The sequence below is a fragment of the Garra rufa genome, chromosome 20 (assembly GCF_049309525.1).
Source record: "Garra rufa chromosome 20, GarRuf1.0, whole genome shotgun sequence".
Taxonomy (NCBI): domain Eukaryota; kingdom Metazoa; phylum Chordata; class Actinopteri; order Cypriniformes; family Cyprinidae; genus Garra; species Garra rufa.
Window position 1 is genome coordinate 30,453,131 of NC_133380.1, and position 72,089 is coordinate 30,525,219.

Here is a 72,089-nt window from a genome sequence, read left to right on the forward strand (position 1 = left end):
GCGGTTTTTTTATGTTGCTAAGCAACGACCAAAACAGCTGTCCTGTCAGTCAAATCAAAGGATTATAGCGCGAGCGCTCTAAAATCTTAGTTTTTTGCTGTTAAGTAAACTGTCATATTAGCAGAAACCCTAAAAAATACAGCTCCGGGTTACCCACGATATACACCAAAGGTTTCTCCTCTATTTCTTGCAGTCTCCGGACTTTTTAAGCAACGGTAAACTTTCGTCACCACAACAGAAGGCCCGCCTCTCCATTCATTCGATTGGACAATGGAAAAGAATGCGAATGACGTTGGGCGTTTTTCCGCTCAGAGTTGATTTTTTTTCAACTTCAGGCGCTCAGAGCCCTTCTGCAAAAACGCGAGGCGCAGCAGGCGGCGAAAACGCGAGGCGCCCGGGGCGCATAAGCAGTGGGCAGAACGCTCACTGCCAACAGAAAACCATTCAAAAAAGGCGCCTCTCACTGCAAAAACGCGTTCGGTGTGATCGCGGCCTAAGCCGTGTGGTCAGGATGTTAAGCGGATGGTCTTGAAGGGGCTTATTTCGCTGTAGTATTATCAAAAAAGAAAATTGTTTTTAAAAAATTATTAGCGCATTTGTAAGGAGTTTCCAGGTGAACTAGTTTACTTTCGGTTTTATCTATCTATCTATCTATCTATCTATCTATCTATCTATCTATCTATCTATCTATCTATCTATCTATCTATCTATCTATCTATCTATCATCTATCTATCTATCTATCTATCCCTGCTTGTAATACAAAAAAATGTTTGCAATTATCAATGTAATTAATCATCTGGGTAAGTAAGGTTATAACTATTTTTTTTAATCTATTCACCTGCAGTGTCTCGCCTTAACTATCATAATTTTTTTTTTCCTAGTTAACATTTTAATTATTGAGCTTGATGTGGCATAATAACGATTGTAAAATATACATTTTTGGGGAAAAAATATAAACCCACTTTATATAATATTGTATGCTGTCAAAAAGAAAAAAAAAAGGGTAAATGTTGCAGAATAACAGAGTTGATACAGATGTGAGGAACAAAAATAAAAATAAAAAATACATATTTGAAAGCATAAAACATTTAAATAGAAAAATGTAAACAATATTCCAAAAAATATAGAGCATGCGCACAGTTATAAATATTTACAAATTTTATTATTTTAATGTATTTTTTACATCTTGTCCTGTTAATTAAATCAGTAGTAGATCACAAAAAAGTGCACACAGCACACAAATGTTCCCTGAGCATAAGCCATATACCATATCTACATGAGTGTGATTCTAAATTAAAGGAGGAAGAACACGACTTTAATAGCATTTGCAAAAAATCACCGTCCACATCAGAGAATGAACTTGCTCATTACATCTTTTTCATCCATTTTATTTGAGCTATTCAGGCTTATGTAGCAAATCCCGCTAATCATTAGTGCATAATTCCCTGGTTTGCATCTGAAGGCACGTGTCTAATGTTCGTATCTCCCCTCAGCCCTTATCGCTTATGACAGCAAGGCCCACAGAGACACAGAGAGGACGGCATTATCATAGGGGGCAGCCGCTGATGTGTCTATCGGACGGAAAATGTGACACTGCAGACAGAGGTCCGCATTCATTTTTTCAAGATTGGATGTGCAGCAGAACTCGTCATAGGTCAAGAGTAAATCAAAAAGAATTACACAGCTGCCAAAGCCCATTACTTCAGCAGAGCAGAAGTAAATATACTCGAAATTCAGTGCGCAAATACATATAGTATACTAAAAAAGTGATAAGGACTGACATTTAAAGATTTTGTGTTTGTGTGCATGTGTGTGGTTTTTTTAGCCCTTGCCTACAGATACAACAATCTGAATGTCTCTTGTTGAGAATTAAAGGTACTGATGTCAGGGTGTGTGACCTGTACTGTGTTTATATTAGCATGATAAGATCCTGAGAGCAGAAACAGAGAGGATTTGGTTTAAATCAACACAATAAGCCTTCATTCCCCACAGCAAAACCACTCTAAATTGGATTCCTTTGTTCTTTGTTTTCAAGTATCCTTCCATCCTCAACCACTGATAAACTGTTTATTACCTCAAGGTGAATCAATTTGAACAGAAGAAAAATCAATATGCTCCCTCATACAATCTAAGAAAATCATTTAAAAGGCTATTAATGGATCAAGTCCTAAATGAGTGTAATATCCATATTTGCAATAAATAATAAATCTCGCCGAATTGTTATAGATTGTTTAGGAGCATGAATAGACCTGGAAAAAATTATGATGATGTTGATGTTGATGGTGATCATTTTCTCTCTCTTTTTTTTTTTTATTTAATGATAATGATAGTGGCAATCCATATTCAAGATCAATATCATCAATGGAAATCATTACAGTGACATTATATCGCAAAGGTAGCCTACTATGTGAAAATATCACAGGCTTACCTGTTTATTATCTGGCTGACCTCAGTGAAGAAGATATCACACTTGATTCTTTAGCATAATAATGGACTGATTGGCTGAATAACATTACCATTTCAGTAACCCTTTTCTAGATGGTAGAATTTGTTAACCTTAATCAATGCATTAACTATGAACTACCAAAGACTAATGTATTTAACAGCAATTATTAAACACTGCAATAATATGTCGTTGTGTTAACTAACATGAACGAACAATGAACAATACATTTATTAATCTTTGTTAATCCTCTGGTTGTGTTCGGATACCTATTACATCGTTGATGTTCCCGGTAAAAAATGACCGGACTCCGAACAATTGCTTATAAATCTCTCATTAAGCTATATTATCACCAGATATTGGATTTGATCTTTTTGTCAACTTGTTTTCTTTCATTTAGGACAGGTTTTGTGTTTCTATTTGCATCTGATTAATCGTAGGCCTCATTTATCCACAAGTAGGTAGGTACCTAATTTTGTGAAAAAATATTTTTTTATTAATAATTTTCACAATATGAGATATAAAATTATACAAATGTGGACTGTTTATCACACTAGTGTGATTTAATGTTTAATCAGGGAGTTTGCTTTTAAATTCTTTTATTTTTGTATAAAATTGCTAAAAGTCTCACTTGTGGTGTTCCCGGGTCAAAAATGACCGGACTTCAAACTATTTCTTATAAATCTCTCATCACCAAATATTGGATTTAATCTTTTTGTCAACTTGTTTTCTTTCATTTAGAATTGCGTTTCTATTTGCATCTGATTAATCAAAAGATTGAATCCAATATTTGGTGATAGTATAGCAAAATGAAAGATTTATAAGCAATTGTTTGGAGTCCGGTAATTTTTGACCGGGAACACCACAAGCGTGACTTTTTGCAATTTTGTACAAAATAAAAGCATTTAAAAGCAAACTTCCTGATTAAACATTAAAGCACAGTAGTGTGATAAACAGTGCAATTTTTTTTAATTTTTTGTCTAATGTTGTGAAATTTTTTCCTAAAATTGAATCCAATATTTGGTGATAACATAGCATAATGAGAGATTTATGAGCAATTGTTTAGAGTCCGGTCATTTTTGACCGGGAACACCACAAGTGTGACTAGGAGAAATAAAACCCAAAAAAAAAAAAAAAAAAAAAAATTAAAAACTTTTTAAAAATTATGAGAAGTACTTATAACCTGTGTGAACAAACGTTTGAGTCTAATGCGATAACATTAACTAGTTTTGTTTTGTTTTTTTTTGAAAAACTGACCTTTTCCAGGTCAATTTTATCCGAACACAACCAGAGGGTAATGTTAGTTAATAAAAATGCAGTTGTTTGTTGTTTATAAGTTCACAGTGCATTAACTAATGTTGGTTACACTTTACTTTAAGGTGTCCTTGTTACAGTGTAATTATACATTTAAGTACTTAGTAATATTATAACTTATATTATAACTAATATAACTATGTGTACATACTATATGGTTAAGGTTAGGATTAAGGTTTGTCTTAGGGTTACTTGCATGTAATTATACATAATTAATTATTATTATAATACTAAGTACATGTAACGTGTAACAAGGATACCTTAAAATAATGTTTTGATGACAAAACATCAATGTATTGTCACGAGTTGCAGGGTGTAATTTGAAATTGTCTGTGCATGTTTTTTTGTTACTTTTAAAGGTTTGGTGCCCATCCACTGCCATTAAATCACTAACAGACTGCACCGGTTTGGCTTAAAAATCTTCATTTGTGTTCTTCTGAAGAAACAAAGTCACCTACATTTTGTATGCCCTAGGGGTAAGCAGATATACATCAAATTTTCATTTTTGGGTGAACTATCCCTTTAACTAATGTTAACTAATTAACAAACCTTATTGTAATGTGTTACCAACTTTGTTGATGAAATATTTGGTCACACTTTCGTTTACAGTACAATTTTCATTATTAACTATGACTTATGCGTCAATAAACTTGACATTTGAGACACTTTAGTGTTATTTTAGTATCACTGCTATACTATCATAGTTTTGGTTAATATTTTAAGTGTGATTTTACTTTTATTTTCTGTAGTTACATTTTTTGTATTTTGGTCTCCATTTTATTATTCCTTTTTGGTCACACTTTAGTTTGGGGACCAGTTCTCACTATTAACTTTATTTACAACATCTGCCTGAATAAACTCTTAATTCGCTGCTTATTAAGAGTTAGTACTGTAGTTGTTACATTTAGGTATGTAGAACACAGTCGTGCAGAATTTAGCAATAATATGGTTTATAAGTACTAATAAAAGCCAATATGCTAGTAATATGTTACCCTGAACCACAAAATCTGTATTAAGTGGTACAGGTATATTTGTAGCAATAGCCAAAAATACATTGTATGGGTCAAATATCGATTTTTCTTTTATGGCAAAAATCATTAGGATATTAAGTAAAGATCATATTCCATGAAGATATTTTGTAATTTCCTACCGTAAATATATCAAAACTTAATTTTGGATTAGTAATATGCATTGCTAAGAACTTCACTTGGACAACTTTAAAGGCGCTTTTCTCAATATTTAGATTCTTTTGCATCCTCAGATTCCAGATTTTCAAATAGTTGTATCTCTGCCAAATATTGTCCCATTATCCTAACAAACCGTACATCAGTGGAAAGCTTATTTATTAAGCTTTCAGATGATGTATAAACCTCAATTTAAAAAAATGTTTGCCCTTATGACAGGTTGTGAGAGCTACATGTATGCATCATAACTTGTAATTTTTCTAATGCTCCTCACTGTACTTCAATCTGCTTCTAGTCTTTAACTATGTCTTTCAAAAGCCATCTCTTTGTGCAACCCTTTGAAGTCTCTCGCATTCATTCACTTAAAAATAGACCTCCAATAAGAATGGCTAGCAGTCTCAAACCAGAGATTTCTAAGGAAAACGCTGGTGTCCCTCGGGCTGCTCTGCCTTTGACCCATGAAACGGCGCTTCTCTCAGGAGGCGGAGGGAAGGTTAGGGGCCTGCAGACATATCACCCGCCTGTTCAGAAGCACTGCGGGCAACAAGGCACCAAATGACCTTGTTGCTACAATACGTCTCCATCCTGTTACTCTTCTGACCCACAGATCCATAGTTCACCTGATCGTGTAATAACTTCTATGGATTGGCTGTCAATGGACTGCATTGGGCAGCTCAATAAAAGACTCACTTGAGGAAATGCGTGTATATATATTGTGCGGCATTTGAATTTTCTTCATTCTCGCTGGTAAATCGTTCATTCTTCTGCCAACCAATCCATATGAGCATGTGCCTTCAGGACCACATTTTAAATCTCAAGCGCACACACAACATTTCGCCGTTTTTTCCATTATGTGGTAAATTGTCTTTTTCCCCATTTCCCCACCACACATTGTTCAGTTACTATAGAAACCAGAGCTGGTGAATTCACTGAAAACTCAAGGCTGACAGACACCCGTGTGAGGACAATCAACCAACCTGAAGTGTCTCAAAATGGTTGTTTATGCCAACTAAATGTGCATACATATTTCTCATTTTAACAGAATCAACACATTTTATTAGGAATTCTGAAGTCCAAAAACAATGATACCTTTTTTTCCCCTCAACATTTGTGGTCAAGAGTTAGAGCACGGAGAGGAAAGATTATAAATAGCTCTGGAACCTAAATTTGGTCTCTCCAAATTCAAGTTTGCTTTCCTGTTCTGCTGTTCATCAGCAATTCATTACCTGACACACTCCATGCCCTGGAGTTACTATAGCAACACTGCACGGATAGTAATGTCCTTCAAATGCATGGCTTTGAAATCCAGGAATAATTTTAGAGTTTCAGACACGTAGAGGCGTTAAGGGAGGCTTTAATGTGAAATAAAATACTTAGGATGTCACTGGAGAAAATAGTATTGCGTTTATGCCTTTGATGTTGCCACTGCAGGCTTGACGAGATTGTCGCCCCCAAAACATAGCTTTTTAACAACAACATTTAATGTGTTTGCTGCCCTCTGCTGGCTGATTTGCACTGCTTTCTCTGCAGCCTTTACAGTCTTCCTTCGGAGAACGGAGTTGCAATGAAACCGAAAGCAAATCCAGCGTCGTAACCAACATGGACATTGATGGACACACTCACACATCTCAATATTCAGACTGACTAATGGTCATTCGATATGTTTCATTCTTTGGTCCCCTCTGTGTTGAACATTTGGCTAAGTCTTCAGCTTTAGCAGTAGGACAAAAATAATCAGTAAAATATCGAATGGCTAGTTTAGAGAGTTCTTTTCGTCATTAAAATATCACGCTAATTTGGGTTTCCAAGTGGAAAATTAAATCTGGCCAATTTCGGAATGTTTATCAGTAGCCATTGTGATTATCAACGTGACTGTCAGCAAATGTAACCGTCAACATCTTCATTATCATCAGTTTTGAAAGATAATAATAATGGATGGATGATAATCATAGAAATAATAGCAAGTCATCTTTCTGTGAGATATTGCTGGTTAACAAAAGAGACTGAATCTTATTTTCTCAGTTTGCTGACGTAAGTCCTCCATTCTCTCTCTCTCTCTCTCTCTCTCTCTCTCTCTCTCTCTCTCTCTCTCTCTCTCTCTCTCTCTCTCTCTCTCTCTTCTCTCTCTGGACGAGTTGGCCCCGTTTCTGAGGTGAGCAGAGACATTACTGTCAAACCTGCGCAGAGGCTTTGGTTTGCCAACAGACATTAGCGTATGAATAAATCAAACACTGTTAACTCGTGTAATTAATTCAGCTCCAGCATCCATACAAAATACAAATCATTTCGCCCTCTTGAGAATTTAGGTCAGGTCTGGGAATCAAAAAGACATTTGGATATCTTTAAAACCTTAAATTCTTCAATAAAGTAGATCAAAATAAGATTAAATGGAACATGAAAGCAATATGAAAAGAGAGATCAGAGAAACTATTTCGTGAACAGTATTTTAGAAGCTAAACAGAATTCCAAATGTAGTACATTTTCTTCTATAAGTCTGAGGTGGAACAACTGAATTACTGAATTCTAAATCAGGTGATTATTTGCTAACATAAGCAAGTTTTTCTTACTACAGCTCCTGAAATAAGAATGCAAAGATAGTAAATCCTCCGTGGTTTGTGACTAAAGCAATGACACTGACTCTTCATGTCACTTTCATGTTTTTTGCAAGTCTTGCCAAGAGCGGGCGGCACAGAATGATTTTTTTTTTCTCACAATAACAAAAACAGCTGGAACGCAGTGCAGTGGGGTAGAACAGAAAGCAGGTCTTACATTTTTCAAAGATTAATTTCTTGACATGATATCCTTAAAGTACAACGTTCATGGTGTGAGATGCTGAAAAACAGCGAGAGGCAATGTATCTGCATGTGTGCATAGACCAACATTATCAGAGAACACATGTGAATGAACCCTAAGCCCGTTTAATGCTCTTTGTCTGTTTAGTTTTACTCGTCTTTCTTAATAATGTCATTAAATTATCTTCATTTGAGGACTTTTCTCACAAACATCAATATATATGGTTTATCTGTACTTACTTTTAAAAAAACTTTCATTTGAACATTGGTTTTAGTCTTGTTTCTTAAAATTATTTGCTTAAAATTTTGGAAAAAAAAACTTACTCCACTACATTTTCTTTTTTGCATGTTTCCGTCTATTCTCTGCTCTGTTCTCCATGAACTTTGCTGAGCTCAAGGGCAGTCACACTCTAAAGCGATGTAAGAGGCACTGGGACAGACTCGTCCCGCTGACCCTCTGCCTGCTTATCATCTCTGCTGGATGTCATTTGCATTCCATTAGAGCTCACTCATTGTCCCTTTCTCTGCCTCTTTCTGCAGCCAAAGCCTCATCACTTGCATTATGCAGCAGAATCATTTCATACGCCTCTGCATACGCCAGCCGCTCCGAATACGCAGTGCCAAATCAAGCACATGTTTCCGGAGGAAAAAAGGGAGGAAATGCTCTGATTAGCGATTATGTATGATTAGAGCCTGGATGTGTGGATTTCGATGCTTTCCACTGAAACGTAGACAGAGCGCCCTTCCTGAACAGAAGTGTTTTTTTGTTTTTGTTTTTTTTTTCAATCAAAAAACACATATAGAGTATTTTCAAATGGTATCTTTTTTCCATACAGATGCAAAGAATATGGACTTTATTATTTAATCTTCTCAAAGAATGCAAGGGCAAAATATGTGACCCTGGACCACAAAACCAGTCATAAGGGTTTTTGGAAAGCTGAATAAATAAGATTTCCAATGATGTATAGGACAACATTTGGCCTTGAAACAACTATTTGAAAATCAGGAATCTGAGGGAGCAAACATATTTAAATATTTAGAAAATTCCCTTTAAAGTTGTCCAAATTAAGTTCTTAGCAATGCATATTACTAATCAAAAAATACGTTTTGAAATATTTACGGTAGAAAATTTACTAAATATCTTTAAAGGGGTCAACCATTTCCCACAAGTTAATATGATGCTTTAGGGTCCTAATGAAAAGTTTGTAATATACTTTGATTAAAAATTATCTATGGTAGTGTAAAAAAAACACTAATTTTACCTGGTAAAAAATGCCTCTGTTCTCAGCAAGCGATATCAGTACCTGGCCCTTTAAATTTAATGAACCTCTGCTCACCCCGCCCCTCAGTTCTGTGGGGCGTGTCATTACATAGCACACGGGGTGTTGCCTAGACAACAGTTGGGGGTATAGTTGTATAGTCTGGGGGAAAATGGCACTTGGGGGGCTTTGAAGACACTGTACAACCCTATCCATTTAAAATTTAATTTAAAAACCGGAGTTGGAACCGAAACAAGATGACACCTGCAAAGAAGTTTGGCAATTACGGCTTATACTGGATGTGTCTGAATGGTTAGTAAACTTAATGTCACTTTGATTTATCTTTATATGTACTGGCAGGGTAGAGTACTGAGAGAGATACGAACACGGTGTGTTTACTGTATTTTCTGTGGTACAGAGCTGAACGCGGTGTGTTTACTGTGTTTAATTCAATTCAATTCAATTCAAGTTTATTTGTATAGCGCTTTTTACAATACAAATTGTTGCAGAGCAGCTGTACAAAAGTTTTAGGCTACTACAATATATTTAGTAGCTTATTAGTGGTGAATACTGTATGTTGAGTCGATGTACATATGATATAAATATTAAAATCAGTAACTGTGTAATCAAACAGATGATGAACACTAATTGCAATGGTTATGTGCTGTAATCGACTTGTAGGAAAATTATGTAGTGCTGTATGTTGTTTCAAGGCTGGCATCATCTGCGGTCCTCTGAGGGGTTGGCATCATCTCTTCTTCTGAATCCGGGCTGAATCTTGTGTAAACCCTAGTTACCACGGGATGGAAATCCCGTGGCAGAGACAGAGAAACAAAGAAATAATTAGCGTAGCTGCTGTTCCAACTTCCGACCAAACAAAAATGATGTGTTTAGCCCAAGCTGAGGAATATTAATGTGCATTTGATCAGATGTAACTGAAATTACAACGTTATGAGATACATTATGTGAATGCTTGGCTAAAGAGATGAGTCTTTAATCTAGATTTAAACATAGAGAGTGTGTCTGAACCCCGAACGTTATCAGGAAGGCTATTCCAGAGTTTGGGAGCCAAATGAGAAAAGGCTCTCCCTCCTTTAGTGGACTTTGCTATCCTAGGTACTACTAAAAGTCCAGAGTTTTGCGACCTTAGGGAGCGTGAGGGATTGTAGCGTAGTAGGAGACTAGTTAGGTATGCAGGAGCTAAACAATTTAGGGCCTTATAGGTAAGAAGTAATATTTTGTAAGTGATACGGAACCTAATAGGTAGCCAGTGTAGAGACTGTAAAATTGGGGTAATATGATCATATTTTCTTGACCTGGTAAGGACTCTAGCAGCTGCATTTTGGACTACCTGTAGCTTATTTATTGAAGAAGCCGGACAACCACCTAGTAGTGCATTACAATAGTCCAGTCTAGACGTCATGAATGCATGAACTAACTTTTCTGCATCAGAAACAGGTAACATGTTCCGTAGCTTAGCAATGTTTCTAAGATGAAAGAATGCTGTTTTTGTAACATAGGAAATATGATTTTCAAAAGACAGGTTGCTGTCTAATATAACACCCAAATTTTTGACTGTAGAGGAAATAACAGTACATCCATCTAGTTGCAAGTTGCAGTTTAAGAGATTCTGTGTACTGTTTTTTGGTCCAATAAGTAATATCTCAGTCTTATCTGAATTTAACAGTAGAAAATTATTGGTCATCCAGTCTTTCACATTTTTAATACACTCTGTTAACTTTGCTAAGTTAGAAGTTTCATCTGGTCTTGTTGAAATATATAGTTGAGTGTCATCAGCATAACAATGGAAACTAATACCATATTTCCTAATAATATTACCGAGGGGTAACATGTAAATTGAAAATAGCAGAGGACCTAGGACAGATCCTTGTGGCACTCCATACTTTACTGGTGATAACTGCGATGACTCCCCGTTTAAATAAACAAAGTGGTAGCGATCGGACAGGTATGATCTGAACCATCCTAAAGCCTGCCCTTGAATACCTGTATAGTTTTGTAACCGATCTATGAGTATTTCATGATCTATAGTGTCGAACGCAGCACTAAGATCAAGTAAAACTAGCAATGAGACGCAGCCTTGATCTGACGCAAGTAGCAAGTCGTTTGTGATTTTTACAAGTGCAGTTTCTGTGCTATGATGGGGCCTGAAACCTGACTGAAATTCTTCAAAGATATTATTATTTTCCAAGAAGGAGCACAATTGAGCAGACACAACTTTTTCTAGAATTTTAGACATAAATGGAAGATTAGAAATGGGTCTGTAATTTGCCAATTCACCAGGGTCTAGCTGTGGTTTCTTAATAAGAGGTTTAATAACCGCTAGTTTGAATGGTTTTGGGACATGACCTAAAGATAACGATGAGTTAACAATATTAAGAAGCGGTACTTCTGCTACAGGTAACAACTCTTTTAGTAATTTAGTGGGTACAGGATCTAATAGGCATGTTGTTGGTTTAGATGTGGTGATAAGTTTATTTAATTCTTTCTGTTCTATAGTTTTAAAGCACTGGAGTTTTTCTTCCGGTGTAATGACTAATGTTGAAGTATCAGTTGCTGTAGTATCTATATTAGTTATTGTATTTCTAATGTTGTCTATTTTATCAGTAAAGAAATTCATAAAGACGTTACTATTAAACTGTGCAGGAATATTCAGGTCAGGAGGTGTTTGGTTATTTGTTAATCTAGCCACTGTGCTAAATAAAAACCTTGGATTGTTTTGGTTTTTTTCTATGAGTTGGTGGATATACTCGGCTTTAGCAGCTTTTAAAGCCCGTCTATAGCTGGACATACTGTTTTTCCATGCAATTTTAAAAACTTCTAAGTTAGTTTTTCTCCATTTACGCTCAAGATTACGAGTTTCTTTTTTGAGAGAATGGGTATTACTGTTGTACCATGGCGCAGTACGTTTTTCTCTAACCTTTTTTAGCTTGATTGGGGCAACAGCTTCTAGTGTATTAGAGAAGATAGTGCCTATGTTACTAGTCATTTTGTCTAGTTCATGTTTATTTATGGGTGCACAGAGCAGTTGAGATAAATCAGGCAGGTTATTTGCGAATCTATCTTTGGTAGCAGGAACAATAGTTCTGCCCAGACGATAGCGCGGAGCTATATAGTTAACATCAGTGATACGCAGCATGCACGATACGAGGAAATGATCGGTAACATCATCGCTTTGAGGTATGATATCTATATCAGTAAGATCAAGTCCGTGCGATATAATTAGATCTAGTGTATGATTAAAACGATGAGTGGGCCCAGTGATGTTTTGTTTGACTCCAAAAGAGTTTAACAGGTCATTAAACGCAAGTCCTAACGCATCATTTGTATTATCAACATGAATGTTAAAATCCCCAGCAATTAATGCTTTATCAAAATTAACCAATAGGTCAGAAAGGAAATCTGCAAATTCTTTTAGGAATTCTGTATACGGCCCTGGAGGTCTATACACAGTAGCCAGAGCAAGAGATAGGAGAGATTTATTTTGCATATCTGACAGAGTAACATTGAGTAGGAGTACTTCAAATGAATTAAACCTGTACCCTGTTTTCTGGGTAACATTGAAAATATCACTATAAATTGTTGCTACACCACCGCCACGACCAATCGGACGGGGTTCATGCTTATAACAGTAGTTTGGTGGAGTAGACTCATTCAGACCAATATAATCGTTTGGTTTTAGCCAAGTTTCAGTCAAGCAGAGTACATCAAAACTGTTGTCTGTGATTATTTCATTTACAAGAAGTGCTTTGGGTGCGAGTGATCTAATGTTTAGGAGCCCAAGCTTTAAAAATTGATTTTGTTCATTTATTGTGCATTTTTTTGGTCTAATCACGATTAGATTTGTTCTAGATCCTGCATTAAATTTTTGTTTTGACCTCACTATTCGAGGAACAGACACAGTCTTTATAGGTTGGACAGCACCAATACTATCGTTTAAGTGTGCAGAACAAAAGCCATCAACGCAACTATTTGAAGAATTGCTTACTAGTCAAATGGAGCGCAGCGTCCTGGAGATGTTGTCCGACAGGAGTTCTGCTCCGACTCTGCTGGGGTGCAGGCCATCAGCGCGGTAAAGCCTAAGACGCTCCCAGAAAAGATTCCAATTATTGACAAAGAGCAGTTTCTGTTCTTTACACCATGACAACAACCATTCATTTAGAGCAAAAAGTCTACTGAACCTTTCGTGTCCACGTCGATACGTGGGAAGCGGTCCTGACACGATGATTCTCGTCGCGGGCGCTGTGCTGCCGTCTCGATCAGGCTCCTGAAATCCCTCTTCAGGACCTCCGTCTGCCGCAGCCTGACGTCGTTCACCCCTGCGTGCAGGACGACCGCGCCGACGCTCACATCGTCCTTCAGGATGGCAGGTATCTGTGAAGAGACATCAACAACGCGAGCACCAGAGAAACAGCGAGTGTGCACTTTACCGTTAGCTAAGTTAGCACGAACGTACCGGACGATGGAGTCTCCGACGATCACAGCGTCGCGTTCCGTCTCGCGGAGGGGAGCGAAGCGGTTCCGGGTGGAGATCTCGAAGACCGGGGGCGGCGGAGGGGGAGAGGTCATGGCTCGGGTTCTGGCTCGCGCTTTCCTCTGCTGCTGCACCCAGGGTCCGTGGTGTCCCGGCGCCGGAGTGAACGACATCTGGGAGGATCGCGTCCTGGGTGCGGCGGATCTGTGCAGAGAATCACACGGAGTAGAGGTTATGGGAGTGTTAGGATCGAGCTGTACACTTACCCGGACAGATTCCAGAGCATCCTTTCGGATTCGCAGCTGAATCTGTCTTGCCTGGAGCTCCTGGATCTGCTTCTCCACTGCGTCCAGCTCCATCAGAACCGAGTGCAGCTCGAACGTGTCTTCACCTGCACTCAAAGGTAGACACAAATTCGCCATTAAAGCAAGTAACAGTGAGTAAGCAGTTTAAGTGTTTGTGAATAGAGAATAAACGATGTATGCAAGATTAGCCGCGACCACGCTGGCAAAGCTAAACGGGTTATAAGCTAGCTTAGTAGCAGACTCGGGAAAGCAAAAATAAAAACTAATGATAACAAGGCGTTCCGAATTGTTTTTGTTGTACCACACGACGGGTATATTCACGTTATGGAAAAACAAGAACGATGGTGTATAGAATTGTTTTTAGGTTTAAAAATAGAAAATAGTAATTTGACTCGACGGAGCTTCAACTCAAGGTGCGCGCTAGGACAAAAACTTTACTGTGGTACAGAGCTGAATGCGGTGTGTTTACTGTGGTACAGAGCTGAACGCGGTGTGTTTACTGTCATGACTCTGGGTTGCGAGTCTTCCCCCCCTCCTCTAGAGGTCGCTGTTTCCCTTCCTCCCGCACTTCACTCCCCTGATTGTGTACACCTGTCTTGTGATCATGACACTCGTCTCACCCACACCCACGTCTCACCCACAATTATACGGTGACCACTTGTGATGTCCCTGAGGCGGCGGCGACTGCTTGCGATGTTCCCGAGGCGGCGGTGAACCCTCAATTTGTTTCCGAAGCGGCGGTGACCGCTCACCCTGTTCCTGATGCGGTGGCGACCGCTTGCAACGTTCCCGAGGCGGCGGCGTCCGCACGCTCTGTTCCTGAAGCGGCGGTGACCGTTCGTCCTGTTCCTGGTGCGGCGGCAACCGCTTGCTCTGTGCCCCATGCGGCGGCGTCCACTCACTCTGTGCCTGGCATGGCGGTGACCGCTCACTCTGTGCCGGATGCAGTGGCTCGTGTTCCTCTGGCGGCGTTGCCTGCTCGCGGTTTTTCTGGATCCGGTCGCGCCCTGCCTGAGCTCCCGGGCCCTTCACTGGTCTCGCCCGGCCCCCCGGAACCTTCGTCTTCGGGCCTGCGATTGTTGCACGGACCTGGCCCGCCATCCCTCCCCCTGGTTCACCATTCCCCCGTTCCTCCTCCCTCCAGATTTTTTTTAATTTTCATTGTGGAACGTCTAGTAGCCGTTCCTTAGAGGAGGGGTACTGTCATGACTCTGGGTTGCGAGCCTTACCCCCCTCCTCTAGAGGTCGCTGTTTCCCTTCCTCCTGCACTTCACTCCCCTGATTGTGTACACCTGTCTTGTGATCATGACACTCGTCTCACCCACACCTGTTCACAATTATACGGACTATAAAGTTGCTCATCTTCCACTCCTCATTCTGGCTGCATTGTCTTCAGTACTGTCTGTCTCTGTGTTTCCCGGATCCTGTCTCCTAGACCTGGTTTTCAGTTCTGTTTATTTTGTGTTTGTATTCAAGTCGTGTTGTGCTGTGTTGGCCTTTTGTTGTGTTTTGTTTGTTTGTTTTATTAAATTTATTCCTCACCTGCATTTGGACCCAGACCTCATCACTAACGTGACATTTACTGTGTTTACTGTGGTACAGAGCTGAACGCGGTGTGTTTACTGTGATTACTGTGGTACAGAGCTGAACGAGGTGTGTTTACTGTAATTACTGTGGTACAGAGCTGAACGCGATGTGTTTACTGTGTTTACTGTGGTACAGAGCTGTACGCCGTGTGTTTACTGTGGCACAGAGCTGAATGCGGTGTGTTTACTGTGTTTACTGTGGCACAGAGCTGAACGCAGTGTGTTTACTGTGTTTACTGTGGTACAGAGCTGAACGTGGTGTGTTTACTGTGGTACAGAGCTGAACTCGGTGTGTTTACTGTGTTTACTGTGGTACAGAGCTGAACGTGGTGTGTTTACTGTGGTACAGAGCTGAACGTGGTGTGTTTACTGTGGTACAGAGCTGAACTCGGTGTGTTTACTGTGTTTACTGTGGTACAGAGCTGAACGTGGTGTGTTTACTGTGGTACAGAGCTGAACGCGGTGTGTTTACTGTGGTACAGAGCTGAACGTGGTGTGTTTACTGTGTTTACTGTGGTACAGAGCTGAACGCGGTGTGTTTACTGTGGTAAAGAGCTGAACGCGGTGTGTTTACTGTGTTTACTGTGGTACAGAGCTGAACGTGGTGTGTTTACTGTGGTACAGAGCTGAACGTGGTGTGTTTACTGTGGTACAGAGCTGAACTCGGTGTGTTTACTGTGTTTACTGTGGTACAGAGCTGAACGTGGTGTGTTTACTGTGGTACAGAGCTGAACTCGGTGTGTTTACTGTGTTTACTGTGGTACAGAGCTGAACGTGGTGTGTTTACTGTGGTACAGAGCTGAACGTGGTGTGTTTACTGTGGTACAGAGCTGAACTCGGTGTGTTTACTGTGTTTACTGTGGTACAGAGCTGAACGTGGTGTGTTTACTGTGGTACAGAGCTGAACGCGGTGTGTTTACTGTGGTACAGAGCTGAACGTGGTGTGTTTACTGTGTTTACTGTGGTACAGAGCTGAACGCGGTGTGTTTACTGTGGTAAAGAGCTGAACGCGGTGTGTTTACTGTGGTACAGAGCTGAACGTGGTGTGTTTACTGAGGCATAGCTGATTGAACAAGAGCAAAAAAGTGATCGGTTAACATAACTTACCCTGTCCTATTAATGAAATACATAAATGTGAGTGTTATAGTCTTTACTCATATGCAGTTGCAGGCTGTAAACACGTTTGCAGGTATTGCGTTAACGTTACATCTTAATCATTAACAGACACCGTTTTAAACCATCTAGTGTTACAAAGCTAAGCTTTATACTGACCCTCGTTAATAAAGCAGTATGGTGAGAAATGATTTGTGTAAACATTAACCCATTTAGATAGATCAGCGGTCACATTCCCTCAGTGCTGTCAGTTTACACTCGGGGTGGGTCTATGCTAAAACACTGCTGTCTATCAACTATCGCAGGAGCGGCCTCTGTCAGGTGTTACGCCACAACTACCGGCATCTGAGAACAGCTCGACATGAGAAGGGACAAATTATTTTACTAAATTAAAAGAAAACTACTGGGCGGATCTTTGTCATTCTAGGGTGATTGTGTACACACACTCCTAACACACATTTCAGTTCAAACAGCTTGTAAAAGTGCATGTGGCACCGGATGACCCCTTTAATATTTTTTTTTGACCCATACAAATGTATTTTTGGCTATTGCTACAAATACATATAGGTCACATATAGTAAATATAACACAAAACAATAATCCAAATTACTAATATGCTATATTCCATGTCTTCTGAAGTCAAATGAAAGCATAGTGTAAAAAAAGACTAAAATTTAAATAGTTATTAGGACACAATTTGCCAACATATTTAGGCAATGTTTTGGGAATAGTCTTTCACAGCAGCAATCAATTGGTGAACCAGCGTGAGAATAAATTATCTGTTTTAAGCCTGATGTACACTGGCTCATCTGATGAAATTACAAACAAACAAATACAGTTTGATTTGGTTTTGTTTGGTCGGTAGTTATGTTCTGCGCAAGAATTCCCTGCCCATCCATGGAAGAGAAGGGGTTAATGATATCTATAATACTTATAATCTTCTTGTAGACAATGAGAATCAGTTGATGCGACCTTGACTAGCATGGCCTGCCAGAACTGATGCTGTACACTTGATGATAATTATTGGGTACACCCCATGCTCAGAGTTGTCAAAACCCAGGCGTCTGCTAAGTTGTTTCTCCAGTACCCTTGCTGTTTGGACCCCTTGATGTGGACCCTCTGGTGACTGCCAATAAGGTTGAAAAAAGTCTTGAACATCTTTAACAACACTGGTCTCTGAGGTGGCTGGGACTGTGGTGTAGTGAGCTTCCAGAAATGTTGCTCCTATGACACACAGAAATGATCTTAAAAGTGGGTTTATGTTGGCCTCAAACAGAGCTTTGCTCTCTTTTTCAACAGTTCCAGGGCATTAGGCCCAAAGTGGTGTCCAGAAATGTTTGGAAAGTCTCACAAGGTTTTCTTAACAGTCCTCCTGCATTTCTGTTTGGCTAAATCATACTTGGTTGAATGCTGGAAGAAGCATAATGGTAAGGTTACCCAACTTGTGTGTCATATGGCCTATTGCCAAAGGAGCCATTTGAAAGAACTGCGAATGAATGGATTCATGTTTCCTGATTTCAGGGTACTGGTGGCACCAATAAGTAGCTGACAGGTCATATTTTCTGTATTAGTATAATTGATGACATAAGTATACTTGTTTTGGCAGTGAATCCATGCAATCGCATTGCACACTACGGCATCATACATTACCCCAGAGGTCCACTCCTCCGGCTGCACCTGGTCATTCCGTACCACCTGCGGGCTCCTTCCTCCCTCCAGCTACACCTTGGTCCTGAGTCGCTCCGACCTCCAAATCTCCGCCTTGGTCACCAGAGCCATCTACTCCGCCTTAGCCCTCCGGATCCTCTGCATTACTCTAGACTCTATTCGTTGTCCTCCTCCTGGCTGTCAGTTCTCTGCACATTAACACCTTTGTCCTCCTCCTAAGTCCCCCTCCGTCCCTCCCTTTGTTGTTCCTGCAGTTTACACTGGTCTTTAGTTGGCTATGAGCTGGTTTACGCTGGGCCTGAGTTGTTTATAAACTGTGCTGGTCCTGAGCAGGAGCTAGTTGCTTGGAACCAGTTTAGGAATAGCACCTGACCATCTTAAACCAGCTGCCATGCTTCAAAACATGCCTAACCAGCATATGCTGTTTTTTTTTTTTTTCAACAGCTGGGCTTGAGCTGTTTATAAGCTGAGCTGGTCCTAAGCAGTAGCTAGTTGCTTAGAACCAGCTTAGGAATAGCACCTGACCATCTCAAACCAGCTGCCATGCTTCAAAACATACCTAACCAGCATATGCTGTTTTTTTTGTTGTTGTTTTTTTTCAACAGGTATGTCAAGCCCTAGACAAGCGATTACTATTTAAAGCACAGCTATAATATTGATAGAGGACTAGGTCTATCCTGATGACTGAACTGACCCCCACTAGAGCCATCCATTGTTAAAATCACATTGTAAACATCCTGGGTGAAAAAGGTCTACAGCAATATCCACTGCTTTCCCATGACCACAGAAGCACTTGATAAAAGCACATTCACAAACATAAAGTGGAGTCAAAAGTGTTTTCATAATTTTATGATTTAGTTCTAAAGCTCCTGTTCTCATCCTCCTGTGTCATTTTTACAGGTGTGAAAGATGTCAAAGGTTAAAAGTGAATAAAGGATACTCTCCAACTGTCTAGACGACATCCAAGTTTATACAGACGCTGACCCTTCACTGGTTTTGGAACTTTTGAAAAACATGCTATTCTTATACTTTTCTACCCTATATGAATTGTACCCTTTCGTCATCACAGGGGAAAAGGTTGTACTTCAAAAACATTCTAGTCTAGTGGTTTTCAAACCTGTTCCTATCACTTAATCTGGATCAAAGCCTGTGATCAATTCATTATTGCAGCAAAACACACTTAAAGGTCCAAAAATAAAATAGCTGACTCCCTTACTCATTTTTCTTGTTAAAATGTTGTCACTCAAAGTAGACATGATGCCAACCCTGGTTCCTCCAGGGTTCCACTGGTTCCATCTTTCCAATAATCACCTCTTAAATCTCTCCATAATGGATCACTTGACTCCATAATGTATGCAACATCCCAGAGAACCCTTTAAACTTACTGGACCACTTGGACATGCTTTCAGCTATTCCACCTATCCTACTAATTACCGTTTCCTGATTTCTCTCTTCCATAAATCACTTAAATAAAAATCTTCCATAAATCTTCATTTCATATCACAATCATTATGGACACACTTTTATGGGCTTTAAAATCTTGACAATTCACTGCATTATCAAGTTTGGAAAGAGCCAGAACATTTTTTAATTTCAACTATATTCAGCCCAGAGACGAAAGTATGGGTGTATAAATTAATGCCTTCACTTTATTGTATAATTATTGACATTTTGCACAAATCTGTCTGTTCTACCCATACTGGTCAACAAAATCTTATACAGTTTTCTAAAATCTGTACATTTACTAAAGAAATCACTAGTGTTTACTTTTAACAGTCGCCAAAATGACTGAGACACCCAAACAGATATGTCCGTTTTTAACTTTTATTTTTAAAAATGAGTAAGCACACAATTCATATGTCCTGTGAATACCAAAATCTGTGTAAACAGCACATATAACAATTCCATCATATACCTAGAACTTGATTGTTGAATGACATTTCAAAAGTCCTCAGAGAAACAGTTTTTTTTTTCATCAAGAAATACACAAAACTAAAGAAATGTAAAAATATACATATATATGAAAAGTTAACAGGGCTATTAAAACACAAACAAGTTTACTTGCACAAACTGATGATGTCACGATGGAACAGACCAGACCAAAGATTGCATGCATGTGCACAGGGCTCACAGTGCATCCTGAGTATACTACGAACAAAAAGTGCTCTTAACTGTGATAGTACATTACAAATCCAGCACAATTTGATCAAAGTACTTATGGCTGTTGAATTGCAAGGGTCATTCGAACACATTTACACTGCTTTCTAATGACTTAATGGATGTCAATACCTGGGCTACAATCACTTAAAATAGATGTGAAAGACGAAAAATACTTTTTTGTCACTTGCACTTTCTCCTAGGGGATGAGCATCTAATTAGTGGCCTTTCATATTTTAGACAGTATCAGAAATATAGAATACTGTGTCTTAATACAAATACTCTGATGTATAGCCTATGTTTGAGTACATGTCAATAATGACTTTGACATGCCATTTTTTAAATCTTAATGTGAAAGCAAACTAGATTATAAGTGAGTTGTATGAATTAAATTTATGGCACTGTTATGAAAAGCACTGTATAAACTGTGCACTTTTGTGTTCAAAAAGCTTTATCTACACTTCTTTTACCATTAGACTGCCCTTAATCATCATACTACAAAATCACACTATTTAGACAGAATGCTTATGAACGTTCATGACGAGTGTGTCTGGATGACTCTCTGAACCACCAGCCTGAAATCAAAATAAAAAAATCAAAGTGATAAACTGCATTTGGTCTGTCACCTTCAATTAAACTCAGTTTAATTGGTGTGAAATGGCCAAGAATTCGAGCCGCGTAAGACACCGTGGCGAATGGGCTTGCTACGTCATGCTCGCCCCGCGAGTCAATGCTAGCTGAAGGACAGCGAATCACAGCGTATCTGACAACACTGAGCCTCATCTACAAACATACAGCCAATGTTTGGAGTGGTCATCAATACATCTCCTATCCATTAGAATAATACTCTACAGTAATCTGCACAGAGCCAAGAGCCAATGTGTAAACACATTTCACAGCACATTATACCTTGGCCTCAAATCTACAAGTTCAGAAATGACTAATTTGACAAAGAGTGACGCAATACAGACAACTTTTTTTTTTTTATCTAGATTTAGATACACTCTGATACAAAATTTTAATCATGACGTTAAATTGTGATGTGTTACCTGTTTGTGCAAAAAAGCAACACTACAAATGTGATAATAGATCTCTCTTTAAAAATAAAGGCAAACATATTTGTTTCTTCACTTTTCTGTCTCTTGTGCCGGTGATGTCCGTGTCTTGGGTTTAGAAATGCGTCTCCTTCTCTGTGATGGTGGAGATCTTGCCATCCGCTCTCATTTTGGCATCAGCATCATTGATAGCGCAGGGACCCCTGGAGCTGAGACGTCCCCTCATTCTCAGGTCAGCGCTGGGTGTGGTCAGCTTTTTGATCCTCTGCAATCAAATTTGTATGATAGTAAACAGTGTGAGTGCATTTGAGAAACATTACAGTTGGACAAAGCAAATAGACCTATTGTCCTGTTCTTACAATATAGTAACTAACATTTGTGAATGTTACAAGATTATTTTACTGTATAACCACTACTTTTGATAGTAAATTATATCTTCTATAATTTTCTATTTGAATATACATTAAAATCTAATTTATTCCTGTGATCAAAGCTGAATTTTCAGCATCATTACTCCAGTTTTCAGTGTCACATGATCCTTCAGAAACCACATTCAGAAATGTGCTGATTTATTATTCATGTTGGAAACAGTTGTGCTGCTTAATATTTTTGGAACCTTTTTTTCAGGATTCTTTGATGAATAAAACGTAAAAAAGAACAGCATTTGTTTCAAATAGGAATATTTTCTAACAATATACACTACTGTTCAAAAGTTTGGGGTCAGTAATTTTAATTATTTCTTATTTTGAAAGAAATAATACTTTTGCTAGTGTTAAATTGATGAAACGTGATAGCAAAGTCTTATAGTGTTAGAAAAGATTTCTATTTTGAATGAATTCTGTTCTTTTAACTCTTTATTCATCAAAGAATCCTGAAAAAAGTATCACAGGTTCCAAAACAATATTTGGCAGCACAACTGTTTCCAACATTGATAATTCTAATAATAAATCAGCAAATTATTTCTGAAGGATCATGTGACACTAAAGACTCGAGTAATGATGCTGAAAATTTAGCTTTGCATTACAGGAATACATTTTAAAGTACATTAAAATAGAAACCATGATTTTGATTTTATATTGTAATAACATTTCGCAAGTTTACTGTTTTTTTTTAATCTGACGGCAGATTATATCATTTACGATAATATCATTATCTGTAATTTAAACAATAATGGGGAAATTATGCCCAATATGATTTTTATGTCTTTTATCTTTATATCATCTGCTATAGTTATAATATCACACAAGGAGTGACATTTTTCTCAAATATCAGCACAATTTCGAATGTGATAATAATTTGAGCTCAATAAACAAGAAGTTAATATTGATTGACTAACATTATAGACACATTTCATTTTTGCTGTATTTCGACAACAAAAATTGTTCTCAAAAAGACACAGCAGTGTTTCATTACTGAATCAATCAGCTGTTTAAACATATCAGTTGAATGCCACCACCTACTGATTTAAGGTTTATATTTTCCCTTTTTCCCCCGCAAATTACATTAAACAGTCTGTGTAAATGCATCTAAATGCCACTTCAGATGCAGATTCTGCACCACCTCTGCATTGCAAACACAGAATTGGTTAACACTGATTTATTTTGATTGGTAACAGCCCTATAGTGTCTTACTATTCAAATTTCTAGATTAAATTTGAGACTTTGACACAAAATATGTGTTATTTAGTGGCTGTCCACATGAAGCCAGAGATTTCCCTATCAGATCTTCTTTTTTTCCCCTCATTCTAAAAAAGAATTTCATATTTCGTTTCGAAACACAACATTGTCTCAAGAAATATCTGTGTATACACGAAACCACTGAAACCCACTCAAAACAATGTAGTTTACATCCCAGACCAGTATTTGTCGCTGTAATTCTGCCACAGAGATACATTAAAAATGTATTGTTATCATTTATTGTTTGTTCATGTTGGCGTTACTGTTATGGTGTCTGACAAGGGTCGTGACATGGGGGTGATGACAACATCGGTTCACAAAATATGCAAATTGCTAGTACACACAAAAAACGCAAGGTTGTCATTTTCAGATTTATCCACTCTTGGTTTAAAAAAAAATACCGGTTTCAGGCTCACAAAAGGACGAAACGCCTATACGATACAAAATGTTTACCTAAGCAGCTAAACGTGTCTCAGTGTGGATGGGTCCTTAATGAGGTACAAAAAAAAAGGCCTTATAAAGGTAAAATCATATTGGAAAATTTCATTTCTGGGTAACACTTTAAAATAGGGGCCAATTCACTCTGTTAACTATCTGCATATTACTAGCTTATTACCTGTTTATTAGTACTTATAAAACACATATTCTGCATGACCATATTCTACATCCCGAATCCTACCCAATACCTAAACTAAACAACTACCTTACTAACTATTAACAAGCAGCAAATTAGGAGTTTACTGAGGCAAAAGCCATAGTTAATGGTTTGCTAATAGTGAGAACTGGACCTTAAAATAAAGTGTGGCCAATTTATGTTAGTCCTGCAAACTAATCACCACACAAAATATGAAGAATATCAAAAGCTATGGGAGCCAACTGTCCACGACAGTCCTAAGCCTGTCAAAGTACCATCAAAATAACATGTTTAGCAATATCATCTAATTATTGTTATTGATGAAGTTACGGAATTGAGATATAATTCTTTTTGTCATCATCGCAAACCGCTAGTTAAGCGGTTAAGGGTTTGTCCTGCCTTCAGACATTTTACATTTACATTACATTTACATTTATTCATTTAGCAGACGCTTTTATCCAAAGCGACTTACAATTGGGAATACAACAAATAATTCATCCTAAGGAGGCAGATCGACATAGGAAGTGCTCAAAAGTACCATATGTCAGGCGTTGTCAGATGAGTACGGGCTAGAAAGGGAAGATCAGGAAAGAGAGGAGAATTTTTTTTTTTTTTTTTTTTTTTTTCAGATAGTCAGATAGTGTCGAAAAAGATGGGTTTTCAGCAGTCGCTTGAAGACAGTAATGGAGTCAGCGTTTCGGATGGGGGTGGGAAGATCATTCCACCAGGCAGGGACATTGAAGGAGAATGTTTTGGAAAGTGATTTCATGCCTCTCTGTGGTGGTACAATAAGGCGTCTTTCGCTAGAGGATCTCAGACTTCTGGAGGGAGTGTAGATGCGTAGTAGTGAATGGAGGTAGGCCGGTGATGAGCCGGTGGCTGTCCTATAGGCCAGCATCAGTGTCTTGAATTTGATGCGTGCTGTAACCGGTAGCCAGTGCAGGGATATGAAGAGAGGTGTGACATGGGCCTTCTTGGGCTCATTGAAGACGAGCCGTGCTGCTGCATTCTGAATCATTTGTAGAGGCCTGATTGTACATGCTGGAAGACCAGCTAAAAGAGCATTGCAATAGTCCAGCCTGGAAATGACCAGGGCCTGGACAAGGAGTTGTGCAGCATGCTCTGTTAGGAAGGGCCTGATCTTTCTGATGTTGTGCAACGCAAACCTGCAGGATCGAGCAGTTTTAGCTATATGTTCTTTAAAAGTCAATTGGTCATCAAAGATTACACCAAGATTTCTGGCTGAAGTCGATGGGGTAATTGTTGATGAACCTAACTGGATGGAGAAGTCATGTTGTAAAGTTGGAGTGGCGGGAAAGACAAGGAGCTCAGTTTTAGCTAGATTGAGCTGAAGATGGTGTTCCTTCATCCATGCAGAGATATCCGCCAGGCAGCCAGAGATCCTTGCAGCTACTGATGGATCATCTGGTTTGAAAGAAAGATAGAGCTGTGTGTCATCAGCATAGCAATGGTAGGAGAAGCCATGTGCCTGTATGATGGGGCCCAGAGATGTAGTGTATATGGAGAAGAGGAGGGGTCCAAGAACTGATCCCTGAGGAACCCCAGTGACCAGTTGATGAGTTTTGGAAACCTCCCCTCCCCAGGCCACTCTGAAAGACCTACCAGAGAGATAGGATTTGAACCAGCGAAGTGAAGTCCCTGTGATGCCCAACGATGAGAGGGTAGACAGAAGGATCTGGTGATTTACCGTGTAAAATGCTGCAGAAAGGTCCAGTAAGATGAGTACTGATGATTTGGAATCAGCTTTTGCAATCCGCAGGGCTTCAGTGACAGACAGTAGTGCCGTCTCAGTTGAATGGCCACTCTTGAACCCTGACTGGTTAGCATCCAATAGGTTGTTTTGTGAGAGAAATAAAGATAGCTGGTTGAAGACAGCTCGTTCCAGTGTTTTTGCTATGAACGGAAGGAGAGAGACAGGTCTATAGTTGTCTATGAGTGAAGTGTTAAGTGTAGGTTTTTTGAGCAGTGGGGTTACCCGGGCCTGCTTAAATGTAGTGGGGAAAGTGCCTGTGAGAAGAGATGTGTTGATGATGTGTGTGAGCGCTGGTAAGATTGTAGGAGAGATTGCTTGGAGAAGGTGTGAGGGGATGGGGTCTAAAGGACATGTCGTCGGATGGCTGGAGAGGAGAAGTTTGGTTACTTCTGCCTCAGGAAGGGGATGGAAGGAGAAGAGGGGAGTTTCAGCCGTGGGTGTGGTCAGTTTTAGTTCCTGTATGTGTGGAGCTGAGAACTTATTACTGATAGATGTAGTTTTTTCTGTAAAAAATGTGGCAAAATCATCAGCTGTTATAGAAGTGGTGGGAGGTGGTGGAGGGGGACAGAGCAGTGAATTAAAAGTTTTGAAAAGGTTGCGTGTGTCCGGAGCATTGTTGATCTTGTTGTGGAAGTATGAAGATTTGGCAGTATGGACATGGGTAGAGAAAGATGACAGCAGCGACTGATACATACTCAAGTCAGATGGATCCTTAGATTTGTGCCATTTTCTCTCAGCTGCCCTAAGTTTGGACCGATGCTCACGAAGAACATCGGATAGCCAAGGGTTGGAAGGAGCAGCCCGTGCTGGCCTGGAGGAGAGAGGGCATATTTCATCTAGGCAAGAAGTAAGAGTGGAACATAACGTGTCGGTTGCTGCATTAGTATCCAGAGATGTGAAGTGGGTAGGAGAGGGAAGAGAGGAGGATATTGATGAAGAAAGATGGGAGGGTGAGAGAGAGCGTAGGTTTCGTCTAAAAGTAACGGGTAGGGGGGGTGGGGGTGCACAAGTAGCAAGATGTAGGTTTAGTGTAATGAAGAAATGGTCAGAGATGTGAAGGGGTTTGACCACAATGTCGTCTGAAGTACAGTTTCGTGTGTAGATGAGATCAAGTTGGTTGCCGGATTTATGAGTGTATGCAGTGGTAGTGCGTTTTAGGTCAAATGAAGCAAGAAGTGAATGGAAGTCTGCAGCATAGGGTTTGTCCAGATGCATGTTAAAATCTCCAAAGACCAGAAGTGGGCTGCCATCTTCTGGAAAAGAGGATAGCAGCCCATCCAGCTCTTCTAAGAAGATGCCAAGTTGACTAGGAGGGCGGTAAATGACCACAACATGGAGTTTGATAGGAGATGTTATAGTGATTGTATGAGATTCAAATGAGTTATAATTGCATAGAGGAGAATGGGTTGAGTATTTCCAGTTGTTGGAAATCAGAAGTCCCGTACCCCCACCCCTTCCAGTCTGACGAGGGGTGTGAGAGAAGGAGAATTTATTAGATAGAGCAGCTGGGGTTACAGAGTCATCTGGACGTATCCAGGTCTCAGTCAAACCTAGGATGCTCAGGCCAGATTGCAAGGAAAATGCCGAAATGAAGTCTGCTTTGTTGACAGCTGATCGACAGTTCCAAAGTCCAACCGTGAAAGAGAAAGGTTCAGTGGAAGAGGTGTGTATTGGACGCAGGTTAGAGAGATTGCGTCGGCGTGTGCGTGTGATGTTAGTGCGGTGTGTAGAGAGCACCGGAATGAGTTGGAAACACATGATAGAGAAGGACAGAAAGAAGAGTGAGAAAAGGAAAGGAGTACTTAAGTGCGTTGTCGGTGTCGTTGCTCGGATAAGTCGCGCAGGAAAAGTCGCAGTCTTTACTCTTGTCGGTCTTCACGCGAGGAGGCTGAACGCTTCCGCTGACGCTTCAGCGTCAGCTGGTATGACACCGTTAAATACACAACCAAACAAAGCTTTACTGAAACAGCTAGGGACGCCTCCTGGGCTCAGTACAGCCGCAAATGTATTGCACGCACGCAAAATGTCTCTAATCGAAACTTAAATGCAACCAACTTCGCACTTCTAATTGCTCTGGAAGGGCGCGATATGAATAACCAAAGCTTCCCTTGGCCGTCCGCTCAGTTTTGAATTTTAATAAGCACAATCAAAACTACTATTAAACGCAAAAACCACTAGCAAGGCAAATAACAGACCAACGAGTGCTTAATTAACAGCAGCTTAATGTAAATATAAACGAATACCCTAGTTAAATAAATATAAGAGTGCTTTTAACCACAGTGCAATGTAAACAGAACGAATAAATGAACGAATCCAACGACAGAGTGCTTTTAACAGCAGATCAATGTAAACAGAACGAATAAATGAACGAATCCAACGACAGAGTGCTTTTAACAGCAGATCAATGTAAACAGAACGAATAATTGAACGAATCCAACGACAGAGTGCTTTTAACAGCAGCACAAAGCAGACTGAAACGAATAAATTAATAAATTCAAACGAGTGCTTTTAACTGCAGCTCAATGTAACATTCGCCTATTAAAATAGTATTTAAGCAGCAACTTACCCGCAGTCGTTCTTTCTCCTCTGAGGATTGGAATCACTTTTGCACTTCATGCACTTCAGAGTGCATAATTACATGACATTCACAGCATTGGGGATTGGCTCAAAACAATTTGTGATGCGATCTAGGAAAACCCAACACATGGTGAAATTTGAACTTTGTTAAAGTCCTTTCCAAAACCAGGCATGTGATTGGCTAAGGACAAAAAAGCAGTATGCGGTTTTCGTTTGGGAAAATTAACCGAAATGAGCATCCCTAATAGCTAGCAAATACAAGTAAGTTAATGTTAATGCAGCATAAACATCCTGCCATAGTAGAAAATCACTCAAAATCGATCATCTAATCCAGGGGTCTTCAACTAAAACAGCTTGAGGTCCAGTAATGAACACGCACCAGCCGAGGTCCAGACAATTATATATAAAAAACTATTTATGTTTTGTTTTGTTTTTCGCGAGACCAGGGTATCTGCAGCATATTTTATCTTAAATTCTACACATTTAAATACTTTTTTAAAGACCTGAACAAAATTTAATAAATAAATAAATTATTAAAATGACTGTAAAAAGCATGATTTACAATTGAGATGCAGATTTCACAAAACAAAAAATATTTCTTAAATTAAAAAATTCACATTCCAGCCTTCAAGAGTCAAAAGTATCAATTCTTATATTAATTTAAACAATTATTGTCAATCAAGTATTATATTAATTAACACATATTTTATTGCCTTAATTGTTTAAATTTGTATAACACATGATCTTGTCGATCCATCAGATAACATTTACAATTCTACGTGTTTGGTGCTTAAAACCATGGACTGATTTGTTTACATTGGTCTTTTTGACAACAGTATACGTACGAGCTGATTAAAAATGTCAGATAATTCTCTTCCAGCAGGAGGCGCTATCAGAATGATACACAAAGCAGCGCCGCAGCTGACTTTGAAACGCGCAGCGCTTATATTTATTCAATGGATAACCTTATAAAGTTCCATCGCAATTCTTGCCTTTTAGTCCCCACATTTAAGACCACCTGAAATAATTAAGTCTTTCTTAACCCCTAATAACACTAAAGTCATCAATAAAAATGAAGAGCTTTATTTCAAGAACTGACTTTCAAAAACCCTTAGCCTACACAAAATACGTTTCTTTTTATTTTGCAGAAGAGAAATATTAGGGAAGTAAATTAATATCAGCATATGAAGTATATTCGTCTATCATTGTATCTTAGAGAATGTGCACATTAGATGCTGAAAGCGCTGTTTTTACTTTCACTTTAATATCCCTGGTGAAAAAACCAGCTAAAACCAGCCTAGGCTGGTTGGCTGGTTTTAGCTGGTCAACCAGCCTGGTTTTAGCTGGTCATAGCTGGTCGCCAGGCTGGTTTTAGAGGGGTTTTGGCCATTTTTCCAGCCTGGCCAGGCTGGTCAGGCTGGTCTTAGCTGGTCAGGCTGGAAAACCACCAGCTAAAACCAGCCTGACCAGCCTGGCCAGGCTGGGAGACCAGCTAAAACCAGCTACTTCCAGCTTAAACCAGCTTAAACCAGCTAATACCAGCCAACCAGCCTAGGCTGGTTTTAGCTGGTTTTTTCAGCAGGGATATGCAGTTTTCACGTTGCTTGTGTGATATCCATTGGCTCACCGTCGTGGTTTAAAATATAAATATGTATAAAAATACAGTATAAAAAGATATATTTACAATATTTTGCGACGTAACCCCAAAATAATGCATTTTCCATCAACATTTTTCACTCACTGAAAGCTAAATCTGTCTGCCGATCTCTCCTCTCCTCACTGCACGGAAGATTGCACCCAAACGCTGACCCTAGTGTGCTTGATATAAATGTATTTATTAGAAATAGCGTTTGGCATTTTTTTATTATTATTATTATGTCAAAAGCTTTCACGGTCCGCATGGACGCATCTTGCGGTCCGGAATCATACTTCGCCATCCGCCATTTGCGAACGGTCGCAAATACGTGACATAGGTCACATTTTCAGGTCGAAAAATCCGGAATTCCGGATTAATCCGGAAAAATCACATCCCTGCAAAACTTTTTATTTAGTTTTTATAGCTTGAATGTAACAAAAGTATATTTTAATTCGGCTGATAGCTATGATTTTCAAGTATGGAATTTTGAGAAAAACAGGATTAAAGTGAGACGGGTTTTACTTTCACTTCACGGGTTTAACGAGAGCTGTCTGTCAAGTCAGGAGCGATATACTGCATCATTACACAAATAGACTAACATCTGTTCTCCGTTGTTTGTCTTGGGCATAGTCTCTGAACTTTTGATCACCCCTTCTATGTTTAGATAGCACGAATAATGTACCTTGTAGTTTACATTTATAAAAGCGAGCGCAGCACAACTGTTTGCGCATAGTCATTGGACTCCTACTCTTCAGTAACTTCATCCAATCCTTTATCTCTGGATGTGAAATCATCCATTATAACATTGTTGCACTGACATTACCAAGATTGAGCAGATTGAGACGAGTAAGGTCATTTAAGTGAGCAGCTACTTCAGACTGCATTGCTTTTTTGCGACATTAAAAAACAAATAAATAAAAAACTTTGCGTGCTGTAGTTTACACAGGACTGGCGGGGAATGTGCATTGATGTACTTTATTGACATGTTACTTGGTTTTAATAGGTTACCTCTGCAGCACATTCTTTACATAAGAGAATAACACAATTTCTGCTATTTTTATGAACTAAACAAGTGAATTTTGCCAAGATATTTTCAGAGATGATAGACGAGATGTCCCAGCGCGACATCCGACATGTTTTCCCAGATCGCATTGCATTTGTACTCCCATAAGCAAAGATGCTGGATCAACCTGGATTCATGCACCAGCCAAGCAACTGCCATTGAAATTAATTGAAATGCTTTGGAGCGCTGTTTTATTGCACTAAACTTCCATACTTTTTTACACTGCAAATGGGCACTTTCATGTATTTATTTATTCATGTATTTATTTATTTATTTAAATTTCCTTTTCTTTTTGGTTTAAGCATAAATATGACAAAAACTTTCCTATGGAATAAGAAAAATATTCTCATGAACATGTCGAAGACTGACACGGAAGAGAAGAAATTGTTGAATGAACTCGTTATTTTTGTTTTCTCGTTTCTCATGTTTTTGTTTTTTGTTTTTTCTTTCATTCTTGTAGCTTTAGGTTGAAACACTGATGTTACATGGACTTTTTTTTAACATTGTCTCTACTACCTTTCTGGGCCATGAATGCGGTAGTTGCATTGTTGTCTATGCAGGGTCAGAAAGCTCTCAGATTTCATCAAAAAATATCTTAATTTGTGTTCAGAAGATGAACAAAGATTTTAAGGGTTTGGGATGACATGAGGGTGAGTAATTAATGACAGGTTTTTCATTTGTGGGCAGTTTACCCCTTTAAGATATATATTCTCTGCAAATAAGTCATGAATGCAAAATTGGTGATTAAGAAAAAAATATATCTGCAGTGTAGTACACTAACCTCATCACATGCTTTCTGAAGCAGACACAATCAATAAGACATGGCACAATGGGGTCACGTCAGGGCAGGACCCGCGTCACGCCCACACTGTGGCATCAATTCTACACTACACCACAAAATCTCCACACTCCCACTGTGCCAGAACAACTTTCATCTTTGGCATGTCATGGCACCTCAAGAAATATGATGTTTTTTTTCTCTCTCAAGTACACACTGAAATATGTGCACTTTCTAGCTCCTATCTAAAATCGTTGGCAGCAGTATGAGAGGTTCAGTCGGCTGAATCAAGGACAGTGAGGGAGATAGGAAATGATGACTCATGCCTTCAAAGATGTTTATCGGGTACAAAGAGCAATGCAAAGCGGAAAGCTTAATATAAGCTAAAAGAATTAATGAATCAAAGAATAAAAAATGCTTGCTTATAACTGACAGTACAGACTGATTGGAAGCTAATAATATATATTTTGTGGAAAATTAAAGAAACATGACATAAAATAAAGAAACGTGTTCATATTTGGCTCTACTTAGAAATGTCTAATAAAATGTAAGTAAAACAGACATTCTTGTTTCCATTGAAACTCAAGTTAATTCATGATCATCAGTTTTTGCTATGTCACACTACAGTCATTAAAGCAAAAAAGCAAACTAAATACTAAGACATTATCAAATTCATGTTTCTTTTTCAGTTCAACTTTTCACTTAAATTGTTATGCTAATACTATAATTAGCAAAAAAAAAGACATTAAAATGCCAAATAGAAATAATAACAGTTTAGATTAAGAAACACTATTTATTATTAACTAGTTGTATATTAGCATGCCTATTACTAACATATTGGCTGTTTATTAGTGTTTATAAAGCACATGTTATACTTATTCCACATTCTAGATCTTTTAAACCTACACTCTTAAAAATTAAGATGCTTCACGATGCCAAAGAAGAACCTTTTTTGTCTAAATGGTTCCACAAAGAACCTTCACCATCTTAAGAACCTTTCTGTGTCACAAAAAGTTCTTTGTGGCGAAAGAAGGTTCTTCAGATTATAAAAAGGTAAGAAAGAGATGGTTCATTAAAGCCAAAAATGGTTCTTCTATGGCATCGCTGTGAAGAACCTTTTAAAGCACCTTTATTTTTAAGAGTATATCTAAACATAACTACTAAAACAACCTTACTATCAATGTGTGGCAAAAATAGAAGTTTTACTGAGGGAAAATGTGTTCCATAATCTAAAGTGTTAGCTAATTTCAACTAGTAGTCTCAGACTTTGACTATACTCCACAGATAGGACAATTTCACACAAAAAAAGCTAGTTAAAAAAGGCATTTTACCTCACGGAAAGTTCCTTCCGTCTTCCAGATCTGAAATAAGATTCCCAGAGGGATGCAAACCATAGAGGACATGGCCATCATCCAGCCAATGCCATAACCCCAGTCTGGATAAGTGTACACATTATTATACTTCAGCGGCTTGTACTTAATCAAGAAGAACAGGAAGATGCCCTGAAAAGACAATTATACGGCCAGTAATTATCATTCATCATTAAGACTGCAAATATCTTGACTCTTGGTACATCAAGTGCTACTCACAGAACAGATGCCTGGGGTGAAGTACTTCCAGCACCATTTGATGAAGAAGATGGGCTTGTATCCAATCATGTCCTCAATGTTCGAATAAAACCTGTCGCCACCTGAGGATAAAGATCAGAGATTTTTTTTTTTTTTTTTTACTTATGATGTAGTTATATATTCCAAACTGCCAAACATATTTCAATGATTCTTTACATGCACTGCCTGGCTCTGGCCAGAAGGTGGCATTATGATCATAGAAATGTGATGATCCCATGAACAGAAAAGCATCTCATCTCATAATGTGTAATAGGACCTTATTTAATAACGATTTAATGGACTTATCTCAGGCTCCCTCTTCTTTGGGAGATGACAGTATATATAAAGATATACTCTCAGTGCATTTCAATCTTGGCAGTTAAAGAGTGAAACTGCATAAAGTTAGATAACTCAGGATGTCTAGACTGTAGATGCTTAGTAATAAAGATGTTAACAGATGAACATCGTTGCACACCAAAACAAAGCAATCTCTTACCATAGATCCAGCCAATGCAGATGGACTCAAAGATGGCCACAAACAACAGACACATGCCACTGGCAGCATACGAGTCAAAGAGCTGGAACACGTACATGCCACCCTAACAGAGCAGAGTCATGCACAGTCAGAGGACGACAGATTATGTAGCCATTGACAATATCAGGATGCTCACATATGCACTTTATGGATCTAGGAGAGCACTACTGGCATATGGAAAATGGCAAAGCTTTAAAAGCATCTTCATCTCCCTCTCATCCTAGTAACAGAGAATGTCTGACATTCCACACTGGAGAGGCTTCGTTCCACAGTCGAATGGCTTTATTCATGAGACACAGAGTGAAAGTGTTCACCTGACTGCACATTACTGGCGGAGAGCGTCCTCCTGTTTCAGCCTGAATGCAGGCCTATTTTTACCCTCACTCCAGTCATAAATGCAAAACAGGAAACCAGAGTAACGTGCCAGGTGCAGACAGCAATATGCCAAGACACTGCAGCTATACACCATCATTACTGGGAAAATTTTTCTACAAATCATGTATTTGGGTTCCAGTTTAACATTTAACTAAATGAATCCAAGAATGTCTATAAAGACCAGCAAATCAGTTCGTCCTTGACAAATACGACACCTGGATTTTTTATTATGATGTATTATGGTTTTTTATGAGATGATGATAGTCATGGAAGATTTGAGAGACATAAATCCAGGGCGATACTAATGCCACTGGAAAGAACATGGTTTGTACACAATACTATGACTTTACCTCTGTCAACATTATTAGACCCACAAGGAACGAGACCACAGACATTCCCAGGATGAGAAGCTCCCGCCGATAACCCACGCGGAAGGTTTTGGGATACATGTCCACGATTGCAGTCACAAGACTCTCCACACAAACAAACTACAAAGAGTGGAACGTGACACAGGGTTATTGTCGTTTACTAAAACTAAAACTTAAAAAAAAAAAAACATATTAGAGATTAAAAAAAAATTACGTTTGCAAAAAAGTAAGTGCATCCATCCATCATAAAAAGTGCTCCACATGACTCCAAGGGGTAAATTAAAGCCTTTTGAAGTCAATCGATGTGTTTGTGTAAAATAAATATCCATATTTAAAACTTTATAAATCCGGCATCTCTAGCTTCCGCTAACTGTCATACGCAAGTTCATGAAACAGCGGGCAGCAGATGACATTAGACGTAGACGTAGCTTAAGCTCCGGTGAGAATATGCTAGTCTCCTCTTTATGGAAGCCCATTTTCGCCACTAATTAAAAATAAAAAGGTAATTGCGATTTTTTTATATCTGAGAAATGAAGTCAGAATTGTGTGATATAAACTCGCAATTGCGAGAATTCTTTGAACAAATCAGTCTTTTTTTTCTCCTCAGGACTGGACTTTATAACTTGCAATTGCAAGTTTATATCTCACAATTCTGAGAAAGAAAGTCAGAATTGCGAGATACAAACTCGCAGTTGTAAGAAAATAAGTCAGAATTGCGAAAAACAAAGTTGCAATTGCAAGAAAAAAGTTAAAAGTTTATATCTCGCAATTCTGACTTTATAACTAAATTCTGACTTTATAATTAGCAATTGGATGTTTATATTACACAGTTGCGACTTTATTTCTCAAATTGCGAGTTTATAACTTATAACAGAGAGTGTCCTCCTGTCTCAGCCTGAATGCAGGCCTATTTTTACCCTCACTCCAGTCATAAATGCAAAACAGGAAACCAGAGAATTGCGAGTTTATATCTCGCAATTCTGACTTTATAAATCACAATTGCAAGTTTACGTTACACAATTGCTATTTTATTTCTCGGAATTGCGAGTTTACATCTCACAATTCTGACTTTATAACTCGCAACTATGAGTTTATATCTCACAATTCTGACTTTATAACTCGCAACTATGAGTTTATATCTCACAATTCTGACTTTATAACTCGCAACTATGAGTTTACATCTCACAATTCTGACTTTATAACTCGCAACTATGAGTTTATATCTCACAATTCTGACTTTATAACTCAATTCTGACTTTATAACTCGCAAATGCAAGTTTATAGTACACAATTACAACGTTATTTCTCAGAACTGTGAGTTTATATCTCACAATTCTGACTTTATAACTCAATTCTGACTTTATAACTCGCAATTGCAAGTTTATATTACACAGTTGCGACTTTATTTCTCAGAATTGTGAGTTTATATCTCGCAATTCTGACTTTATAACTCGCAATTGTGAGTTTATATCCGGCAATTCTGACTTTATAACTCGCAATTGTAAGTTTAAATCTGGCAATTCTGACTTTATAAATCGCAATTTCAAATTTATATTACACAACTGCAACTTTATTTCTCAGAACTGCAAGTTTATATCTCGCAATTCTGACTTTATAACTTGCAATTGTGAATTTATATCTCGCAATTCTGACTCTATAACTCAATTCTGACTTTATAACTTGCAATTGTACGTTTATATCTCGCAATTCTGACTTTATAACTCGCAATTGTGAGTTTATATCTCACAATTCTGACTTTATAACTCGCAAATGCAAGTTTTTATTACACAATTGTGACTTTATTTCTCAGAATTGTGAGTTTATATCTCACAATTCTGACTTTATAATTCAATTCTGACTATAACTCGCAATTGCAAGTTTATATTACACAATTGTGACTTTATATCTTTATATCTTTAATTGTGAGTTTATATCTCACAATTCTGAGAATAAAAAAGTCAGAATTGTGAGAAAAGTCATAAAACCTTTTCTTTTTTTTCTTTTTTTTTTTTTACTCCATACCTCTTCCATACCTCATGGCTTATATTGATATCCTCAAAAAAATTTTCTTCATAAATCCTCATTTTGTACTATTCATGACCAGTGTTTTGTTTTGCTCTTTAAAGTAAAAAAAAAAAAAAAAAAAAATATATATATATATATATATATATATATATATATATATATAAAAAAAAAAAAAAAAAAAAAAAAAAATTCCTTTCTTCTCACTAACTTTACTTTTCACGTTTTCATATTGTTTTAACTGAAATAAGTGACACTTTTGTATATAATACAGTGATATTCATTAAGTGGGGCCTCTATAAACAACCACCACAGAAGTTGTACTGCAATATTATAGAACACAATTAATTCATGTTTGATTTTGTATGTGTTTGACAGAAAAAATACAACAGTTTACAGGTTTGACACAACAGGAGTATATAATGACAACACTTTAATTCTCAGGTAAATTATTAACTTGAAGGTATTGTATACAAAATGTGTGCATTTGTCACCTGACTGTCGAGTCCGAGGAAGATGAGCATCATGAAGAACAGACAGGCCCACAGTGGAGACCACGGCATCATGGTCACAGCTTTAGGATATGCTATGAACGCTAGACCAGGACCTGAAAAACATTACACAAATAACTCTTTCTGTTTTTAAATTTTCTTAGAAAGATTTTCTTAGAAAATGTGTTAGTACTGGTTGGGTAGCCTACTAAGAGAGCATGTTTTAGATTACTATTAGATTGCTCAACAGTCTCATTGACAGTTCTGGTGAAATAGCCTAGCCTAGATGCCATGGCTTGGCTCTGGTTTTGCAGTACACAGACACCTGCCCAAAATAAGCAGGCCAAGAGCAGAGATCACTGTGCCATGACACTAGAGTAATATGCTATATTATCGGCTCAGAGCTACTGTTCATCAAATAATACTCGCTGCAGAAAAATACCAAGAGTGGAGCTTTAGTGAAAGCTCATTAAATCATTTTCTATCAGCATAGTGGCTGAACATCTATATTGTCTACAGAGAACCACTGCTCTAAACGGATAGCTGGGTGGTTCACAACTGAAGCTGAACTTTTCTTAATAATAATGTCAGAACCATTCCAAAACCCTTCAAAGAGTATTTCAGTCACTTTTACAGTCAGCCTTGCTCTATTGTAGTAAATAAGTAATGCAGAATTGTTAAATAAGTCATACAAAAAAAAAGCTTTCTGAGAAGTGCTTTAAATTGCATGAGTCCAAACACACCACACTTACACATCCCACTGTAGGCTACTATATCTCTAGTAAAATGCTATTTTCACCCCAACACACACATTGTTTCTGTATGAACTAAAGCTAAGTACTAAAGATCAACCCATTTTGCAAACTTTTATTATTATTATTATTATTATTATTATTATTAAAAATATTCCCTCAGAAAGATTTTAACAGATTTAGCTTACACATGTGCACTCACCTGATTCTGCCACTGCCTCTATCGGCACATTTTGCTCATATGCCATGAAGCCCAAGACAGAGAAAATGGCAAATCCTGCCACAAAACTCGTGCCACTGTTCAGACAGCACAGCATGATGCAGTCCCTGGAAAAAACAACACACTGCACTTCACATCCCCTGCACAAATTTTGACAGCATTAAATCTGTGATTTTTTTTTTTTTTTGGGGGGGGGGGGGGGATTGATCAACAGAAGAAGACTTGTTCATGTTAAAGTGATCTAAAAAATATTTGGTTCATAACTGTTAATATAACACCTAAATCATTGGTGCAGCCAATTTTTTGGAAGTCACATGAATATCGAAATGGAGATGGAGAAATTAATTGGAATTGATAAAACTGGTATGTCCACAACTGGACTGTGTCAGAACTTGCACTATGAAAAAACATAACACAAAAAAGACAAAGCTGTGGATGTATAAAAGTTTTCCAAGAAGGAAAAATGAATGATTGAAGGACAATTGCGAGGGAAGCCACCAGAAAGCCAATGAGAAGTTTATGGCAGAGACTGGAGAGACAGTTGCCAGTTTTCTGAGAAATTGACAATATGAAGCCTAAATTAAAATGTCATATTTCCGCAATAGTTTACCAGAGGCCATGTGGGAAGGGTTTCTATGGTCTGACGAGCACAAACTTGATAAAGTCCAGATCTGTCTAGTTAATGGGTGAACAAATAAAAGTTTGTTTACTTGTAATCTCCATGTAACCTGACAGATCTTGAGCAGTTTTTCAGAGAGTGGAGGATCATTGCAGTGACCAGAGTAAAGCTGAGGGATGCAAACTATGCTGCCAGTGGTGCTTCTGCTAAATACTGCTTATAGTAGCAGTTGTAGAAATTAAAGATGATTTAAAGATTTTTCTGTTGACTTTAATTAAAGATTTTTCTGTTGACTAAAATAGTTATAGGCTATACAAAATATATATTCAGGTCCTTCTCAAAAAATTAGCATATTGTGATAAAGTTAATTATTTTCTGTAATTTATTGATAAACATTAGACTTTCATATATTTTAGATTCATTACACACAACTGAAGTAGTTCAAGCCTTTTATTGTTTTAATATTGATGATTTTGGCACACAGCTCTCAAAAAATTAGCATATCATGAAAAGGTTCTCTAAACGAGCTATTAACCTAATCATCTGAATCAACTAATTAACTCTAAACATCTGCAAAAGATTCCTGAGGCTTTTAAAAACTCCCAGCCTGGTTCATTACTCAAAACCGCAATCATGGGTAAGACTGCCGACCTGACTGCTGTCCAGAAGGCCATCATTAGCCGCGTTTCCACTGTCGGGCCAAAAGCGGGCGTGCTAGTGCGTGCCAGGACCACTCGCGTTTCCACTGTCACTTCCGGGGCCTGATCGTGCCTCGTCGGTGCTTCCTCAGGGCCAATGGCCCGGGTTTTTCGGCCCGCCGAAAACCTTGGGCCAAAGCGGGCCAGCTGGGGCTTGAGGCGTGGTCAAAGTGAAAGGCGGAGTTAATGCAATGTTTCGATAAGCGTGCAGTCAGGTAAAAGTGTGTCTGCGGTAAGATGCGCATTTCGCTGTATTTCGTCGTGCAAAGAACTCAAAAACTTAAAATGGAGAATCTTCAGTACAAGTCTGTGGAAAATACCAGGGCTCTTCTGAGTATTTGGGCCGAGGACAATGTACAATGCCAGTTTGACGGAGTCTGCAAAAACGAAGACGTGATAAAATACATTGCTGCTAAACTCGCAAAGCTTAATATCAAGAAATTGCGTGTGCAGTACAAAGCCATAAAAAGGCACAATGGACAGAGCGGTGCCCATGCAGAAAAGACACTTACATTAGGCAGATATTGATATGGAAATCTATGCCGTTTTGATGGGCACATTACTTAAATGGTTATCTGATGGGGCACCTTTTGTGTCCTGTGTAAATCAGGTCCTATTAATAGTTGCACCATTAACTGTTGTTACAGACTATGTGATGAAAACATTATTTAAACGCATGTCTAATGAGTATACTCTTATTTAAATTTGGATAAATGCAAGTAAGATCCTATAAAAATGAGATCTGATGTATAAGTAGGGGGACATCGTCCAAAGAAACCCCCCAAAAACTCACCAACACACCTTGATAACAGGTTAACATACACTGTATCTGTACCTAAATAAAGGCATAAAAGATTATACTAGAAGTACAACTGTGTCGTTATTTTTTGCAGTAGTGTGTAGATAGTATGCAACATTTTGTTTTATGTGATACAAAGTTAGACTAAAGATTTGTGTGTAGGTCTTAAAAACAAAGCTTCTTTTCACGTGATTTATTGATGTAATATATTACAAATATTGCTGCTGCATTAACAACTGTTGCAGAGCATTTCTTGCATCAGAACAGACATCGCCAACATTACAAGGCGTTTCTGTATTCGCTGTATCCGGTTTCTACGTCGCTGTATTGTTCTTTTTTCGCCTTGCAGCTAACATAAGCTTCCATCTTCGCAACTGGGTTTCGCTGCCTCATCTTCCATCAAGAAAACACCGAAAGGAGCAAACAAACAGCCGCTTCGGCTCTCTCCATTTTGTTCATTCGATGATCACACTATTTATGCCTACCTGACTTACTTTCAATCTCCCCGCTGAAAGGGGAGGGGTTTCGTGACGTTTGATCCAATGAGGTGTGTAAAGGGCGGGCTTTAGGTTTGCACAGCGAGGCTACTGGCTCGATAGTGGAAACGCAGCTTACTTTTGGCCTTAGTGCTTGCGACTCGAGGCCATTGGCCCCGCCCGGCACGCTCTTAGCACTGGCTCGCACTGGCCCGACAGTGGAAAAGCGGCTATTGACACCCTCAAGCAAGAGGGTAAGACACAGAAAGAAATTTCTGAACGAATAGGCTGTTCCCAGAGTGCTGTATGAAGGCACCTCAGTGGGAAGTCTGTGGGAAGGAAAAAGTGTGGCAGAAAACGCTGCACAAGAGAAGAGGTGACCGGACCCTGAGGAAGATTGTGGAGAAGGACCGATTCCAGACCTTGGGGGACCTGTGGAAGCAGTGGACTGAGTCTGGAGTAGAAACATCCAGAGCCACCGTGTACAGGTGTGTGCAGGAAATGGGCTACAGGTGCCGCATTCCCCAGGTCAAGCCACTTTTGAACCAGAAACAGCGGCAGAAGCACCTAACCTGGGCTACAGAGAAGCAGCACTGGACTGCTGCTCAGTGGTCCAAAGTACTTTTTTCGGATGAAAGCAAATTTTGCATGTCATTTCGGAAATCAAGGTGCCAGAGTCTAAAGGAAGACTGGGGAGAGGGAAATGCCAAAATGCCTGAAGTCCAGTGTCAAGTACCCACAGTCAGTGATGGTCTGGGGTGCCATGTCAGCTGCTGGTGTTGGTCCACTGTGTTTTATCAAGGGCAGGGTCAATGCAGCTAGCTATCAGGAGATCTTGGAGCACTTCATGCTTCCATCTGCTGAAAAGCTTTATGGAGATGAAGATTTCATTTTTCAGCACGACCTGGCACCTGCTCACAGTGCCAAAACCACTGGTAAATGGTTTACTGACCATGGTATTACTGTGCTCAATTGGCCTGCCAACTCTCCTGACCTGAACCCCATAGAGAATCTGTGGGATATTGTGAAGAGAAAGTTGAGAGACGCAAGACCCAACACTCTGGATGAGCTTAAGGCCGCTATCGAAGCATCCTGGGCCTCCATAACACCTCAGCAGTGCCACAGGCTGATTGCCTCCATGCCACGCCGCATTGAAGCATGTCATTTCTGCAAAAGAATTCCCGACCAAGTATTGAGTGCATAACTGAACATAATTATTTGAAGGTTGACTTTTTTGTATTAAAAACACTTTTCTTGTATTGGTCGGATGAAATATGCTAATTTTTTGAGATAAGAATTTTGGGTTTTCATGAGCTGTATGCCAAAATAAAGTCCAATGTTTATCAGTACATTACAGAAAATAATGAACTTTATCACAATATGCTAATTTTTTGAGAAGGACCTGTATAGTAAAAGTTCAGGAGGTTGTGTAGGCACTGTAATAGTGTTATGATTTGACTGGACTCTCACCTGTAGCAGTTGTTGTTGTAGCTGTTGTAGCTGCCGAGAGCCGTAAGACAGCCCAGACATATAGCATATGAGAAGAAGATCTGAGTGCCTGCGTCCACCCACACCTGCAACAATCACAAATTAATAACCCAACCATAACTGATAACTGCTGTTATTTACTAGTTCTGCCATGAGATTATAAGACACATTCTCTAGTTGTCACTTATTCTGAGTGAGAAGATGTGGTCAAATATTAATTGTTAATTCATCGATGACTCATTAGCAGTTCTTTCTGACACTTACAACCCATAATTTTACTATTTGTATTTACATTTTAAACCTCTCAATTGGAGCAGATAGCTAATTGTGTCTTATGTCTCGGTACCGGCAGAAATTGTAGGTGGGAGAAGTTAACATACATCGTTCTCTTCCACCTTCAATACCACGACTGAGGTGCAATGTAGAGCAGAAATTTTGAGTATGGGTTACCATAGTTGACAAAATGTCACGACAATGGCAGAACACTCACAACATCTTTGTTATTTTTCCTAAATTAAGATCCTAGTACCTGGACAAACAATGCAAATGCAGGGAAGAGGTGTATCCAAGAGTACAATGGACTCCTCTCAAAGACTGAAGAACAAACGCAGTTCATTATGCAGATTGTAACGAAATTTTTTAGTTACTACAGCACACATCGGATTGTCATCACGATTTAGATCAGATTGCAATTTTTTTGATTGGTTCTCATTAGCAGCGTTGTAATTTAACTTTTATTTATTTATTTATTTATTTTATTTTTTTTTTTTTTTGCATTTTCTGCCTTTATTTCGATAGGACAGTAAGTGAAGTGGGAGAGAGAGGGGGACAGGATCGGAAAAGGTCTTTGAGTTGGGGTTCGAACTCGGGACAACTGGAGCGCAATGACATTACATGTCAGCACACTGTCCACAAGGCTATTGGCGCCAATGTAATTTTACATTTTAAGACTAACAACACTGTTCTGTATTCTCATTGTTAACCTAATTCACAGTTTACTAATGGTTTTGTATAATTATTAATTACATGCTGTTATGGTCATTAAGACAGAATTTCACCTTTGTTGAGTGCACCCTAAACGTAGTCCAATTTCAGGGAAATTTGGTTTGTTTCCATTACTCATAAAGGAGAGTTGACTGGAAGGGTGAGAGCAGAAGATTTCAAAAGTCCAAAAACAAGGGCCACCCTAGTGAATATGAATCCTGCGTAATTGACTTTTAAGTTATATATGGATGTGGCATTGAAACAAACTAAATGTCAAAAGCACATCATTACTTGCAGGAGATGATCTAAATTAAAACAAGTCCAAACACTACACAACATGATATGTATTCTCACAGACTGGCATGCCACGCTGACTTGAGTAAAAGTTTCTGGGTCAGACTTACATGCAATTAAGACACTATTGTCTTCTTGCAACATTAACACTGTTATCCAAACAAATTGAATCAACATTAAACTGATTCAAGCTGAACAACTACATTGATTATTTTGCTTATAGTTGAATTTAACTTGTTTCGAAACCTTACAAAGTTATTTAACTGACCTGAACCAATAAATTAATGAAGCAGAATAATTAAAGTACTGTCTTTTGAGAGCTGCTTTATAGCAGAATCTGAATTTGTCTTACATTTGAAGAAGTTCTTGATTGATTCTTGAGTTGATTCTGATATTCTGTTTCAGTCAAAACATTTTTTTTGACATTACACTATTTACACATTTATGAGCACATAACTCAACCCCTGCCCCAAAAGCTAACCATTTGTCAATATAAAACAGGATATAACAGGCAGACACAACTACAGTCACAATTTATTTAAAAAGTATTAATTACTTCTGAGGCTAAACGATTGATTTCTGAGAGAAATAGACACGATCGTCGCTGCCAAGCTCATCCTGTGTGCAGTTTGTGCACAAATTTGCCACCAGAAGAAATGTTACATCAACTTTGATTGTGATATGCCATTGGCTCTTGTGTGTCACGTGACCATTTGTGTCATGCTAAACAAGTTCGGGAGTATATTTTTGAATGTGATATGTGCAGGAGCAAGATCATTTTCAGCAATTAAAACCTTTAATTCAATAATTAAATAATTTACTCTGTTCTTCGCATAAAGATATCGGAGGACTTGGAATGCATGCAACGTGTTTTTAATGCTACTTTTTATGGTCAGTTTTTGCAATAAATACCTGTGACTGTACTTTTATTTAGGGCTGCTCGATTTTGGCAAAAATCATAATCATGATTATTTTGGTCAATATTGTAATCACGATTATTTAAATGATTTTTAAGGGCCAAAACTCTATATAGTGATTAATTTTAAGGTAGCAATACAGGGAGAAAAAAGATTGCTTTAAAACATACTGAATATTTGTATGCAAATCTAAAGTAGTCTAAAAATACTACAGAAATTTTATGTAATTATTTGAATGTAAATAAATCTGTAATAGTTAAACATGCTGTGTTTCTTATTAAAACTACAAACGTCCTTCATTCAAGAGCAGTGAGTGATTTTTCTCTTTGTATTTTTACGTTTTATTCATATTAGGCACAGAGATGGCAGAAGGAATATTATGTGTTGCCGCTGTACCACACGGGTCCAATATACTGTTGCACACATATTTTCATTCTCAACTGTTTATGGTCATTTAAGACATAACTCTTGTCAGTTTAAATGAAAATTCACCAAGCGCCTCATTTTGAAATGTTGTTGCGTGTATTTGAGCGTTTAGGCACACCCTGAGCTAAAAGATACCTTTAAATGTCTGTGTTCTGCTCCATCTCTGAGCGCATACACAGAACAGCGCAAGTTTAAAAACACAACATCGAAGAAACATTAATAAATCAAGCACGTCCCGTTTTATGAAAGTCACATTACATGATTTAGCTGATTTGCATGTGAAATTAGGCTTTTATGGAGGAGCGAAAGCGCACCAGTGGAAAGGGGGCGGAATGGGGTGCAATAATCGTGTCATTTTGATTACTGCATTTTCATGATCGTTTGAAGGAGAAATCGAAATCGAAACCAAATTTCGATTAATTGTGCAGCCCTACTTTTATTTGCCTGTTGTGTTTTTTTTTATTGTTTAGAAATGGGTAGGTTTGTGGAAGGGGTGGAGTTAGGTGCTTCAAAATATCTATGACAGTATAAATGTATATAAAATTATTTCAATTTTTGCAAATGCATGCAAACCATTCAATGTGACACATAATGCAAATGATTAAAAGCAATGTCTAAACTGGACGCTGAGGCGGTGTTAGAATCCATGTGCAGAAATGTATTGCAGCAAACGTAGTGTAAAGACACGGGAGACCAGTTTGTACAAGCAAACAATCCAAAAGGGCAATCCGAGAGCAAACGTGAGTAATCAGGCAAAAGATCCAAAAACAAAGACAGTCCAATCCAGCAAACAATCCAATAAGGGTAATCCGTAAAGTCGTGGGTCAAGAAACAAGGCAGAATCACACACTTACAGGCAGGCAGATAAATCAGAGAATAAACGCTTGGTAAGGCAGGTAGACTGGCAATACTTCGGAAGGAAGGAACATGTGGCATCTGTTTAAATAGCTCAAAACAGGAAGTGAGTGTAGAAGCAGCAGAGGGAGCGTGAGATCAGTATTCGGGAGAGGGCTCCCTCTGCTGGCTTGGCGTTACACAATGGAGGACCCTGCACGTCCAAAATGATGCTAAAGGGGTACCCTGAGCATCAAAAAGTGATGCCAAAGGGTCTGATCAAGCTTCAATATGTGACGAGTTGGTGGATGATGTTAAAGGCATATACAAGATATATATGATGAAAAATGCATTTTTGGTCAGCGCCTCCCAGTGCTCACAGTGTGAAAGCACAGTTTGTCGGCAATTCTCATTGTTTTTCCGCATCGCGCTTAGTGTGAAACAGCCTTAATATGCTGTTGGTCCTCCATTTGCCAACCAGTCGACTCTATAGACTCTACAAGCCCCTGAAGGTGTCCTGTGGTATCTGACACCAGGATATCAGACAGCAGCAGATCCTTCAAGTCCTGTCAGGTTGTGAGGTGGAGTTGCCTGGGACAAGCACATCCTACAGATGCCCAAACAGATTCTGGGGAATTTGGAGGCCATAGCAACACATTGAACTCTTCATTATGTTCTTTAAGCCATTCCTGAACAATAGGTGCATTATCCTGCTGAAAAATTCAAACATTTAAAATGTACTTCCTACGTGATGTGGTCAGTCTCAGGGTTTTCCAGTAGAACACAGTCCAGAGCATCACACTGGCTTGTCATTGTCTCACAGTGCATCCTAGTAGACTCATTGGACCAGGCAACCTTCTTCTTACTGCTCCAAGATCCATTTTCAACACTCATGTGGCCATTGTAGGTGCTTTTGGCAGTGTACAGGGGTCAGCATAGGCACTCTGATTGGTCTGTGGCTACACAGCCCCATAGGCAGCAGAGTGCAATGATGTACTGTTACCTCTTTTCCACTAAGGCAGTTGAAGTGCTGGTTCAGAGCCAGAGCCTAGTTTCAAATTGGTCTATTGTCTTTTGACACCCAAAGCACTAGCTCTGAGCCAGGGAAAGTAGTTTGTAAGTAGCACCAAAAGATTGCTGATCTAAAAGTAAGAACCGCTTGTGCCAAGGGCTAGGGGCGGGGCTACCGTGACCAACAAGACTAACAGAAACTTTTGACCACCATTTTTGAAATAGCAGCTAAATGTAAACATGTTAGATTCACTGTGCTTGGATGCCGATGTAGGTTCGCAAAGCCATGAACATCAATAACAATGTAATGTCCACCATTGTTGAAATTAGGCTTGTTCGAGGATCACTGCTGCTGTGTGGACCCAACGGCATGAGGAGTCAAAGTACCGTGAGAGCAATTCAGTAAGTTTAAAGTTGTCTGCTCTCCAATCTCTCTTGCGGTGCCTTGATGCACCGGTCAGTCTGCGCGCTGCCAATGTATCTTCAGCAAGCCTGGTACAATGAGATGTATTCAGTGACATACGATCTGGCACTGTGGTGGCTCTCTAGCGCATGGAAAGGCAAACCGGTTCTTAGAAAGCTCTCCAGTTGAACCAACTCCGAACTTCGAATAACACTGGCTCTAAATTAGCACCCGGTTCATGCTGCTGGAAAAGGTGTATGTGTGTTCTGACACCTTTCTGTCATGGCCAGCAGTAAATTTTTGTGTGACTTGTGCCACAATAGACCTTTTAATGACTCAGGCCAGACAGGATAGCCTTTGTTGCCCTTGTTCATCAATAAGCCTTGGGTGCCCAATACACTGTTTCTGGTTTGTCCCTCCTCAGATGACACAAGCCTTGCTATTTTACAGATTCTCTGACCCAGTCGCATTGCCACAACAATTTTGCCATAGTAAAAGTCACTCAGATCTTAATTCCTCATTTCTCCTGCATCCAGCAAGATTATGAAAATGCATTGTTTGCTTACCATCCAGTCTATTCAGATCTTAATATGTGGCCTTTTTAGGAGATGATCAATGATAGTTGCTTCATTTGTTAACTGGTCTCAATGTTTTGACTCATCAGCGTATATTTGGTATAAATTAGACGGGATAGCCCTTGTTGCCGTCATGCATTGATGAGCCTTGAGTGCCCAATACCCTGTTTTACCAACAATTCAGGACATTTAATTTAAATTTGTAAGGGCAAGAGGAAGTTTCACAACTCTGTCAACATCAATGCACATAACAGTCAATGACTTTTGAGAACAACTACTTTCTTGGAAAACTGGCTTCTGGTTTTGATGTAAAATTCTCTCAGCTGCAACAGACAAAAATGTTCTCGTAGAGCTCGAGTGCTCTGAATAGAGTCATTCTGCCCCATAGAGGCTATGTGTAAAAACGTGGCCATAGGGGATCCATGTGAGTCGGTGGAAACGAAGCCAGCACCTCTTTAAAATGCTCTCACATAACCATTGAGCCACTAATCTCCTTTACTTAGAAAACAATTGACAACTCACAGTATTTGCTTCCTCCAGCGGGTAACCAGGGTAACCCCTCTGACCTCACAAACACAGTGCAACTTCCCTCCAAGAACATCCATTCGATGGGGACGGTCATTTACGTCTTTTCTGTTTAACATTCGGCCAGTGCGAATGCTCTGGTTTGGCTTTACTCGGACACAACACTACATTCTTTAAAAGCTGCTTATTGATGTTGTGGCTAATTTGGAGGTTTGTTTTGTCTTGTTTTAGCCAGGAAGTGCATCTTAAAGGAACATTTTGATTGCAAACTTGTCAGTTTAAATGTGTCATTTTGATTTCTAAATCTGCCAAAACATGTTGTTCAATATGATTCTAACACTAGACTGTCATTAATGAGGGAAATATCAATTCTAAATGCTATTTATAAAACCCAACAAACCATATAATGATAATTATGCATTAATGGCTTTAAAGAAGAAGGGAAAACATGCTTCCCATATATTTTTTTGTTGATGTCAAAGGCTGTGCGTCCAACACTATGGCATTCTGGCGCAAATTCATCTCTCACTTAGAATCAAGCCAAATCGCTCAGATGCCATATGGACAGGCTGTGCTATCTTGCATATTGTTGTGTCTATGAAGTTCATGGCAATATTAGTAAACTTAAGAGTTTTGTAGCTTACATTTTCATGTAGTACTTCTACAGTTCATGAAGTCCTCCACATTACCACAGAAAACACTAAAAGTTGATTTCATCCAAATTAGGCATACTTGTATAGTGTTCTGTTCTCTAAACATGCCGTTTTAAACAGAGATGGAAACTTTCTGGCACAGAAAACTGAATTGCGTGGTGAGATTGTAAAGGAAGATGGTGAATAAAACAACGGAGCATAGAGAATGTGAACAGACCTCTTATTGTGTGGCATGAAAGCTAATTAAACACTGGTGTCGGAGGCGCCCCCATCGCCAAACAGCAGCCCTTTATCACCCTTTCTCTTTCTCCACATTTCCTTTATGTCGCTCGCTCTCTCAGGCTATCGATGCTACTTCACATACATTCCTTCAGTCCTACTTTCTGTTCACTGGGATGATGAAACTGTGGAGCATGACACATTGATCTCCACTTCTGAGGTTCAGCCATGTGTGGACATCCTGTAATCCCACCAAATGACCTGAGAGCGTCCTACTTCCTGAAGAACTTGGCACTGCTTCCTTGTAGTGCATCAATTCATTTGGAATTGGAAAGCAAACTTTTTTAATGTCATTCTTAATCCCTTTTAAATGGACAAAATTTGTTTAGTTTGAATGAATTACCAGATTTCTTTTTACATTTTCCATGATTACAGGTTTGTAGCCTAACATTTAAATTGTAGATATTGTGGCTATCTTCGTTAAAAAAAGCTAGCAATCAACTGGAACGGTTCAATTCACCTTCAGCAACAAAAATATTTCAGCTCAAATAAAAGGCAGATTTCACAGTCATTCAGAAGGATCAGCAAATCATGTCACAGTTGCAAAAACAGTCTAAAAAAGCTATCGGAAAGGATTTACAGGGAGAACTACTATACGACTGACAATTCTGGATCTGAAAAAGCAGCAAGCATTTTCTCAGTCTAAGAACTTCAGATATTCACTCAGGAGTTCAAATCTTAAATTTCTTTATGCATTTATTAATTCTGAATGATAGAGCTCCACTTGAGAAGTTCCAGCTTATGCTATTTTTGATGCATTTAAGTGATTTCATATTTCTTTGCCTTTCACTTCATAGCAGGATTTTTATTTATTTTTTGCTTATTTATTTTTGGCTCTAATGCAGTCAAATGAAAAGCCATTAATTAATTGTGGTTATACATGCTTGTCACCTATTAGTCCAGGCTAGATGATTAGTGTATCAGATTATAATTAATGTTTCTGAATAATTAGATTGGAAAATCCAGAGTTCATGACATTGTTCATGGGTGGTCACTGCATAATAAGTATCTTTGGTCACACTTTAGAATAGAACTTATTTACTATTAACTACTTTTCAATTAATAAATTCCTAATTTGCTGCTTATTAGTAGTTAGTAAGGTAGTTGTTAAGTTTAGGTATTGGGTAGGATTGGGGATGTAGAATAAGACATTAATATATGCTTAATGAGTACTAATAAATGCTAATATTCTAGTAATATGCATGCTAATAAGCAACTAGTTGAGAGACCGTAAAATAAAGTGTTACCGAATCTTTGTCATTCATTACAATAACTATAATGGAAACTATGTTGGTGCCCACACCAACAGACAACAATATTCTGTTTATTTTGAATGAATGTCTTAATTGTGTTCAGTGAATATTATGCAGTGCAGGGTGCTTGCTTTAAAGTAAGAAACATTTTCATTGGCTGTCAATGCTTTCATAGTTTCTCAGTTGGGAAAAACACTCTGAAAGTGATTCCAGTTAGAGCCATTTTAAAAATGTTATGGTTATAGAGTTTCTTTACACTCTTATAAAGGTGAAATAAAGGTGCTTCACAATGCCATAAAAAAAAAAAAAAAAACGTTCTGTCTAAATGGGTCCATAAAGGACCTTTAACATCTGAAGAACTTTTCACAAAATGTTCTTTGTGGCGAAAGAAGGTTCTTCAGATTATAAAAAGGTAAGAAAGAGATGGTCTCCAAAGAACCTTTGACTGAATGGTTCCTTGTGGAACCCGGAATGGTTCTTCTATGGCATCGCTGTGAGCACCTTTATTTTTAAGAGTGTATGGTATGAATGGGCCTTAGTTCTTCAAATGTTCATCTTTTGTGTTCCACAGAAGAAATAAAGTCATTGTGCTTTGGTGTGACAAGAGGGTAAGTAATTGATGATTATGAAAAAAAATCCCTTTAAGTGCAAGCCATAAAATAGTAAAACTATTTTAAAGATTCATGCTTGTGTTACTTATATCTTCAGCTGTACCAAATCTATCCATCGATGGTTTCAGTAAATACAATTTTTACAGACTGAATTTCTGTCATAAACGCATCATATAAATCAAATATGATCCTTCATAACCTGCAACAGAGGATGATTATTAAGCACCAAGTCTGCCTGCAAACTTATATTTTTGCGTAAAACTGCAGGAAGACCTTTAACTTTCTGTGACAACAGGTTTATAAATAATTATCCTTTCAAGTAAAATTCTGTAATTATCAAATGTTGGAGATTATGTGAATGTAAAAACAATTGCATTTGATGCACGTTTGTTCTGAAACACACAATGTTAGATGTTAACAGACTATTTCCTATACAGCAGGGGAGCAGGGATCACAGGGATCAGGGAAAGGGATCACAATTTCAATTTTTGTTAATTTGACATATGCAATGGAAGAAGTATAATAAACAATGAGAATTGTAACAATATGAATGGCTTCTGTTTCTTTCACAGAAGTGAGTGTGTATGTTTTTTGAGCAGGTATGAAATTCTAAGATAAAAGACAGTTTGCTTTATGTCAGAAACAAATGCACTGTTTTACTACAGTGATATTTTTACAACAGCGGATGCCACTCACTAAACTGCATGGGTCTCCAAAGTTGCAAAAATACACAAACTGCTGTTGATCTAGCAATAAAAAACAGCTGGGTGTTAAATCCATAAGAATTACAGTGACACAGGACAAAATTGTTCGTACCTGAGGGTCTGACAGACGTGAGATGTCAGGGTACAGGTAGAATTTAATTCCATTAGCAGCTCCTGGCAGCGTGATTCCTCGAAGAAGGAGGATCAACAGCATGAAATAAGGAAAGGTTGCAGTGACATACACCACCTGCAGAGGGAAAAACAAGGCTTAGTTTCCATGGGCATGAATAAAGGTCAAGGTAGTTGCACCAACATGTTCACATTCTACTAGATATAAACATTTAGGCAAAATTTGAAGACACTGGATCTACTGTATCCAAACCAGTTGGTGCAAGAAATCACTGTACATTTACACCAAGAAAAATTTAAGTTAAAGTTGCAACATAGGTTGCGAAACGTGCAGTAAGTTACGTAATTACAGTGTTGCAGGAATGTAAATAGAAGTACTTATTTAAGTTTGTGTTTGTATTATTTATTCTTTCCAGTCATTATTTGAAACAGAAAATTTGTATCATCATGCAGCTCTTTTCCATACAACAACAGTTTATTGTGACCGACAACAAGAAAAAACAAGAACACAATACAGAACCATTAAAGCAATCTACATGACTTGTACTCTTGTTATGAAGTGATATGGTAGAAGTGATAAGACAGCTAACTGTATGTGTGACAAATTAATTACAAATACAAGGGACCTTGTAATGTTTAATCAAAATCTAGTAAAACTCAATCTGGTGAAAACAACAGATGCTACTTTACAACTTTACATTCAAATTAAACTTGTTGCTCATGACACTATCGCATCCATATAACTGCTACACAAAATAGGAACAATATACACTACCGGTCAAAAGTTTGGGGTCAGTAAATTTTCCTTCTTCTTCTTTTTTTTTTTTTGAAAGAAAATAATACTTTTATTCACCAAGGGTGTGTTAAATTGATAAAAAGTGATAGCAAATACTTGCATTGTTAGAAAATATTTATATTTTGAATAAATGCTGTTCGTTTGAGCTTTTTATTCATCAAAGAATCCTGAAAAAATATCACAATTTCTAAAAAAATACTTTGCAGGGCAACTCTTGCAATATATATATCCAATATAGATCATTCTAATAATAAATCATATTAGAATGATTTCTGAAGGATCATGTGACACTTAAGACTGTAGTAATGGCTGATGAAAATTCAGCTTTGCATCACAGGAATAAATTTAATTTTAAAGTATATTACAATAGAAACCATTATTTTATATTGTAATAACATTTCGCAATATTACAGTTTTTTTTTCTATATTTTTGATTAAATAAATGCAACACTGATGAGCATAAGAGACTTTCTTTAAAAACATTACAACTCTTACTGACCCCAAACTTTTGACTGGTAGTGTAGCTAGATCTAAATTTGGAGGATACTTCATATAATTGTTATGCATCACCATATCGGCCAGCTCTAAAGCTGCCTTCACGCCATGTCGTAATTCTGAGATGACAACAAGTGACATTCTACTCGATCTAAATTATGTGTTTCTATTGCAAAACTATCAATGGCAAAGCCCTCACGTGCTCCTAAACTCGTTATTACAACTTGTAAACTCAGAATGTTCTGAGAGTTGGTGTACCATCTGACCACCGCCAGACTCATTTTGGCGCTAACTCTGAGTCCAAGAAAGCTATGAGTAAAATGTCACGTGTTGTCATCTCAGAATTTTGGGAATTACCACATGGCGTGAACGCAGCATTAAACTTGCTCTATGGCCCTCAAGATCCACTTTTCTGTAGAGTTTTACCCCAACCCTTATCAATCACACCTGAACAAGCTAATCAAGGTCTTCAGGAATACCACAAAGTTACTAGCAGGCAAGTTTGATAATAGGTCCAGAGTTAGGAACCCTTGTTATTTAGGCACTACAGACATACCAGTATGACTTTCTGTAAAGCTGCTTTGAAACATGTGTATAATAGAAAGTGCTTTAAAGGTTTGACGTATTAACAGAATCTTAATTTTTGAAGTATTCGTTTAAAATGTTGATGGGTAAAAAAAATTAATGGGACAAACTGTCTGTGATCTGAAGACTGAACACGAGATTTTTTTTTATTGTCCTTTATGATGTGCAAATCAGCTGTCTTGCTGTGCAACTAGTATACCTTTCAAAAAAGAGTCCGAGCAAATGAATGAGTGAGTGAATGAAGCAGTGCACTTAACGTGAAGGGGTTACGGAGTGCTCTGAGGGTCTGCCAGAGGGGGCAGGTTCTCTCCCAAAGCCTTAATTGGGGGCCGATTGAAAGAGTTACTCTCAGGGGAAGGAAGGGATGCAGGTCTGAGCCAGGAGTTTTGATGGAGAAAACACTCAACAGTGCAACACAGCACATCAAAAAGACAAAAATAGCCAGGCCACCATCATGTTGTGACTTGTCAACATGATGTTCATAGTCTTGAATTATTACCAAGTCTCAACCAACTAGTGTAAGAGCTTTGTCTCCCAAGACACACAGAGGCTCGAAACCTCGGCGCAATCACGCTGACAGCGTTAGAACATCACGGCATGATTCTTCTCCACTACATTCAAGTTCTAGAACCTAAGATGCTTTTGCAAAAAGCCATTCACGGTCCACAGAAATGAGTTCAACATTTTGAAGGTCTTTCAGACCCGTGAACAAAACCACCCTTGGGGGCGGCACTAGGTTCTTGTTCGTCTGGCACCCGGTCAAGACCATACGAGGACAAGACAGGGTTTGGACACAAAAGCTTCTACCCTGTTTCCCTCTAGAAGGAGCCCAACTGGGTTGTGTTGGCAGTGTGGGAAAATGTGTGCCACAGAAGCTTACAATTGCCGACAGTTTCAATCTGACCTGGGTAATTTACTGTACTAAATGACAACAAACACATCTTCGTGTTGGTTAACAAATGTGTCGACGCTTCAAGTTAATAAAACGTAAAGACAGGAAGCTTTTTTCGCTTACAAATGCTTCCTTACCAAGGAAGTACCTAATTTGCGCCAACATGCTTTGAACTGCAATGCGAGATCGATGTAAATCTTTGTTAATGTTGCTTCACCAAGTAATCCAGTGGGATAAAACAAACCAACCGTGTTAAGCAAAGATCTGTAAGAGTGAGCGCGTTGACAAAGGAGATCCTTTAATCCAAATGCACCTCACAGTATGAGCGAGGCAAAGCTCGTCCAACTCACTAATTCACACCCTTTTCAATTAGTCTCGTAAAATGATTACATATCCATATCCAAAAACCATGGCCACTGCAATGAGTGAATCCCCGCTAGGCTTTCAGATGCATGCGTGTGGTTTTTCTCAATGAATGGGGCAATGTTTAAACTCGCCGTGAGACTTTGACACACGCTGACTTTCTCCCAACTCTCCCTGGTCAAACATTTAAGCCCCACATTCACAGGTCAGCCCCATGCCATAAATCTACCGCTGGCTTATGGGAGAATCGCAAACAGCCACAAAGACCTGCGGTGAACAGCTTAGCAAATGTTCTGAATGCTGCAATCTGTATAGCGGTCAAAGGAAAGGAAGAAAGCAGTTTGCTATCCGCCAGACATAATTCCTCACAGAAGGGAAGAGGCGAGTGGAGGAACTCTGCATGCTCCTCATGAACGCTCCACTTTCCCCTTGTGAATACAGAAATCAATCTTGGACAGGCTGCTAAAGCCTCGCCATGAAGGAGCATTCTTTCCCCTTGCTTCACGGCCAAACAAAAGCCACTTCAGGAGATATAGGCCTTGCTGCCGAGCTTTTCTCCTGGACCTGTACAATGTGAACCCATTTATTTTTCCCCACACATCCCTCTTCCTTTCTTTCCACTTTCTTTCTGGCTCATTGAGTCCGTTAGACTTTCTTAAAGGCTGCTGGAAGAATAGAATCCAGAGGAAGGCTAGTGACTGAGTTGCAGAGATTGGCAGAGGGACACAGGCCCTCATAATGCAATGGATTGTGGGTACAAGGCGAAGGTAGAGGAAGGCCAGAGCTTTATTTTGCGGTCCAGACACAGGAATAATGCAAACTGTTTGTTTTCCAAAGGCGCTTTTTCACAGTAGGTTGGTTTGAGTTTACCAATAAACCATTTGGTTATTGTGAGGATGCACCTTTGTGCACCTACGTTTCCGTTCACTTTCTGGAAGCCTGCCCATTTCTGTTCAATGGCCTTTTTGATGCCTGTCTGTCTGATATGCGAGTCGCTAGTTTTGACAGCTGACATTCACTCGACCTATGTCTGAAGTCTCAAAGTGCCATTGTTCCCTCAAAGACTCAACACTTTATGCAGATAATGTTTGCATTTGAGCCCTTTTAAATCGCTGGATTCTCATTGTAGTGACACATACTGTACAAATCGTGCTGATGACATCATTTGCGAGGTCGGAATGCACATCTCACTCACCCAATTGATTCTGCGCTGAATTGACCACATAACATCAGGGTGCTAAGTTCCCCCATTCATTCAAGTTTCTCATTGAGACATCTCCAACTCAACTTCTCACACTTTGGTTAACATCTAGACACATTCACCCCCATTTCTGGTCACTGGACCTTTTGTTTTTACCTTTCCAGTTGATTTGGGACCTTTCCAAATGCAGAAATAACATATGACCCAGGCTATAAGTAGACAGAGAGCAAGTTCCCAGCGAAGGCTGCCAACTTCTTCAATTCCAGAGGATATGCGGAGAACACGGCGTCTACAAGGGAAAACATTCTGAAATTAGTAATTTTTCATTTTTCAATCATTACATTCTGCAATTACATTCTGCAAGGTTCATATGAGGAGGGTTTAAGGTTAGCTCTAAATCTGGATAAATTATGTGAATCCCATTAAATAACACGTCCTTATGCGCACAGTGTACAATGGCCATGAAACAATGATACAGTTACAATGACATCCATCAAAATTCCAAGAGCCTTTGACTTCCAGGAGAGTCAACTTCACATTCCCAACTATTCATCCTAAAGGTGGTCTAAAGTTTTGTTTAACATTGACTGGTGCTGACGCAATAAATTGTGAGATTGCGAGAGACAGCCACAATTCTCTTTTTTGCAATGCCATTTATCATCTTTGACATGTTCTTGGGTGACATCCACTGCCTAAGCCATGCCCCCCTTTGAACAAACCTTCACCATTCAACCTCAGAACTGACAGCTTCTCTCAGTACTAGGAGCCCACATGCTCAGTGTGTGATACTGAGGCCAACAACATGCGAGAACTGTCTGACCGCTAGGACTTGACTGCTTCCTCTGTATTTGGCATTGACTTTTGAAACTGTGTTGAAAAAACCAAGCCAACTGTGGCCAAATTTGTGCCCATACCATTCCTAGCTGTGAAAGTGGCCTTTTGATGCTTGTTGACAACAGCAATGCAAAAAGAATGACAAATTATCAGTGAAAAAGGTTATGGATTTCCATGGATAATAAGCAGTGGTCGATTGCTCTGCACATGAACTGTGCCAAAAGTTGCCTGGAAAGCCAGTGTGTTACTGTGCATATTAATTTTTGTTGTTGTTGTGAACTGCTGGTGATGCCAGATTTTTTTCTCTTTAGGGCTTTGCCCTAAACAACTGCCAAATACTGATGTTACTAGGAATATGTACAATATGTAATGCTAATAAACAGTCAGAATCATACTCACTCCCAAAACTCTATGACTGGTGATGTGGCATATGGGTTGGTGAGGTTGGCAATGCTTTCATTGTTAAAATCCACACAGTTTTCTAGAAAGTTAAAAGAATGTTGTTAAAACAAGTTTGTCAGTTTTTGATGCATTAAAATGTTTTACATAGCTCTTAAAAATGCTTTGTTTAATCCTCAAATGAACCAACCTGTGTTCCAGTAGTGACCACATGATGCCCAGGGTAGCTCTGTTGTAAAGCAGTTGAACAGGTAGAAAATGGCCCAAGCCAATATAACCACATAATAAACATTCAGGTGGGCTTCGATAACTTGGGTCGCATAGCCAATGCCTATAAGAGGACACATAACCAATACTCATTCATTGTCAATGTATGTTCAGCTCAACATATAGGAATTTAATAAAGAGAATAATATGGTTTAAAATTTATTAAAGTGGCTTAAGGCTTACCTTCAAAGAGCGGGCAGACTTTTCGCCAACATGTGATGCCTCCTTCACTAGTGAACTGACCTAGCGCTGTTTCCAGGAAGAAGACGGGAATCCCACAGCAGACAAAGAAGATGACATAAGGCACGAAGAAAGCACCTAAAACCGAAACATAAAGTTATACCTCTCAACCCATGGGCATCCATGAGACTTAGCAAATTTATTTAATGAATTCATACAAAACCTAATCAAAAGAAGTACTAGATGTATGACAGTAATCATAAAACTTGTTACTTTTAATACTATTGTTTATATTTTTAACTGTAAGAGTGACAAATCAATTTATGACAATAAATATTTAATAAGTTCCATTAGTTGTTGGATGTTTCCCAGGTAGTGTGGTTTTATTAGTATGTTGTGTGCTGATGTCTCTATAAATTCTCTTGTACTGCTCTCGCACTGTTGCCTTTTCTGACTTTAGTAATACATCACATACACAAAAATGAAATTCATGCAACTTAGGACCATTTTTTTATAGATGCGCCCCTCTCTATGTTTTTATAATCTAAAGCTTCAGCTGCCCTTTAAAACGCATTGTATCTACAACCAAAAAGTACCATGCCACTACCATGTTGTTGTCAAGTTAACAAAAGTTGACCCAAAGTGCTATCAGTAAAACTTAGATGCAATTTTAAAAGTATGGGTGAAAAAAAGTATAAATAGGAGGCTTGTTCATATATGTCATGAAGAAAAAAACTCCATCAGCCTTTGTGAGGTGAAGTGTGTCACTGAATAAGAATGAATGAATAATCTCTCACCTCCGCCGTTCTTGTAACACAGATATGGGAACCTCCAAACGTTGCCAAGGCCGATAATCTCTCCAGCCACTGACAGCACAAACTCAACCTTATTATTCCACTGTCCTCTCTCGTTCACCACCTTCTTATCATTGCTGCGCACTGCGCTCGGGGTCGCCGCTTCTGGGTCCATCGTATCGTCTGCTTTTCCATTTATTATGGGAATCGTCTTTTCGGCTGTCATGACGTCCTACAGCCTGAAACAAATGGATTACACCTGTAGCTGAAGCACACTGTCGACACTGGAATTGGAAGCATTTTTTTTACAGCTGCCGAGAAAAGACACGTTAGGGCCCGTTCGCACAGGTTGGCTTTTTGCGCTCGATTAGGATAGAGCGCCATAGGCTATGGAACAAAACACAGGACGCAAGATGCGTTTTTCATGTCAGCGATGACACAAAATAAAAAAATCCTGCGTTGTAGAAATGTTCTGGTTTGTCATTGCGACGCTAAGACGACTTGTAAAGTTAAAAGAAGTTAAAAGTTTAAAAGCGCGTCTGGAGACCCCTGCGTTCTGTGCCATTCTGCTGCGCTGCATCTCGTTGTTTTTGTAAACAGCCCCTACTTGACTCGTTAAATGCAATTGAATGTAATTCAGTGTAATTCAATGTAATCAAACCGTTCCGGTTTGTCGCGTCACGTCTTAATTAAATTGCAAGCGTTCTGGTTTGTCGCGTCGCGTCCGTTGATTCGAACGGGAGCGTTATTTGTGAGTTTGACTATTGTACACGGAGTGTTATTGGTCTGAACAGCAGGAAAGCTATGCAGCAGCAGTATCACCAAAAGTAATTTAGCGCATTTACATAGACAAAACAAAGTGTGTCGGCTTACATCGTTTCATTCGTGAGAAAACCTTCATTCATGAGCTCCCTCTCCCCTCATTGTGAATGAGCTGAACCTCACTTACCGGTATAGGTGGTGCAGTGAACCCCCTCAGATCACCCAATAACCACCTGCTTTGAGGGATGCTTCAGTCTGAACCCGTTTGATAGAAAAAAAAAAGACAAAAAGAAGAAAAGTGAAAATCCCTGATGGATGTCACAGTGTTGTGACTGTGGCAGTGAGCAGCTCACTACTGCTGTGATCAGAGCTCAGATCTGATCTCCACCGCCTCTCACTGGACAAGAGCCATGTGTCCACCAGCGCTGGAGTCTACAGTACCTCAGAGCTCACACCTCCTCAAAACACGCACTTAGCACCAAACTCTTTACCATTTATACCAAATGTGTGTTTGTAAACAAACCAGATTTATATATGAGCGTTATTAGGACTAGTAGTAATGGTTTATTTATTGTTACATTCTGTCAATGTTGTGTTCAATCTTCATTTTTGGTTTCATAATATAAGCTTAATTGTTGCATATGTATCATTATTTTATATTATGGTTTGTTTCCATTTTTATTTTTGTCTCATCATATAAGTGACTCATTATTCTCAGTTAAAGCTCTTTAGCTTTATTCTAACCCACTGCTTAACTTGACATCTAAGATTTAAGATTTAAGTAACTTATAGATTATCAAGCACTAACGTAATCGCTCATAAAAGAATCAGTAAGGGGTCTTTGGCATATAGTTGTACAGGTGTCAATTTGAATATTGTTAGTGTTTTTATACAAATATTGTGGCAAGTTTCTGATTTAGAATGACATTGAAACATTGAACTCTGTAAACTGCTACAGTTATTGTACTGCATTTTGTGTATTGCGTAACAAAGCCTCTGTGTTTTCCATTCAGTATTACAGCCTTGACATAGTCCGGTAATTCTCAAGAACAACTAGCCTCAAGCTGCAAACTGCTACAAAGGCTTTCTCCATGCAGCCTAATGAGTCTCATGGATTTGTTATTTATTTATTTCACACTCACTTGCTTGGTCTCTCAACAGGAAGAATTGCTTGGATGGCGGGAGCTCTTAGCTCCCCTAGTGTTCTGAGTAGCATGGAAAAGAGTGACCTACTCACTATACACCCCTCAATTAAGGGTCAGTTGTCATTTTAACCTGAATGAAGCAGGACGCTGCATAGAGAGAGGCCACCAAAGATGCTGGCAAGGGCTCCCTTGAGACACAATTAGCTGATATTTGCATTTTTGTAACATAATAAGAAACCTATAATCAACAAATTTGTTATCACACACATTTGTTTATGAGCTCATAGTGACTGAGAGATTCATGGAATATTTATGTGCATAACAATTAAAAAAAAATAAGCTGAAAAGTTATTAAAGTAATGTCAAACAGAAAAGAAAATGGCCAATTATGTTAAACTTTACTTTTAACACATTACCAACCAACCGTCAACAGTGTACTCTGAGGCAAGAAGACACACATACCTCACACACATTTTTTATTTATTTATTTATTTATTTTTTTCATTTTGATCATAGCCACAAAATCTCATCTCAACATATTGAATGACTGGTTTCACTTTTCTTAATTCTTTCAGTTCATTTCAGTTTTAACATTTATGATTAGGTCAGTCAAAGCAATTTTGTTTTTCTTTTGAAGTGAAGAGATTAAATTAAATCACAAGAATTGGCACAGAAGGCCCCAAGTGGCATGTTGTTACTAGTGTTATTATTTTTAAATGTAATACTTACTGTAATTTCTGGGGTCACTATTTAATATTTATATTAGATTCGCTGTTTCATTACTTGTAATAGAAGGGATTCTGCTTTGTATGTCATTGGTCATTCAATTATTCTGTCAAAACACAATGTTAAGTTAATTAGTTGATTTAGTATTTTGCATTATTGACACTTAAAACACATAAACAAATAAACATAATATCAGAAGTCTTGTAAAAGCCACATTCTGTAAAAGTTTACCTCAGATACACGGCCTCTGAATATTTTTTTTTTTTTATATATAAAAACTATATAATATAATGTTTATTATAGGAACATAATTATATAAGTGTATAAACTGCCTGCTTAACCTTTTTTTAAATGGCAAAAGTGTCCCAGCATGAATTCACCCGTGTGGGTATCGAAGTTAAAGCAAGTGTATGTAGCTTTGTGTAAATTTGTGAATTTTGAGCCCCCTACAGTTAAGTAAGTGGAAATATTTGATAGCTACACAAGCATTTGTTTCTGCCGTAAAGCAATCTGACAGAATTTTCTACCAGCTCGGAAAACTTGCACACCGCAAGAACAGATGTTGAGAAAAGAAACAGAAGCCATTCCCCTTATTAGAAGTAAGTAAACCAGCAGAATGATTTTGAACCTGATTTTTCAAGGTAAAAGAAACTTACACACAGCTGCTTTAAGTAAATGAGAAATTACTTAACTAGCTAACTAAATGCTGAAATCCACTATAACATCAAAAATATTACTGTTTTTGTGTCACTGAATGTAGTTTTAAAAGGTTTTCAGGTGAGAATGTACCTGTTTATCGTTCAAATATGCAATTTGGAAATAGAGATAACGTCTCTTTGAAAATTTGCATCAACGTTTTCAGACATTTGAGCTCCAGGACATCAGTGACCATTCAACACTCATGAACCCATTGAGAGCAGCCTCACTTTGGCCACATCTTATAGAATCTGCAGCTGGCTCTGATGTCTCCATAGTGGTTAAACATGAGATATAATTAATGTGGGGTAAATCTAACCGGTAGCTTTTAGTCTCATTAATCTATTATTTGTTCCAGAGCAAATCATTTTGGCAAAATCTCATCACGTTTATGTAAATTCATTGTTGTATATCAGAGCGCTGCCTGTGTACTTTTGACTGGATTGCCTAGCAACTTTTATGATGGCTGTTGTTTTTATTTATTAAATTTATATAAATTTGTATTTTATATAAATAATAATAGTATTTAGTACTCTATTTTCTATAAATAATAGTAGTATTTAATAATAGTGTTTAGTATTGAGAAACTGAGTGTGTAGGTTAGATGGTGATTTTAGTTGCATTGCTCTGCCATTAGATAGCAACAAGAGACTGTATTTTTTAGTCAGCAGTAAAGACTTTTACAGTGAAAAATAAATGCAGTTGACATCACCCTCAACAGATGAAAGTATATTAACGACAAAGGTAATGATTTCCTCAGTGGACATTCAAACTAATGTTTTATTGTGAATATGAGATTAAGCTGAAGAATGAATGCTGTATTAGATGCAGGTAATCACACTCGTTCAGACCGTCTCTTGTAATACTCTACTCCACATAATACAGTGAGCTTTTAATGCAGCAAAACAATAAGCTTTCAATTAAGCAACTCAACATTCTTTCGTTATTAATTCTAAAGGGGCATTTTCAAATTAGTAACAGAGACTTGACCTCAGCTGTTAGACTGTCAAGCTTAGATTTGATTGTTGCGTAACTAAGCAGTTCTGCACAAAATAGGGTTTTTAAAGACACTCCACTGTTGTTATTTATGTATTTACACACTTGTGTCATCAAACTGCCGATATACAGCCATATCTCATGTCTACTAGTGTGATATTGCATTTATACAATAGTTAGATGGCACAAGTGTGTAAATAAATACATCAAAAACAACAATGGAGTGTGTTTAAAAAGCATCTTTTGTGCTTCCTATGTCCATATACAGTATATAGAGAGATGATTTCAATTAAATGAGGGCCTTGTGAAATTAAAGACATTGATGCAATAACATTTTGCTGTAAAGCTGATTTGAAACAGTCTCCAGTGTCCATAAATAAAACTAAATTGACATGCTTTTTAATCTTATGGACAGTCATTGATTATTATTTAATATGTGTGGTGCAGAATACTCCACAGATTAACAACCACTGGCAGAGAAATGCAGATGGAGCAGTTAATAGAATGAGAAATTGGAGCATTGGTAGCTAAATGAAATGAATTTGACTGATCCTAGATAAAAAGTGTCTTATCTAGTCGTCCTCCAGGAGGCGCTGTGTACATGTACCTTCCATGACCTGCAGCAAGTAACACTTGTGCTTCCCAGCAGCTACTGCTATCCGTCTTATGCAAGGGAGATGGTAACAGCCGCTAATTCAAACCCTGGCTGACTGGTCCTGGAAACAGCACTTTGAGGTAAAGGAAACAGCTCTATGAAAGGAATCTGCCGTGTGGATCAAAATATTGTTAAACAGAGCTGAGAAATGAGAGCTGAAAATCAAATTAGCCAAAAACACATTAGGACAGTGGATGCGTAGAACTTTGTAAATGCCAGTCAATTCCAATTCTGTGGAAATCTGCAGAGCTTCCATGTGGTTCCACAGACTAATTTTAAAGTAGTTGTACACTTATACCTTTTTTGTTATTTAGTTGTATACACAACAACTATAGTTAAAGTATGAAGCAAACTATGAAGCACAAACTATTTGAAGCATGGCAGATATAAAATTTGAGATCTGTACCACAATAGGTTCAATAGGTTATTTCCTTCACATAGTACTTTCATGGATGGTTTAGGGTTATGTGACTGGGATAATAATTTGTGACTGACTCTGCGATCTTTTCTAAAAGAGTCGGGGCCCCTGCCTGACCACTGCTGGGTTACTTTGGAATAAAGAGTCAGAGAAATGGACATCCTCAGCCATAAAATTCTGTCCCTCAGTCAGATGTAATTAGGGACAATTACAATCTGGACGTATCCTCCTTTCATTGTGTAAACCGAGCCTTTGAAAAGGATGGACGGAAAACACACATATATCACGGTGACGTGATGAATAAAAGGTGGCCTCTTGCTAAGCATTTAAAATAGCCCCTTTGAAGGCTTTGGAGAGACGCAAAGTTGAAAACAAGGTTGAGCAATACAAACAGTGCAAGTCTCTATGGCAATGTTGGTTCCAGGGAGGAGAATAACTGGCCCTTGTGTTCTTTCATTCTCTCAGGCTGTTCAGGAGTGGTGGGGTGAGCAGAAAAGGAAGCGCTAGGAAGTAAAACTTCGGTGAGATGTGTGTGCGCGCAGCTGAGAAACTTATGATGTCTTCCTACAACAATTGAAATGACATTTTTATTCTGCCTCACAATAATATCAGAGAGCACTTATTATATGCAGATTATTTTAGTAAGGATTTAGCGCTGTAAAGGCCTAATATGTAGTTTCAGAGAACTGTCTAGATAGACTATCTGTAGCTTTGTCCATATACATAGTGTTACTGTTGTGAGGTATGTGTCAGTAATGGCAGCTTGGGTTCAGCAGGTGGTCTGGGCATCAGCTGCTGTGTTTCTCTTCCCTCATGAGACTGACGTTCCCCTGCAGATATTATCACTTAATTACCCCACCAGGGGCTTTATTCATTATTGTTTTTTTTTATGGCAGCAGATATACATGCAATAACAAACACATATAGGACATGCATTTTATGCAGATACACTGTAAAAAGTAATTTGTTAAGTTAACTTAATTAAATTGTGCAAGCTCGTAGCCCTAATTCAATTAAGTAATCTTAACTGTAGTAAGTGTAATTTAAGTCTTATTTGCTAATATATTAAAAGTATTCCTTACTTATTTTGAGTTCAGTTTACTTAAGCCATTTAAGTTTTGTTAACTTAATTGAATCTGTGATCTGAGGAACATTGAGAGTAACTATGCAACTCAGAATTACTGACTCCCAGAATGCATTGGGATGCATTGTATTTGCTGATTTTATTTGCGGTTTTGTGTTAGTAGTAGCACAACAAAAAAGAGCAAAGCAAATGGTTATTGTTACAATTTAAAAAAAATAAAAATAAAATTGAATTGTTACTATTGTTGTGTTTAGTGCGCTGAATGTTGAAATCTGTGTATGACTCAAGTCAAGTCTGGTTGATTACGAGGTATTGCCACAAATATTAAAGGATTATATCAGCTTCACAAAGTGTTTATGAAAAGCAATAAAATCGTAAAAGATCATTAATCAACATAAAAAGTACACTAGTTAACAGAGTTATTCAAGATGTTCATTCTTTCTTCAGAAATTATTTTTGTTAAGGAAAACATTTCAGAATTTCTCTCCATATAATGGATATGTACAGTATGGTGCCTCCAAGTATGAACTTTTGAAATGCAGTTTAAATGCAGCTTCAGTTGGCTCTAAACGATCCCAGCTGAGGAAGAGTGAAACTAAAGGTTATAGGTTATCTAGCCAAGCCCGAAATTATTCATACCCCTGGCAAATTCTGACTTACAGTTACTTTTTTTATTAGAAATGACACAGACGTCTCCCAGAAGATAATAAGACGATGTACAAGACGCATCATTGTGGAAAAAATTATTACTAATTTTTTATTTACATTTGAACAAAAAGTGGTGTGTCCAAAATTATGCATACCATTCTCAATAATCAATAGAAAAGCCTTTATTGGCTACTACAGCAATCAAACGCTTCCTATAATTGCTGACCAGCTTTTTGCATGTCTCCACTGGTATTTTTTTTATCTTTAGCGATGAGCTCCAACTCTTTCTGGATGGAGGGTCTCCTTGCCAACACTCTGATCTTTAGCTTCCTCCACAGATTCTCATTTGGATTTAAGTCAGGACACTGGCTGGGCCACTGAAAAACGTTAATGTTTTTATCTGCTTACCATTTCTTAACCACTTTTGCTGTTTGTTTTGGGTCGTTGTCATGCTGAAATGTCCACTGGTGCCCAAGGCCAAGTTTCTCTGCAGACTGCCTAATGTTGTTGTTTTATGTATTGCTCCTTTTTCATGGTGCCGTTTACTGTGATTAGGTTCCCTGGTCCACCAGCTGAAAAACACCCCCAAAACATTAGGTTCCCACCACCATGTTTGACAGTGGGGATGGTGTTCTTAGGGTTGAAGGCTTCTCCTTTTTTACGCCAAATGAAGGCTACATCATTGTGGCCAAGCAATTCAATTTCTGTTTCATCTGACTATAAAACAGAAGACCAGAAGTCTTCTTTGTCCAGATGAGCATTTGCAAAGGCCAAGCGAGCTTTTATGTGCCTTATCTGGAGAAGTGGTGTCCCCCTTGGTCCAGTGGTGCTAAGATGTTGCCACCAGCAGAGCCCAGATTCATCAGGATGGCTTTGGTGGTGAATCTTGGATTCTTTTTTACTTCTCTCACTATCCTCCTGGCCAGCAAAGGTTTTACTTTTGGCTTCCGACCACATCCTCTGAGATTTTTCACAGCAGAACATCTTGTGTTTTTCAATAATACTTGGCACTGTAGCCACTGGAACTTTAAAACATTTAGATATGGTTTTATAGCCCTTTCCTGACTTGTGAGCAGCCACAATGTGCAGCCGCAGGTCCTTAGTGAGCTCCTTTGTCTTAGCCATGACTGTCCACAAACCAACAGCAGAGAGCTTCGGTTTTTCACCTGTTGAGTTGATTAAAACAGCTGTTCCCAATGAATCAGGGTAATTAGGATGCTTTAGCCAAATAGTCCAACAGCTTAGACTATTTGGAATGGTATAGAACTTTGGATTTTCCCATAGACAGTGACAGTTTACAAAGGGTATGAATACTTTTGGACATGCCACTTTTTGTTCAAATGTAAAAAAAATAAATAAAAAAGCTGAGAAATGTTTTTTTTTTTTTTTCACAATGATGCCTCTTGTACATCGTCTTATTATCTTTTGGGAGAAGCCTGTGTCATTTCCAGTCAAAAAAAACTTGCTGGTTGAATAAAAGTAACTTTAAGTCAGAATTTGTCAAGGCAAGGGTATAAATAATTTTGGGCTTGACTGTATATACTTTTTGACTTTAAATGCTCCTCTTGTCTCATCTCTGCGATGCTCATGCATAGTCTGTGTAATCCAGGTCAATACAGTTAAGTGTTGTCGAAAAACTCCCACCTTGTTTTCTTCTTCAACTTCAAAATTGTCCTACATCGCTGTTTTACCTTTTTTTGCAAAGGGCGTTTGGTCTTCTTTGTATGTTCACTTTGTAAACACTGGGTCGGTACTTCTGAAGCAATGTAGGACGATTTTGAAGTTGGGGAAGAAAAAAAGATTGGAGTTTTTTGACATACCCTAACTGCCTTGAACCGGAAAAAAACAAAAAACAAGAGTTCGCTCAGACCTAGATAAGACGAACGTTTGAGGTTAAAAAGTATAGAAATTATCTGAAACTTTGTTGTCCTCTTTTCTTATTCTTTTTTTCTGCCTCTTTAGGATGAATTGCTTGTTGTGTTCCCCAATTGTAAGTCACTTTGAATAAAAGCATCTGCTAATAGAATAAATGTAAATGTAACTTGATGCAGATAATTGGCTTTGTATTTTCAGGACAGTCAACAAGCAGGGAACACACAGGAGGTCAGACACTGAGATAACAATTATGGAAAATCAACAAAGGAAACTGAGGTAAGTTCTATAGGAGGTTGGTGCAGTCCTTGGGTGTGAACATCTACAAGACCAGACAATGCGTTTGTGTGAAAGGTGAGTGATTATGTTGATCTTGAAGGAGCAAGGTGATGATCATCAGGTGTAAGGTGTCAATGTCTGATTTCTTGACACAGATTTCTAGTCTTCTGTCAATATATATTTAGTGTTTCAACATAACTTAATACCAGTGTTGGGGAGTAACTTGTTACATGTAATGGTGTTATGTAATTTATTTACAAAATAATGTAACTGTAATGCATTGCAGTTACTGAGAAAAAAAAAACATTAATTTTAATTACAGAAAAAAATGTTAATAATTACAACAGGGGTTACATCTGAATATTTTCAGGAAAAAAATCTGGGGTATATTAATTTGTTGCTTTGCCTGTTTTTGATAGACAGGTCTAAAATTTGATATTCAATATATTCGATAACTTTTTTTATTTCCTACCCGGGTATATGTATATGCTTTATTTTTTATTTTTTTTAAGATTATCTTTTTTTCCCCATTGTTAGGTGCCATCATATCTATGCAAATCATATCAGATCATAGCTATGCAAAGATTTAAAAAAAAAGACCTTAATTCAAGTGTTGGATTTTGTAAGTCTGACAGTAATCAGTGTTAAGTAATACTGTAAACAGCGTTGCCAGATTGGAAATGTCCAAGTATCATGCCAAAAGCTCAAAATGATCATATTTGGAAGAAAATTATCATACATGAGTCAAAAGTACAGAATACAGCTATTTAGCTAGACCAACCATTTTTTACATTATGGATTTGTTTTTTTTCATTATTGATCATACATTGTACAGAGGTCAAAATTATCATACAAATACAATCATTATTGTATGTCTGGCACTATTGACCCAGTCTTGTTCAAATGTTTGAAAATAATTAACATTAGAAATTTAGAAAAGTAATCAAAAAGTATTCAAATGTAATCAGTTAAATTCATTTAATAAAGTAATTGAAATAGTTACACCTGTTACATTTTAAATAGGGTAACTTGTAATCTGTAACCTATTACATTTCCGAAGTAACCTTCCCAACACTACTTAATACAAAAAGTTCTGTTTTCTGATTTATGTGCAATGAAAAACTGTATTTAAAATAATTTATTCCAAAAATCATCAACATCTTTCATCTTTCATCAAATTATCTTTAGCAACTCGTGTTGTTGTTTTGCTTCATGGAGATAGATAAAGTACTGCCTTTAAAAAGTGGTAGGCATGGTTAAACAACCACTGTCGTAAGATTAATTACTTCATGCCAGTCTATTACTCTTGTATAAATTATTTTAGATGACTCCTTTCTTAAAATACACATACAAACAATACAAGCTACAGTATGGCTGGTCATTTTACATATTAGTAAGGCAGCCACCTCCTTTTATACTGGGGAGTTCTTGGCCACTGCTCAGTCAATCTGGACCAGACTTTGTGTTTGTACTTTGACTATAGTGTATACCTAATAACAAGGCTTTGTATATGAATCCTTAATAGACACATTTATAAAATGATTAATTGACAAATATATTTTAAGTTCAGGTAAATTATTTTGTAACCCTCAAGACCGGTCTTTTGAGCTGTAAAATCAAAAGTCAGTCATTCACAAAGCAAAGCTGATGCACCTCTGTAAAACTGACTGATTTGCTAGTTACTAGTATTGTCCTCTGGCACAATAGTGTGCTAATTGACTCTTTAGCATATTTAAAAAAAACACAGCCACTAAAAAAGAGAAACTACAATGAAAACAGGATGCAAAATTGCAAGAGGATTCTTGATACTGTGGCTTTGTTTTTTACCCTCTTTAGTTTTGGTTGGTGTAGGGTGTGATGCAGAGTGAGTGAGTGAGGAAGGGAGGGAGTTGTTGGGGCGTTCTCGTAGTTTCCCATGTCATTCCTACAAACGGGCTTCCCTAACAGGAACCATAGGTATGCTGATCCCATTAGAACAATAACTAAAGGCCTGCATTTTCCAGCCCAGCCTTTAAAGACCCCAGGGCAATGTAATTTCAAAATCAACCCTTTCCAAAAAAGCACCAGTGTTGGCACTTTCTAAAGGACTGTCAATTACTTCTCTCTCCATTCTGCAAAAGGAAAGCAGCATGATTCAACCAGGCCCAGATAAAGGGCCATTCTTTCGGGAAATCAGCCTGCGCATGGACTTGAATTCATTCTGCATTAATCTGTGGCTGCCTGTGGGAGCTCACTAAATATTCATCAGCAGTGCCAGGCACATCACTGCATGCTAATGGGGCATTCCTGACGTGGAGATACTTCACTTTTCTTCCTCTTCCTCTGGTACTCTATCTCTCTCTGTTTCAGACACTTTTAAGTTTTCACTGCACTAAGTTCTGCCGTGGCATTCTGAGAGTTTTACTACCACCAACCTCAACTATACAACAACTAAACGCAGTTTGTAAGTCCCTTCAAGATCCATGATAAAAGCAGTTTAACTAAGAGATCAGCCAAACAGCTAGTCTTTTGAAGCTGATCTTATGTAACTGTGGGCTTGTGTACTTCAGTACAACATGTCTTTAACATTTTCCGAGCCACATTGTCCTGATTGACAAGGAGAGAAAGGAAACTGCTTGTGGAACGATGTGTTGAAGAACAAGGTGTGGATCACTTTGTAAAGTCAGCCATATAAGAGTGCCTTGTCGTATGAGAACTCAATAAATCTCATCATTTATTAAAACCAAGCTGCAAAACAATTCATTTTCTACTTTCACAGCATGTGTCACAGAGATGGAAGCATTAGGGCATAAGCTTCTCCGCAGCAGGACATCAACACTTATATTTACATCATTGCATCCTTTGCCCATCACTGGCACCACTAAGTGAGATGACAAGGAGAGGAGAGGAGAGGACAGGACAGGAACGACACTAATCTTACATACTGCAAGGTACATTCAGGGGATTTTTAACACAATAAAAGTGTTTTAGACATTGTTGATTTAGTGCTTTTATTCAGCAAACATTAATCAGTTTAGAATCTATAGTAGAATTCTGCTATAATACTTCAAACACTATGCTGCTTTTTGATGAGGAAACCGGAAGGCTTACGAAGGCTTGGCTGAAATAATTTTTAACAAAGTTCATGTCATTGTAACTCTCAATTATAAATTTCTATTTTACCATCAGTTTGCTATGGTATGTGTCGTGCAGAATGGTATAGCATTGCGCTTGCCATTTTGGCAATCATGAAGTGGCATTTTTTGTTTTGGACTAGTGTTTATTACTCCAATGGAGTTTGCATGCAACAACTATACACCTGTATTCATGTTGTACCATAGACATCTTTATCTAGTTGTGTTACATAGCTTCACACTACTTGCTTGACTTGGTGGTTGATCAGACTCTTCCAGTGTTGAAGTGGCACTATGTTGTGACCTTAAATATATTTGGTGGCCTTTGTGATGTTGCAGTTGACACTGATTCTTGCCATCCCTCCTGATATGCACTGATCATAAAGGCAGATTGCCCTGTAGAACCGCTACACCCAACATCAACTTGCATACACTACTTTCAGCTTCGACAGTCACTGGCCAGATCTTCATACTTGGCCCTCTTCCTCTCATGGGCACCCTCCCAGCACTCCTCCCAAAAAGGATTCCTCTAAAAAGAGGAAGCTCTTAGTTGAATAAGAGACCAGAAGTATGCCTAGCCTCAAATTAGTCCTGAAGATCTGCTGCCGGAACTTCATTCACTTCTCATGTTCTAAGATGTAAGCTTCCCTGGTAGTAATCTGGATCCTGTCCCTGGTCACTCCCAAGATCTACCAAAAGTAGCCACTTTCTTACGACTTTGCCCCACTTATATATGCGACTGGGAAGCACAATGTACACTGTCTGATTTAGGAAACCAAGGTGCTAATACATCTGCCCACAGCTTGCTCCTAGGTCATGCAAGCCTGTTGTAGTTTAATGTCTACAGCTGCACTTCACTTCATGCAGCACTACCCAAGCCTAGATTAGCTTCTGTGTCTCTTTACCTTCTATAATGTTAAACTGAGAAGTTTCAAGCCTTGTTTGTTCTGGTTATAGACCACTGTGGCACAGCCAAAACTCTACTTGCAGAACATCCTACTTAAACAAACTTTGTGGTTCTGTTCATTTTCTCTCTCTTGGTCTCTGTGTTATATTTTGGGGCTTTATGTGATAGGACAGTCAGAAGAAGAAGAGACAAGAATACATAGAAGAGGATATAGGATTGGGAAAGGAATCAAACTCCGGAAGCCAATCATTCCAGCTTCTAGTACACAACCCAGACTGCTGTTTGTCCTTCAAGCTGCCATTGAGCTTTTTCTCCAGGTTCTTTACTGGCTTCTGCAGCCTTTAGCACACCTCTTCAGAGATCAGAGGAGTGAGATTTACCCATACAGATTTTACAAGCTGACCTCCGTTACACTCACTCTCCTAAA

The 72,089-nt window shown here is 38.4% G+C and overlaps 1 protein-coding gene across 1 annotated transcript; it reads right to left on the reverse strand.

Moving 5' to 3' along the window:
* Nucleotides 1-19,967: 19,967 nt before the first annotated feature.
* On the reverse strand, nucleotides 19,968-59,522 carry slc6a11b (solute carrier family 6 member 11b). Its single transcript, XM_073825982.1, has 15 exons — nucleotides 59,311-59,522; nucleotides 58,365-58,600; nucleotides 57,571-57,705; nucleotides 57,311-57,451; nucleotides 57,121-57,202; nucleotides 56,044-56,176; nucleotides 51,539-51,673; nucleotides 41,940-42,043; nucleotides 37,860-37,984; nucleotides 36,909-37,021; nucleotides 34,375-34,512; nucleotides 33,611-33,713; nucleotides 33,097-33,197; nucleotides 32,839-33,009; nucleotides 19,968-21,634 (listed from the first exon to the last, which is right to left on the reverse strand). Exons 2-15 carry the CDS (start codon nucleotides 58,585-58,587, stop codon nucleotides 21,485-21,487), a joined length of 1,854 nt encoding a protein of 617 aa, XP_073682083.1. The 5' UTR covers nucleotides 58,588-58,600; nucleotides 59,311-59,522; the 3' UTR covers nucleotides 19,968-21,484.
* Nucleotides 59,523-72,089: the final 12,567 nt, after the last annotated feature.

Bases quoted from the DNA above. Each gene is read 5' to 3' on its own strand.
- slc6a11b (XM_073825982.1), bottom strand. From the start codon at position 58,587: ATGACAGCCGAAAAGACGATTCCCATAATAAATGGAAAAGCAGACGAT. The intron at 42,044-51,538 runs GTACGAACAATT...TGATTGTTGCAG, and splicing joins CACGTCTGTCAGACCCTCAG to GTGTGGGTGGACGCAGGCAC. The intron at 34,513-36,908 runs GTGACAAATGCA...CACTCTTTGTAG, and splicing joins TCCTCGGACTCGACAGTCAG to TTTGTTTGTGTGGAGAGTCT.